The 72,089-nt window shown below is 39.8% G+C and overlaps 2 protein-coding genes across 2 annotated transcripts; both read left to right on the top strand.

Annotated features, from left to right (window-relative positions):
- Positions 1–33,441: 33,441 nt before the first annotated feature.
- Positions 33,442–48,751, top strand: LOC308131508 (protein FAM171B-like). The gene is made up of 8 exons (XM_080498248.1): positions 33,442–33,634; positions 42,986–43,219; positions 43,947–44,039; positions 44,155–44,313; positions 44,809–44,979; positions 45,831–45,947; positions 46,969–47,083; positions 47,456–48,751. Exons 1-8 carry the CDS (start codon positions 33,451–33,453, stop codon positions 48,381–48,383), a joined length of 2,001 nt encoding a protein of 666 aa, XP_080354374.1. The 5' UTR covers positions 33,442–33,450; the 3' UTR covers positions 48,384–48,751.
- A 618-nt stretch (positions 48,752–49,369) lies between these two features.
- Positions 49,370–52,384, top strand: LOC308131168 (uncharacterized protein). The gene is made up of 6 exons (XM_080497784.1): positions 49,370–49,473; positions 50,088–50,467; positions 50,543–50,671; positions 51,156–51,296; positions 51,385–51,416; positions 51,966–52,384. Exons 2-6 carry the CDS (start codon positions 50,200–50,202, stop codon positions 52,245–52,247), a joined length of 852 nt encoding a protein of 283 aa, XP_080353910.1. The 5' UTR covers positions 49,370–49,473; positions 50,088–50,199; the 3' UTR covers positions 52,248–52,384.
- The last annotated feature ends 19,705 nt before the right edge of the window (positions 52,385–72,089 follow it).

Here is a 72,089-nt window from a genome sequence, read left to right as displayed (position 1 = left end):
TACCTATTTTACTGGATCAAAATGTGTACAACTACAATAAATGGCACAGTTACTTCAACATACTGATTAAAAGATGTATGGTGGTAATCCATACTGCCATGCGCTCAGCCTTTTTTTCAGAGTTTATGCGAGTTTGCTCTTTTGCACGCTATTTATATTTGAAGCTCATGATTGGGAGGTCACACTGGATGGAGAAAGCAGTGGCAGACCTAAAATAGGGCAGTGATCAATTGGCAAAACTGAGAAATTATATAGAGGAGTATAAATGTTCTCTGTTGTGGATGAGCTGCTTTCATTTATACTCACTGGATAACTACCGGTACTTGTATCCCAATTGTTTTCTGACTAAAGCAACAACCTTATATTCTAAATTCTCAGACAGCTGGAAAACAGACTCATCACATCGCCTTGTGGTAGAAAGTGATTTTACAAGACCAGAGAGTTGATTGGCTTTGGAAAATATTAAATCGGCCAGGACATAATGTTTTCTCACAAAGTTGACAATTATGTCATTTTTGGGTCTTCGGGAACATTTTACAACAATACTGTATGTCATGTATTGTATTCAAGTTTTGGTTCAGTATTTAGTATTTAGTAGTTATTTATTCATTTTTACTGTCCAAGAAAAATGAAAGAATGAAGAAATGGCAAAGAATGCCAAGAAAACTTTAAAGTTGTTGATACAAAGCTTATTGACCCACCAGTGGGTACAATCAGTTGTACCTCATGGAACATTGCAGGATTCCCAAAGTAATTCATCAAAGCTTTGAACAGTGATAGATGACTAACTAACTAACTAACTAACTAACTAACTAACTAACTAACTAACTAACTAACTAAATAAATAAATAAATAAATAAATAAATAAATAAATAAATAAATAAATAAATACATACATAAATAAATACATAAATAAATACATAAATAAATAAATAAATAAAATCAGTTCTTCTCACACAAAAACAAATATCTGAAAATTTAATAGGAAAGAACACAGAGAAAAAATATTTCCATGGAAGCTTTTTATAATGAGGCTTATCTTTCTGAATAACTGTGTTTTTTTTTGGTTTTTTTTTATTAATCTCCGCTGAGTGTTTTTGATGCCATTTTTCAATCATGTCAGCACAACGGTAAAGTGAAATGAACTGTTTGTGTTAGACTACAAACCGAAAAGAGTGAACAAACTTGTTTGGAATGAACTGCAGCAATAAGTACATATTGTGTGGAACCTTCAGCCACCATGAATGTCCTTCTTCTGAAGACTGCTTTGTCCTACCTTAATTAACTATCCAGATCCTGAGTAATTCTAGGACATCCAAACATGATAAAGCCTAACATTGAATAATTAAAGCACCTCAATAGCATTACGCATCTGGTCCTTTGATATTGCTATCTCTTGAGTTTGCTTCCATCATCCTCTGACAGCCAAATTACACACTTTCCAGGTGCAGCGCTCAGGTGTACAGAATCGGTTGTGTGCCTTGAATGTGCTGCAACAAGAAATCAATGACGGAGGGTAAACATCTACTGGAGGGAGAGAAAGTAATCCATGCCAAGCGTGACAGATTTTTTCTCTGACAGCCGAACAGCACACTTGATCAAATTCAGGACAAGCTCAGCACATGTCAAACCCTGACTTTCTATCACTGTCCAGATCTGATGATGATTCAGAAATACTGATGCCTCGAACAAGAAGTATGCCTTGTTTATAAATCGAAGTAGAAAACAGGATGTAGGAAAGGGTAATGATGGGGTTTAAACCCATTGGGCTACAAAGTGAGGTTGTTTTATCCAATTGGCATGAACAAAATTTCATCAGACAGCATTATTTCACAAATTGACCGATATTGTTGCTCATTGAGATCTATGATGCCTTTTATTCTGAGGAGGCTCAATGACAGGATACCCAGCGTTGCCATGAGATGGACTCCAACTGCAAGGAAGAAAAGATGCATCAGGCCAAAAAACACCTTGTGAAGGACTGTGATGAAAGAGCAGGAGGAAATGATCTATCTGGATCTGGATCTATGTGTTGGCTTTTCCGATAAGACCAGCAGCTTGTGCAGGGTGTAGTAGAGACACTTGTCTGCTGGGTGGATCTGAGGGTCTTTTACTATGTAAGATCAAATCTGAGCATAATTATTCTCAAGTAGTTTCATGTTACTCATGTTGGTATTGCAAAGAAAAAAAAGATCTTTCACAATTTCCTTGAGATGAGGTTTGGAAGTCTCTCTCTCTTTTGTGAGATTTTATGCTATCGTTTGGTTCTCCCGACCTCATCGAGCTCAAACTGGGCTGTATGGAGCCGCTAAACCGAAACACGTTTGCCACCACTGCTTTATATCCCATCTCATTACAGTAACACCCCATTGCTCTTATTGCTCTTGCTACCTACTGTGACCATTTAGAGCTTTTTGCTGTAGATTTGACCACCTACTGTATATTTAGAACCTGAATAAATATCACCTGGTTCAGAAATCTGTATTCAAATAAGAGCTTTTATCTCCAATTTAAAATGTTTTCTTCTTACAAAACTTCATACAGTGTCTGGCTGGTCAGACGATTTTTGGGAGGTTTTCATCTCTTTCACTTAGCGTGACTGTCATTTGTTATGGTGGATATTACTTTTACTTTTACTATAATAGAAAATAAATGGAGCTCGATTTTTATCGTGACATTTATTTGAAATCTGAGTTGCTGTTTTGAGAAAACAACATAAAAAGCCGTAAAAGAACCCTATTTGCAATAAAGATGTAGAATCATTCCTGAATAAAAATGGACTTTAAGTGGTTTCTGCAGGTATCTCTACCAACAAAAAGTTGGTAGAGATAAAAGTATTGTTGAAGGTTTGATCCTCCGTGGTCACCTGTCAAAGTGCCTTTCAGCTAAAGCATACAGTTTGGTGGTGGTGAACGAAGGAGACTAAGTCACAAGCTAGTCGACCACAGAAAACACACAGGACCTGAATAATTGCTATTAATACTTTTGATAATCAAAGTCAAGTTCCATCTATTAAAAGCCTGATGGGAATTAATCGTCGACAAGCCTTTTTTCTGATTTAAACTTTTCTATATTTTCTTCAAACAAACTGAAAAACTTTGTAGGATAAAGCAGAGGGTGTCCTTAAATGACAACACCATTCACTCTTCTTGACAGCTCTGGGTCGCTTGCATTATTACTTTCTTGACCCCTCCACAAACAGTTTCATGACCCTGAAGTCTCAGCTGTCCTGGACTTGGACAGTTGGGGCTACTTTGAGGGCACAGGTGACAGAGAGAGATCCGAGGAAAGTCAGAGTTTGATTCCTCGAAAGTTTAAATATGACTGTGTTAAAGGCGTCCTTGAACAGGGTGAGTCTGTCCAGCTTCATGGATTCTGATATGCTGAATCACGTCTGTAATCTACACTGTTGCCATTGTATCCATCTGGGAGCAGATAATGACTCATAGCAACATTTAAAATGGAAAAAAAAGAACCCTGCTTAACTTGGAAAAAGCAAAAAACAACTTTCCATCTTGAAAAATAAACTTTTTTACTTAAAAAACGTGGAATCCAATAGTAGTTTTCACTGTTTCCTTTGTTCTTTCACTCATTTCCAAGTTCATGTGTATAATCGCGCACTAAAATATCACATTCAATCACCTGCTTCATCAACAATTACTTTGAATTCAAAGTATGATTATTTCCTCTTTCAGTGGTGCCATTTGGACCTCCACCTATCAGCGGGTTTATTTGTAAGTGAGCCTCTGGATCGCGAGCCTCTGCATACTTTCATTAATCTCATTCGGATGAGAAGGCAGTCTGCTTTCCCACGGGACCGGGAGCAGTTCATCATTATGCCATCTCCGAAAACTATAATCACCAGCTCAGTGCTACAGGTGTTGGGAGAAGAAGGGGTTCAATTAACCCCCTGCTATATTTCACCAGCGTCTGCTGGCACAGCGGCCGCTGACGCTTTGGTTCCAGCTCAATCGCAGCCAGTCAGCCTCACTCGCCGTCCGTTCTCCGTCTGTGGCTGCAAGATTAAAAGCAAACGCATGCCTCCGTACTTTTTTCCTCAACTTGATGACACTTGACTTTTATGAGAATTGATATTTCTATCCGTGAACGGCAACACGTTTTGAGTAGTTTGTGTTATTCTTCCACTTGTATGAAGGGTATGGATTTTCATATTCCTATGTGACTGCTTTTAGGACACAGCAAGCAATTTCCCCAGAAAAAAAAAAATCTTGGGGGTCGGGGGGTTGGGGTGAAAGAAATTGCACTTTAACTGAAATTGTTTTCTTATGATGTCTCAAAGCCTCCAGCCCCCCCTGCTCCAAACAGTCACTCTCTTTCTGCCCCCTCAGAGATTAATGGCAGGCTATTAAGAGTGTGTGCATGTTATCCAAACATGACTCCAGAATTCGGAGGGCCAAGGACCTAAATCAATACTTGGGTTTCAATAACACGATGTCAGAAATGGACGAGCTGGAGCAGTCAGTGTAGTAAATCAGATTTTCAGCACGTAGCCAATAAAGTAGTGACCTGCTTCAGTGCAATGTTTAGTTAATGGTTTTTTAAAAATGGGGACATCGAGTGCCATGTGTCCAACATCAGGCCAAGAGACTCACACGTGCGTACGAGTGTGTGTGTGTGTGTGTGTGTCTGTGCGTGTAGATCAAAGCACAGACTGTACAGACAGGCAGTTGCACAAATCACCCAACCACAGTGACATCCTGTACATGTTTTATAAAGCCAGTCGTTTATTTTTTCCAGGTTGTGCCTCAATACAGAAAGGTTGGCTGGAGGATGTTGAGGTGACTCAGCACGTGCGCCGTGTGAAGTATTGGATTGGGATTCTAGTTGGGCTGAGCATGCGGTTATGTTGAATATGATATGATTTGAATTGAATGCAAGCACTTTATCAAATCTCAATGCACAATATCTAATTATCAAAAATAATAGCTGTGAATTGTTTTTCCCATTCCAGGAGTTATTAGTTTTTATTTGTTGATGATGTTCATCCAGCCTAACTGTTCTAAGCTTCTAATTTGTACCCTATAGCTAGCAGGTATTAAATAATTAGTGTCAATTTATTGAAATACTACGGCACAGTGGTTGGAATACACAATGCATGGAAATACAATTCACCACAGTCCCATCTGTCTTTGACAATACATATGTTGTGATACATGTGAAATATATTGAGCAGCTCCAGATTCTACAGTAGTGATTAATTCAGGAGTTGGCTTATATTTTGACAAGGTACACTCCAAAACTCATGAATACTGAACATCAACTCCCAATAAATAAATCAAAAAATTCCAACTCCATTGAATGCTGTAGAGCACTGCAGCAGCAAAGACAATGCTTTAAGTCGGATGAATAAAAACCAGAGTCACAATTTAAAGATGCAGTTGAAACAAGTCAGCCATCTTTCCTCATTATGCCCTGAAAAAGTAAGGCTCAAGGAAGAAATGACAAAATTAACATAATTCATCTTTCACAATTTTAAAACCTTGCTCTTTTGATATTATCACCCCAAACCCACATTGTCCAGTACACTCATATTTCCAGACTCTTTCTCCTTCTGAGTTGAACACCTGACCAAACAAAGAAAAGTTGGCCCATATATATTCCACCAGCCAATTATCTTGTAACACCCAATGTACCACAGAGAAATTAATGTACATTCTGCTCCTACAACTGCTATCAAATGTATGTTGTGGGATGTATGTTGATTTGGAGGTAAAACCACGGGAATGAGCGCTTATGGTTAGAATGACAAAAACATGCTAGGCATGTTTGCAGCCTTCAGTTTCCATTTTCCATCTGTGACAGTGATAATGGCTCGCTCTTCAAAAGGAAAGGTCCCAGTTGCAGTCCCTGATTCAGTCCTATATCAGTCCAATGAAATAGCTCTTTCAGGGTGTTGTGAAACTATTCAAAGTGGATTTATCTGCCATGACCCTATATAGCTGTAAATCCATCTATCAGCCATTGAGTTGAATTGTTGGATCCTGGAGCCCCGAGCCTGCTGACATTGGACGAAAGGCTCAAAACAGCCCCCAAAAAAAGAAATCCCACAATCCATCACATTGCTAATATAAAGAGACATACAGACAGTCTCATAATACCTGGGTTAAAGATACATATTAACCTCACAGACATGTCCTTCAGTTGAACTCAGAACTTTCTTGCTTTGAAATAAAAAAACTAACATAGATCCAATATTTCTTTTTTATTTAAATGTAGCCCGTGTGTGTGCAATATAAATGAATATTTTTTCTATAGAAATACATTGAAAATATCCCGAAATATAAGCTAAGATTTTTATTGCTAGTGCCTCCACACATTGATCCAGTCCCTTTGCACAAGACAAGGAGAAGATTATCTATTTAGAAATTTAAAAAAACAAAAACAAAACACCAACATCTTTCTTAATGGCATTTTTCCATCATGCCTTCATTACGACACCGGATAAGCATCTTGTGCATTCATGTGTTAACAGGAAGGGTTTGTCTTGAGGGGCCTGAAAGGAATTCAAGCTTTGACAGAGCAGATTCAGGCTGACAGATAAGATTGCGCCTTACCCTTATCGAGGGTTGCTCAAGGCACGCTGTTAATATTCTTGGGATGACATTGCACCATCTCACCCATGACACATGAATGTATCTTTCTCCTCAATTATGCATTTGTGTCGACACACCCCAAGGCCATTTGTAGGTAGCGTTAGCTCGGACTGTCTGGGACATACGTCCCCATTTCAGGAAGTCAGGGTATTAACTTTATAACCCTGGACTTCACTGTGAAAAAACAGTTTTTCTGTAGCAATATTGCTGGATTGGCATGTGACCAATGCAGAAGGGATATTTTTAGGACTAGCGTGAGTGCCCTTGTCTCTTTCACCTTTATCTGAATAACATCTTATTGTAATGGGAAATAAATTGTCTTTGGCAGGCTGTTTATCTCAGCTTTTTTTTTTTTATTAATGTACGGTGACAACAAATTCACAAAACATTACCTTAAGAGAAGTGCTGTGGAAATATTTTAAAGGAAACTGAATTTAGATCGAGGTCTGTGAGTTACTGCTAGTGTCTGCCAAGTTGTTTCCCCACTTTTATTAGTTTGTCTACTTGGAGTTCAGTCATTCATTTTCTATACCCACTTTCTCCAGACAAGAATTGTGTTGACCTCAGGACTGAAGGAGGAAGCTGGGGTGTCTGGTGAAAGGAAACACAAGCAGTGAAAAGAACATGCAAACTGTACACAGAAAAGCCTCAGCCTGGATTCAAATCTATTTCGACCTTATATCCCGTTTATATGACGTTTCAAGTGATCGTATTTGCGCTTTTACGGAAACGGCAGAAATACTGAAGATGATGTAATGAGCAGGCCAATTTGGCGCTGTTTCATTTTCTGTAATGAAACCACACTCATGCATGCATAAGAAAGAACAATATGCCATAAACATTAACAATGAGGGAGATTCAGATATTTGTATGGACAGTCCCAGTAGAATATGGACTGGGAGTCTGGACACTCTGGAGGCAAACATTGTTGTCATTGCACTTGCACATGTGCACAGTAGCAGCGTTTATGCTTTTCAAAAAGTCAGAATTTGACACGTGTAGATGGAAATGGAGGATATTTGAAAAGTTCTGCAAATACTGTTGTCATGTAAACGGATGCCCAAAACGCAAACAAAGTTTCACGTTTCACCTTGAAAAAAAAGTTGGAAACAAGGCTTTAATGTGAAGCGATGGTGTTAAATTCTGTTCCGTTTCTGAAGTTTGAATCCTGCGTCGTTGCTCTCCGACTGTACTTCAGGTTTTAAGGACTTTACAGAGTAAATCTGCCAGACAAGAGCTTCAAAAGAGAATTGAATAAAAAACAATGAATCGTATTTTTATGATAATATAATCCACTATTGTCTCCTGCCTGTGGATGAGCTGAATGCGAATGAAACGCATTTGTCGAGCACAAATCCTGTGTGGAGCACAACAGCATACTGAAGTGCTCACACATGAAATCCTATTCTCGAGTACTGTCTTCCAGCATATATTTAGCAGTAAACAAAAGGTCTGCAGCGTTTGTAGTTTTTTCAGACTTTGGTCTCCGATATGTAATTTGATTCCTTCTGCTATCAGATGTCATATGACTGACTCGGTCACTCGGAGACGTAGTTCCTCGTCAGTACAAAAAATGCGGGCCCTAATGACCCGACGAATCCATCATGACGTCTTCCTCTAATGTAAATCGGGATTGAATTGATTTGATTGTGTGAAGCAAGGTCAGAGTACTCGTCTCTGGTAACAGCCAGCATCTATCTCCCTGGAGGTGTCCTTCCCTGGAGACTTCCGCAGTGACCTTCTCATGCTGGGAAGGCCTTTGATGGGATCACACCGAAAGTATCAAGGATATCTTGTCCTGTACAGTGTTTAAAGTTAATGACGTCTTATAATATCCAGTCACGACATTTAAAAATGTTCCACTCAATTAGCATTTCAGCTAGAACTGTTCAAAATACACATAGATAATGACTGAATCAAAAGGAGTTTTTTTTGTTTGTTTTTTTACATTTTGGTGTACTGAAGTCTTACTGTCACAAACCAGCGCAAAAGTGAATGAGAAACAGGAAGTATGTGCAAGAAGTGAACAAAACCTCAGCCATGTATTAAAGCTTAAACAGACTGAAAAAAAATTCATTGTCAGTCATTCCCACACTGAGTTCGTGTAATTGAATCATGTCACACATTTCCATGTATTCATATTAAGTAGATTGAATCACATTTATTCACGTTACCTGAACTACATGTATTAGAATGAACCATTTAACAACAAGAAAATGAATATGCTCATGTTAAACAAACATGTTTTTAGTTATCCTGTTTCACGTGAAAAATAGACGCTCAGTTCACTAAAACCAGTGGGGTCTAGATATTTCTGACTTTTTACAAACTGCGATTTCCTCCTCTAAACTTGACACTTGATTTCATTTTACCAGGCGGTTTGAAAGCTGAAAATCTCCCCAATACAAAACAAGATAGGATTTTGGAAACTGCTCAAATTCTGTGACTGATTCTTTTTTCTCTCCTATTCCTAAAATCATATCAATGTACTTCCTTGTTTATAATCAAACCTGTAAATAAAGCATCTCGAACTTTGCAGCTCCAGCTGTGGCGATACGCTGTGCACACATCAACCCTCCACTATTAATAATCTAAATGGTTTCATGAGAAGAATTTTGTTATTTTTCTTACCGACTTCCTATCAAATTGTCAATCTTCACCTGAAACCTCCTCCTGCATTTCCCTCCAATGTCAAAACCGCTCACAACTCACAATCCAATGTCAACATCAGCTTCGTGGATGATTGTCAGCTGTGTTGAAAAGACTTGAAAACAAGCAAGTTTTTGCACTTTAGTCACCGAGGAGCTTCTTTTTAAATTCTTTTCCACAGTGTGGTGAAGCCTTGCACTGGAAAGACAAGCTGCTGAGTTTCATTTTCAATGACTTTGATCATCTCGAATGAAATGATGTTCAACTTCCTTGTATTGGGTGAAGCAGCAAAAGAAAAAAAAAATAAATCCCAAAACTCTCCAGCAGTATCTAAAAAAAACTACATTATGTGCCCTGCTGGATACCGCTGCCGGTGAGTGTCACAGAGAACAAGATGACTACAAGGAGGACAACTTTACTGACAAAGGGCAAATGAAATATCAAGACTAGGAGGGTGAGCGCAAGACAGGAGGAAAGGCAGAGCTGACTCCAAAGGAAGCGAGAAACTGACTTAGTTCAATTAAGTTCATTGTGACTTTTGTTTGTCCATTAGTATTTTGCTTGTGTCTTTTCAGGCAAGTAGGTTTTCACAACATATCTTTAACATGTTTGGACGGTGTTAAGAAACGTTGTTCTGATGAAGGCAAATCAACACCGTCAAAACATTTCAAAGTTGTGTTGTGAAAATGTACTTTCCTGAAAAGAAGAGCGCAAAATACTTATGAACTTCCAACTTTTTACATCTAATTTAGGGAAATTTTGACAAAAGTTTCCTGGAAATTGTTTTCCGTATTCCACAAACGTAATGGTATATTGAATGTAATAATTTTTTCCTTTCTCACAGATACTTTGGCATTGTTAAACATTATTTTTTTGAAAATCTTATTATTTCCAGTTTTTTAAATCACAACTGTGCAAAAAACCCAACCCAAAACAACAAATGGCCTGTCATTTTCTCCAGGAGCATGTTTATTGAAAGGAGCCGACAATATATAAAGACTATAAAACTACTAAGCCTAACACAAATATATAGATTCAGACATTTTTTTTTTTAAGTCAAATCTTTTCACTGTTTTTCAAGATGTTTTTAAGTGAAAATGAAAAACTTTTGTTGTGTTTTGTGTGTCTGTTTACATGACAACAATGCTCAAAGCCACTGAATACACAACTTTTCTTTTTAAATAACTCCCAAGGGGGAACTTTCTGAACACCCCATATCCTCGAAAAATGCTGCTCCTGCGCATGCATGCCACGGCCGTCGTAAATAGTTCTTCACATCCATAAGCAGATAATAAGAACAATGTTTGCCTCCAGAGTGTCATGACTCCTTGACTGTTGGTTGTTTTATAGATGACAGTTACCGAAACAACAATCCAACTTGGCCGTCTGTCTATATGGATATCTGTGTACTTGCTGCAAGGAGTAGTTTTTGGATGTTTAACCTTTTCCCACCTTATGCTCTAGAAAAATAACAATTAAAAAAATGCATATTGCTGAAACATCAATTTTTTGGTTTTCGTGAGAATATATTTAATTAATGTCCACTTTTTTTTTTTCTTTATGTGTAGCAATACAGTATTTTGGAAATCTTTGGTCTCACCTGCCTTTGAGTTTTTTTAGTTGTCGGACAGGCACAAACAGTTTTAACCGGTTTTTAGCCTCAAGTTCACAAATATTTTCTGGCTTTTAAAACTAACGACAGTGAACAGTCCTTCACATTGCAGCCTGCCTTGGACATAACCTCCAAATTAAGAAATACACAATAACACATGAAATAAGGCAGACAGATGGAACACTTAACGCTGAAAGTGAGACTACCTCATTGTCTCAGTGACTAATTTGAATGACTGGAATCTTTAGGGCACAGAAATGTTTCACCAGCACATGATGATTAATCTGTACTCATGGTTCCTGCTATTTGAAAGTCTCATCTAAGCCAGACAATGCCCTGTTTTATAATTAAATTACCACCGGGTGTAATCTATTCAAAGGGATGTCAGCCTTTTCAGTGTGGCCCTGAGGATTTAAAGACACTGCGGCCTTTCTGACCAGCATGGATATGCATGGAGTGAAGCTAAAAGCAGAGCTCACACTCCTCTCTCCAGCACTTAGTGGAAGATCACAGTCAAAGAGTCGTATGGAAATTACATCTGCGTCGCCTATATTCAGTGGAGCATATTAGTATTGCTGTGGAGGGCCAAAGATGCTCCGTGTGGGGAAGAACTGATTAGAGCTTCCGCTCTAATGCTTTTCAACAAAGATTATGATTTTAAAGATGAGATTGCAGCTTGAGATTATGTGTGCATGCAAATGGAAGACAGCTGATGGCATTAAATGTCTTGAGACTGCTTTGTTCATCAGAGCATGGGGAAGTGTCACCAGCGTTAATTAGCCGAGAAGCAGTCGGATTTCAATCATTTTTAAATTGAAGCCTTTGGTTTCGTATTGTTTCAGTTGGGATTCCCAGAGCGCAATTGTCTGGAATATTGAAACTACTTCTCAATTCCTGGACTTCTGATCACCTTCAAGTTGACAGACTGATACATGTCCCTCAACATATGCTGGATGGATTTCTCTAATGTTCAGCTTACTTTCATTATATGTACAGCAGTGGCTCTTCCACCTTCTGTTAAAGGAACACCTACAGCCGGGGGACAATTTCACTCATCTCTTATTTGCCAAAACACTAAAAAGAAACTAAGTTAATAAAGAAGAAACCATTAATACATCAACAATTTTAAGTGAAAAACTCGAGCCCCAGGAGAATATGGTGCACATGTATTGAAGCAGCATTTTCCAAAAGTTGTATTTTCAGTGGCTCCAAGAACCATTGTTGTGTAAGCAGACGCCCAAAACGCAATGAAAGTTTTGCATTTTCACTCAAAAATGTTAGTTTAAGTGGGCCCTCAAAATTCTCTTTCACATCACAACACAATGGAAAGATAATGACGTACCACACGTTTTTAATCTCCTGAAGATGAACGTGAATAATTCTCCAAGGCGAAAGCTAAAACTGGATTTAAACACAACACATTCGATTGGTAGGACTTGTACTGAGTGCTGGTTTCAGAACTGAATCCAACCACAAGCTCCCTTGAATTTGAAGTCATGTAGTGGTTCCATGAATGTTTCTGAGACGTGTATCACATTATCATGTCAGGATCACCGTCAACATCAAACTAAGTGCCCTGAAACGGCTCGGCTTTCTCCCATTTCCCCCGTTCGTCTGCATCAAAGTGTCCATTGTGATGCCATTCCATTAGTTTTGGTATTATCCACAAAATAAATCACATCCCACAGTGTCCTACACACCCGCTGCCTTGCATCTTATTGAGCGAGCCAGTTGGAGAGGCGGATGATGATCCCCAGCGAAAAATGATAATGATTTGGTCCTCCTGCTTGATGGTGACTGTGGTGATTACTCTTAAGTGTTGCTGTGACAATGGTATTGATTCACTCTGATATTCATTTTCCAGTTACCTTTGTGCTTCACCAGGACCAACAGACCATTCTATAAACCCACAATAGATCTTCATTTGATGAAATGCAGTCATTACACGAACCATTCACAACTTTTGTTATTGACTACCTTCTTTAGAGGAATATAACAGCCGGCGAGACGCGAGGCAACTAAAAAATGAATTCTAAGTGTTATGTTTAAGATGTAGTGAAACTAATGAAACATTTAGAACCTGTGGGGGGGGGGGGGGGGGGGGGGGGGGGGGGGTAATGAATTACAAATAATTAATACTTTCTTGGGAAATAAAATCTACTCTGGAGAGCCTTCACATCAGTGGTTTTCCCATTAACATCAGCAAAATCATTTATCCAATCATTTAAATGTGATCTTCAAACCATAAAAACAATTTAATCCCACCCATATGGGATGCAGTTTTTCTCTTGGTGGTACTTTTGAAGTCACAAATCAAAGTTACAGTAAAAGGATCAAATCTTCTGATGGGAACAGTTATTCATACTCAAAGGGCACATAAAAGTGAAACTTCCTGTTATTATTTCGAATATAAATGTCCTTACAAAATGTATGTTTGATCTGGATTTCCATCAGTCTTCAAAACCACTTTGTCCAACTTAAGTCTGCAGGGTGCCAATCCCAGCTGAGCGAGGTTGAAAGCAGGGCACGTCCTGGATGCTTCACCATTAAATGTAAATAGCTTTCGCTCACATGGCACTTTTCCACTGCTCAAGCAGCAACCAAACCACTTTACATTGTTAACCACACTCACATTCACACACAAGAGATGGCTGTCAATACATCCTTTGGGAACAGATTGGGGGTTCAGTATCTTGCTCAAGGGCACTTGGGACGACAAGTGAGAGATGCTTTTGTGGCTAAGCTAAAACCTTGACTATATGATACTGCAAGCACAGACAATCAAACACACTCACTTTCACATGCGCTGGCCGTTTAAGACCCGTTTATACGACACCGTAAAAATGCATCGTTATTGTGTTGTAGTTTCAGAAAAGTTTTACGTTTACATGCCAATGTTTTGAAAACAATGTCCTTTTAGATGTAGGGCCACTAGTGGGTGTTGTTGTTTATTTTTGTAATTAAACCACGCACACATCCGTGCAGTGAACAATACACTCTAAACATTAACAATAAGAATACACAGACATTTGTATGGACAGATGAAAACGTTGGATTGCTATTCCAAGTGACTGTCAACTACAAAGCTACCAGCCTGGTCTCTTTTTTAAAATCTTTAATAACATGTCTGACTGTTATACAAGTTGAATCATAATTTGTGTCACTACTACTGATTACGCCAGTGTTCCCATGCTGAAAACCAAACTCGAACTTTCTTTTCTTAGTGAACTGAAAGAGTTGAATCAGTATTCACCAGAGTGCATTTGTATACAAGTATCTATGCAAGATTATGGGTACCAATCTTTGACATGAGATGTGATGGTTTTATCAATGGAATTGATGCAAACACACTCACACCGCATCCTTCGCTTGGGTAGAAGGACAAGCTTATAATTGGCTACTGACCATGTTTGGTAAACCCCTTCACAAAAATCCATCCATGCCAGAAATCACTTCCTTCAAAAATACCTGCGAAGCAACAATCTGTATGCAATAGGAAAACAAGTCAGGATGGTATATTTCACACAGTGTAACACAACACAAGCTATGCCTATTAGGTGCAATTTCTGCCATATCCTGTGCTGAAATTGCACTGGACACATCCAAACAGTGGCCGACGGAACAGTGAAGTCCCACTGTGACTGTCAATCTTCAACGCTTTAAAGTGGCCATCAAATGGACTCATCCCCGTCTAGACTCTCAACTCCCGAGGAGGCAAAGTTCACTAAATGCTTGAAATCTCATTACCTGAAAGGAATGTTCCTGTAATACTAATTCATTCTAAAGGTCTTCTATCTGTAATATGAATTTGTATCATATCTGAAGATGAGGTTTTGCTTTGTTCAAATATAGTACAAAACGTAGATGAAATATGTATATACACAGGGTATAAAAAAATTATATGGTGCAGTGTCTTAAAACAAGGCTCATCAAAAATTCACAAGTGTGCATAGCAGTGAGAATATGAACCCCGGCACAGACGATCTCATTCAGGAAATAAAAACATGGAAAGCACTTCTGTTTGAATGTTTGACTGGTACCTCTGCTGATGGGGAAGTTTTTTTTTTTTTCTTAATATGAAAGAAATCCATTAAAAGTGCCAAAGCATTGATGAAACTAACAGGCAGTATTTTAGCTCTGTGGAGTCTACTAATGTTCATTTTCAAATGTGTTGCACCCCACTTAATTAATATCCACAAGGACATTGCTGTATAAATGTTATTCATTTGTACTCCCACACAGACTACCGCTCTCCCCGTAGACATGGCGACAAACCTTTACAGAAATGAATTAATCTGAAGGTGAAAATAGCCCCTTATAGTTTCCCCCTGTCTTGGCTGCATTTGTGAGAAATCGCAGTGCCCAAATGCTTCAGGGAGACACCATGTAGTTTCTATCAAATAAATCTTTACGATCTGCCTCAGTGTTTTGTGCAGTCTATTACCTTCGTGTCATGCAACTTTTGTTTTTAGTTTCAGTTGACGTCAACCATATTTACGGAGCCTTCAGACCATTTTCTGCGTCCCTAATTTGTAGAGCTGGACCCGAATATCCAAATAGGCCATCATTGTGGTGATATAACTGAGGGTTGTCCAGCTGGCTGAGCAACTGCACCAGTCATACACGGTTCGGGAGGTACGGAAAGAGCCGACAGAAAGGTGTGGCGAGGACACCGCTGCTGTGCCCCCGCCAAAACAAAAACTAGAACAGCAGGAGATATTTATAATATTGCTGTCGGAGAGTATTCATTGCCGGAGTGCGATGGCTAACGTTGTAATTGGCCTGGAAGGAACGTTTCCAGCAGGTAGAAGAACCATCCGTGCCTAAAAGATATAATGAAAAATGTCATCTAAATACCCTGCAACAAACACTTCAGCCCAGGTATAGTCATGTTTCCAATTCCACTTCATCTAATGAGGCAATGTATTTGCCACTGGCTTTGAGAATCTGAAATGTTTTATTTTGTCACATAGTGGAAGTTGTAGAGGGCCCACTAATGCTCGGTTGGTCAACGGGTGGACTCCAAGGTTCCAAGGCCAAGGATGAGGATGTACCTTGACGTTTTCCCAGTATTACCAGCTCAGACCACCCTAATCTGAAAACCGCCAGTATAGAAGATCGATTGACACATTTTGCTCATGACTTTTTGTTCATGTCTATCTAATGTGTCCAGATCTGACGGTTTAATCTCCACAGAAAACATTGGTCTGGAATTAAGATATTCTGTACATTACTTCAACAACATTTCAGTGATCGAGATATTGTTTGTCTGTTCTTGAAAGCAGCAACAAAAGGGCAATTAGATGCTCTATTTATGTTTGCTGCACACCACGGTCAGCAGTCACATACTGCGATAATGTGACCCCATGTTACCTGCTTGAAAACACACATTTCCCCACCAGCCTGCTCACTCAATTTGCAGTCTAATTAAAGCATGTGATGCATAGCAAAAGGCTCGTTGGTTTGGAGCAATTCCAGCCCGGCTGCACCTGCAGCTGACCTGTTTCTCTGCCACATTTGGCATGTCGCCGATCCCTACGGAAAGAGTGAGACCAAGATATTTATGTCGTAACAAAACCGCCATCGTGTTTCTTGATAAAGGGAAGATCAATCTGGCAACACACCGGGGAGGACTTATCGTCTCTGCCCTTCAGCATTGAAGTGATAAACAGAGGGAAGAGTGCTCACCTGCTGCTTGGATCTAACCCACGAAGAACAGAGGCAGGAACAGTGAAGGTGTGTCTGCATGTCCTTTTATTTCTCTCCTCTGGGAAGATGAGCAGCTTGTGATACCTGCATGTGTCAGCTGCTTGGTCCCTGCTGTGAATGTGGGGATCCAAGTAGCTGAGTGGAATTAATCACACTTTACTTTAATAACAGTACAAGGAGAGGCAGCAAACCATAAAAGGAGACCATGCAGTGGGGCCTTCTTATTAGTTTCACTTACTCACTGAAGGAAAAATTGAGGGCATGGCAACTTTTCACGGTTTCATCTTAACAAGTTTATGTCATTTTTTAAGCCTCTTTTCACCCCAGCTGTTTATAGCTGAGGAGTATAAAACAAGAAATCTGAGTCTTTAGCAAGCCGAGCGCTGCGTGCTTCCTCGAGAAGATTATAAATACAGTTGACAAATGTATTTCCGAAAAGATTTAACATATTATAGCAAATACTGAGAGGCACCGTTTCGCTTTTGGAAAGCAAGCTGAAGTCTGGGAAGCTGCTTGTCTCTTTTGTGTCCACCCTGGAAAACATACAAAGACACTTGTTCTGCTTGCTGGATTGCGGAGCTGATGCTAAAAACAGTGCGATCTCAAAATGGAATTATTTATAGTGATGGAGCTGCCTCTGCGGCTTCCAGCCTTTCCCTGTTATCTGATGGCCTGATCAAACCAGGGACACAACAGCTGGGAATTCACATCATTCTCTCTACTTTAACAGGGGGAAAACAATACAAATTTCACCAAAACGATCACAATAAACTTCAATTCCGACATGAAAGAGCTGCAGAATGTGTTTAAGGATTATAATAGATCTATGAGTCAGATGCTGTGTCACCTCCTCCACTAAGGACAGATGAAGGAGGAGCTGTAATATAAAGTTGATTGACACTTTGATTAAAATAATTATTTTCCACAGCTTGTTTATTAAATGAATCGAATGCCAATTAAATTTCCCCATGCTTCAATGTTGAACCCATATGATTGTAATTGAATGAATAATAGGTTGGCGGGCGAGGGTTCTGTTGGAACTGGCAACCAATCATTTATAGAGGGATAAACGCAACTTTGCATTTTATTCTGATTTACTGACTCATTTGTCGTTTACAATTAAAGAAACAGCTTCATTCTGAATTCTGGGTCCTCACAGTAGGAAACACTCACATACTATTCATATTCAAAACATTCATATTCAATACCTTCACAGAATAGTCAAACTTCATGGTAGTAACAGATGTATTCAGAATTTATAAAAAAAAAACAAGACAAATCTGCTGCCGTTAATAAATGAATGACTAATCCCCTTTTAAAAACCATTTGAAAGAAGGTACTCTGTCTGTTTTGGGATTTTACCACACATTCTCTTAAGCAGAACAACATATGCATTCACAAAATAATGCACGAGTACACAGCTTCCATCCACCTCTGACTTCAGTCCTTTGCAGATGGTATCTTTGGCAACAAAACACACGTGCACATATTGACAGGGATAGGAGGTCTCTAATGCAGTGGTGGTTTAGTTCGGTGAACAGAATTCAAACCAAGTTCGCGACATAATTTGTCAGTGGTGCAATCTGCATAGATATATGCATGGACACATTACCTTACACATACCGGTATATAATGTGTTGGGTTTGTCCTCTTTTGTCGACTTCCACTGGTTGACCAGATGTTAAACTCAAAGCAGAGGATCCTCTGCTGGGTTTCATGCACAGCTAAGTGCCCCACTGAAGAGGGCATGAAGAGTACAGTACTATTTCAGAACGGTGGCCTAAGTGAGACTGGATTGTTAAAGGAAAGTCCAAATACTGCATCAATCCACTTTCTGTCCCACTCACTCTTCTCCACAGGCCACCCATCTCCTGATGGGGAAAAACAGGCAAAGGCAGACAAGTGCAATTATACTCAAACTGATATACGACTTAGGAATGCGAATCAAATCACTTCCAGTGTAGTTCTAATTGGATTAAAATGACTTTGACCTGACATAGGACTTTGGGTGGCTTAGGTCAGGCAGCTGTTTAATAGTCCATGAACATCTACAACAGTATAATGCAAAGAGGAAAAGTACATGGAGAGAAGTGAGGATCTTTACAGAAGTAGTGCTGCAAGCAATAATACGGCGATATAAGTAAAAACAAAAGTGTGCTGTATGAAACAATCCTGCTTATTGTGTAGATGTTTCCAGGTACTTGGTGGATGGATTGTAAAGCAGCTTACCCCAGTTGTGTGGATTAAATCAGTCTCAGCTGCATTTTTCCTCGAAATCACACATTGATTAGACGATGAGATCAGGACACATGAGGTAAAGGTCTATCTGATCCCCTGACACTGATTAAACTTGTTACTGGATGGTTTGGGTAGTTGACATGGTGCAGTGTTTATGTGGATGCTGAGCAATCTTAAGACCTACTCAAATGTATCTTGAAATGGAAATTTAATTTTGGGATAGAAACTGAAAGATGAACAACCCAGTAGACTTCAGTACAACCATGAGGAGTGATACTTTGTTGGGGTATAAATCAGGGTTATTGGGATAAAACAATTAGAGCCAAAGTGGGTAAAGACAAACCTTCAACAAAAAACATTCATGAAACCAATCAGCAATTTGTTAAAAGTTGTTAAAATTAAGTTCCTCTTTGACCTCCAAAGGGTCCTGATTGGGTAATTCAATGCTATAAAGTGAGAAACTCACAATACCAGTCCAGTCCCCGCCGTCCTTTTGAATAAACGTGCAAGATTAAATAGGTTTTTTGTTCGCGCAAATGTGTGCGTGTAGGATTCAGGGTTAGATCAATAGACGGAAGACTTGTTGTGTCCCTCTTGTTGATGAAACAAAATGAATAAGGAATATCCTTTTTACCTTGTACAAATTGGTAAAAACAAATCAATATGGTGTGTCTCTATAGTTTCTGTATCCACTGGGTGGTCAATCTCCGTTTTTTTGAGCGTGTACCATCTGTTCTCCAGGGTCATTTGCTTATGGGTTTATTTTGAGTTCTTGTATCGTCATGTGATGTGATCTTCTATGTTGTGCAATCATGAAATATGTATAAGGACGATGTCTGAGAGCCCCTGGAAGAATAACACTGGGTTTTTTGTGCTAATGGGGATCCAAAATAACCTTGAACCACTGCAAAGTTTTGAAAATGATGTCCATTTACAAGAAAACAGCAAAAAACAATGTAAATTCATGATGGAACACTAGTGGGTGCTGTGTGTTCTTGTAATGAACACAGACATACACACGCGTGCGCAGAGAACAATACACTATATAGATTAACAATGACAAGCACACGGACATTCTTATAAATAGAAGACAAAGTTGGATTGCTGTTACAGTGACTCAACTATAAAACTACTAAGTCCCAGGAGAATATGGACTTGGAGTTGTGACACATTGTTCTTACAGTCCATCTACTCATGCATGTACAGAATAACAATTTAATACGTTCATGGTAAAATGTGCAATCGCAGCATTTCAGCCATCCAGAAGGAGGTGGAGTCAGAAGATTTTCGAAAACTTCCACCTTGGGAGCTATTTTTACAAAGTCTTGTAAACAGACACACAAACTACAATGAACGTTTTGTGTTTTCACTTGAAACATTGTTAGGTAAACAGAGTCTGAGTTTTCATGTCTTAGATACAACGGAATGACGAAGTCGCCAAACACGGATAAAACCCACTGATGTTCAACTCGGCGCAACTCAATTTGATTTCTGTAGCAATTAAAAAACAACCACAGCTGAAACATGATTGAAAACAGGAGAAACTTGTAAAGTGTGGAGAGGACAGCCTCAAACTGGAAGTTTCACGATGCACTGTTTCGCTACCCCTGAATGGCATTGCTGAAATATGACAGTGAGCTGAAGCTTTTAAGATTCACACAAACACGTCTTTCATCAGAGCCAGTTATTTCAACCCAGGAACCACAGCAGTCAATCCTGGCCTGCCAAAATAAGAATCAGGCATATTCTGTTTGTTTATTTATTGTTGCCATCTTGGCAGTGTGAATAGGACCAGTGCCATATCCAATAGGTGGTGTTTTGGTGCCAGTGCATTACAGTTAATTGTAACAAAGAAAGAAAATGTGGATTTTTTAAAATTTTTTATTTTCCTCCACTTTTCCCTTTGACCTTTTCATAAAGTAACTCTTATTACCATGGTTAAAATCTTAATTCAAATGTATCACGGGGGTATTTGCCAAAACCCAGAGTGCATACTGTGAGTGAAGAAATGTATTTGGTGTTAAGTGTGTGTTAAGTGTTGTTGAATGAATGACCAGCTTCGTACATCACATCAAATTGCAGAGTGGGGCCAAATTAAAGATAGATGGATATAAAGCGATGCAAACAGTTGAGGCAATCCTGATCTTTTAACTCGTAGATAACTGTCAGATAATGTCGATGGCAGATGAGCGGGTTGCGATTCGATGGCAGGTTTTTTTTTGCAGGGCTTAATCAGTGCTGGGAGAGGAAATTTAAATTATAACCAAGGACGTATGAAGTCGGTTTGCGTGAACCTATGTGCTGGAAGGCTGCACATGGATTTATATGGAGTGGGTGAGATCTGGGGAATTGACGCTCAACTACACAAAGCTGCTGAAAAAGGAGCCTGAGCTCTGAGTGAAGCTCAGACTTGGCAGTTAATTCTTGGTGGGATCAGCAGTACCAGCCACTCACATTACATGGAGGCAATTCATACAAATTATAGATATGTTCTTTGAGTTGTGGCTCTTTAAGGAGTTATTTGAAATATTCTCTGCCATCCAATTTGACTTGGAGATGGTAAATCTGCAGGCTTCCAAATTAGATTCAGTATTGAAAATGCTCTGTTCACAGCCATCGATTACGGTACATCATTGGAAATTTATTGACCTTTGAAATAGAAGTGCACTTAATGCAGAAAAAAAAGTTTTACCGATACTTTTGCATTTAAATAAGTCTAAAACAAAACTTGCTTGTGTTTTGTAAACCTTAAAATATTATATTCTATGTAAAGCAAACTAAAGAGTTTGCAATCAAATTAAAGAAATTAAAAAAAATACATCTTTGTTTTGTTTTGTTGCAGCAGGTCTAAATAAAAGGTCTTATTCAAGCGTTGACGTCAGTGGTCTGCAGTGGATATTATTAGTTAAATCCACATTGATGAAGGCTGAGGATTAACACCTGTGTCTCCTTTGTTTCAAGAGGACAGGGGTTTGTGGATTATCTCCTGTCACTGCTGGACAGAAATTAACTAATTATCTATCTGTCATTACAGCAACCTCTGGCAACATGCTTTAGCATGCCTGCTAACCACATGAGGTAAACGACTCTCTCTCTCTCTGTGTGTGTGTGTGTGTGTGTGTGTGTGTGTGTGTGTGTGTGTGTGTGTGTGTGTGTGTGTGTGTGTGTGTGTGTGTGTGTGTGTGTGTGTGTGTGTGTGTGTCGCCCCAGTATTTTAATAATCCAAGTGACAATAATAGTTCAATGAAAACACACAAAAACAATTTCCCAGAAACGGCAGATACGCTGTAAACATAAACTGCATGCTCAGTAGCAGTGTTTCAGGAAAGTTGCGTCTTGTTTCCATGAATAGTTGGAGCGCTTCCAAAAAGTTGTGTTTTCCCTCGTTTACATGGAGACGGATGAGGCTCATTTTTTTAAACATATTTTCAATGTCTCTGAATGCCAAAAGCACAACAAAAAAATTCACTTTTCACTTCAAAACTTTGTCAGGTGAACAAAGCCTTATTTTACTGCCGCTTCCAGAATTAGGAATTGTTTCATAATTTATTTTTTTATTTTTTTAAATAAATTCTTACCTTTAGAATGCACATTAGCATGTTGGTGAAGATGTTGTCACTTTCGCTTCATATGTCCTATCCATGGACTGATTCCAGGCTTTGAGCCTTTCTGAGAGGAGTTTACATGTGTGGATTTACATGTGTGGATTTTCTCTGCTCAGCACAATCACATTTGTTCAAACACAGACTCAAATGTCTGAGTCTGCATTTGGTGTCGCCTCATGTGAAACTACTCTTAATAAACTGGGCACAGATGAATATCTTGGCAATTTCATTATTGCTAGTAAGATATTCGCTTAATTTTTAATTTTTTTAACTTTTCTATTGGCCATTGAAACCTGTCAGCAGTTACACAGATGTATTCCTATGAGTGACTTTATTCCAAGCCCATCGGTCCCCAGAGGCTGAGCGGGCTCTGGAGCCAAATTCTGCACTATGGAAATGAGTCATCTGTCCTTGACAATGCAAGTGGACGGAATCCTCCTTCTCAGGAAGTCAGTAGCACAGTTTTGCATCACAGAAATACAGAGCATCGAACCTGACACGCTCGCACTCAGCCGCTATCGATCGTTCGGAAAACATATCTGCTCTCAGCGCCTGCTGTTGTATGCAATGTCATATATTTAATTCAGATGCAAATGGACTGGCAGAGCACCGGCAATGAATAAATATCAATTAATGTTGTCCTCGTGTTTTCCTCTAATCTAAAAATCTGGTTCATTTCCGAGAACAAATACCAAAAGATTTTGCATCCCTCTCGTCTGAGCCGAAAACAACAAACAATCATCGAAAGTTGTAATTGGAGAAATCCTGGGGGGGGGGTTCAAATCCCAGGGTGATAGAATCTCAATTTGTAAAGCTCTACTGAAGCTCTGTGTAAGTTTGCCCACTTAATGCGTGGAGTGTAAAGTTTGAAATCCTCATGTTCTGCGGGGTTGAAGATGTTTTATGCTGCACCCTTTAAATTGATGCTCATTCAATATGCATTTACACTATTAACCTGGATATAGCTGCAAAGCGTCTGCCACGCACAATATAACTTCATTTCAACCAAAATGCTGAATTCCACTCTGTGCAGGGCCAATGAATTATGGATCGATCCCTGGATTTAGTGGGAGAAGAAGAAGGGGCGGGAGGGAAGGGTAGTGTCTCCCTTCTCGTCTCACCTTCCCGCTCCGAAGCATAACTTCCCTCACGTCAGCGTTTAAAGAGTCGTGTCACGTTCTCGTGCTACGGAACAGGAGGTGATGATGGTTGTAGCTGGAGGAACTCGCTTTTTCGTGAAAGGCAGCACCACTTCCTTGGCAGTTTAATTGCAGTGTCAGGAGAACCTTCCCTTCGTGCACATTCCTCCGTCTGAAGTGGAGTTTAAGACGTCGAACTATGGGCGGCTAACAGACGCTTCAGTTCTCTACGGACAGATGGGTTTGACAGAATACAGGGGTGGGCTTTTCCTCTATGATCAAACCATTTGGTCATTCACTGAAATAGTTTGGTACCGGCCTTTTCAAAATGAACAAAATCAAGCACCTACAGCCATGCTAACAGCCTCAACTAATCCTGAAATTGGAGCTCCTGCAACTTCGGGTAATTAGCATTCGTGCAACATTAATGTCTCCATTACTGCTCAGAAAGATTGGCTTTTACTGTATTAAAATGTAGTTTATGTTTTATTCACCTCCTCCAGACAGGTGTGTTGGAGGTCATGTCTTTTTACTTAAAACAGTAGCAAGACATAGAGCATTTATCTCCATGATTAAAGTATGAACAGTTCTACTCAAATGTTCAGTTTGGTTTAGTTTATTCACACATTATATTAAATTGTCACAATGACAATGGATGCTGGTTAAGTGGTGCTTGTTTTTACTTTTTGTGCAAACACCTTTGGCTTAACTTATGGTTTGCATTTACAATCGAAAATGCTCCATTATGTAAAGGAGCAGAGGCTTTATTGGTTTGAAATGCTCAAATTCGCTCTTATCAAGGGTTATATACCAGTTTATGTGACAAAATGTTACTTTTTGAAAATGTTCAAGGGAAAATATCTGTTTTGGTAAATATTGATAATTGCTTCATTAACCATTATAGGATCAGAATATACCTATATTTTGTTTCAAGGTGGACTATATTTGGGAGAATTCTGGATGTATTGGGGAAAAAATAGAGTATGCGAGTTTAATAAAAACCGCAGATTTGGATATTATTAAAGGAACAAGGGGTTTAAATGGAAAATGTGACTGATTTTCATTCATCCGAAACCCACCAGCAGGCTCCGCATCAATTTAGATCCTGGTTTAGCATCTCGGCAGTTTGACGTGTGTGCTTGACCTCTACAGTCATATTAATAAAGGGTTATTATAAATCAGTTCATTGAGTTTTACAGCTGAGGACCATGTGAGAGGCTGATAAACAAAAACCAACAATGGCCGTGAAAACGCAGGCTGAACCAGTCAAATAACCTCTGCTATCTGAGCTCAAACACTCCTTTGTGATGTGCTGGTCAGACCTGAATTGTAATAAAAACCCACCGCCGCCTTTGTTCCTCATACGTATGCAGGCACCGCCTGAGAGCAACAGGTACCCTTATGCAGCAAAGCCTCCAATATCCCTGTTCACAGGAATTTCTCTGTCTTGCAAAGATCGTTTGGAAGCAGAGCTCCTTTTTAAAAAATGTTTTATTTAAATAAACATGTAAGGAAAAAGAAAAAGGTAGACGACAGTATGTTCAGAAAGCTGTGAGAACAATGGGATGTCAGGAGATGTGGTGATATCTCGGAAAGCCCATGTGATGCGTCGTTTCACCGAGTCCTGATGTAACGTCCTGCAACACACGATCTCTCCATGACTTTCCACAAACTTTGTTTTTTTTCTTTTCTTTTCCCAAAGTCTTTATTATCTCCCCATCTTATTCTGCAGCATGTCAGCACAGTCCCCGAGGAGCCCAGCCCAATGTCCTCATTATTAATGGCGAGTCATGCACCTGTCTCTCCGGGCAAGGGCTTATTCACCGTGTGACATTGTCTATCACTTTGTCACGCTTCCTGTCTCGCTTGGCCATGTCAGCGCGTCGCTTCTGGACTGCCGCTGCTGTTTTCAGAAGGGGCACAGCTGCAAATCTTCGTCGTTTAGTTTTTTTTCAAATTCCTTCCACCCGCTGACGTCCTCACCTGGCAGGCTTTTGAAATGCCTCGGACCAATTAGCAGGATATTTTGAGATTATTGCTTGTTATTTTGCTCAAGCTTGAAGAGTACATTCAAAAGTCAGTTGTGTTAGAAAACAAAACTTCAATTCATCAAATACATTTTTTTAAATGATTTTTCAGTTGATTCTCTTTCCATTAGTTAGGTTCAAAATTTAACCCTCAGCTAATAATCGAAGCCCCAAAAATGTTAATTTCCATCTTTGAATGAATATACAAAAGACTGATTTTGATGACCTACGTGCATTGATGTTACTTAAACGAGCCCCTAAAACACAACAGATGTTTACAATTTCCACTTGAAAGCATTACTGTGTAAACAAGGCCTGCATTAAGTTCAAGTTTAATGAGGTAAAGTTTAACAGTGAAGACATCCCATAATACAGGCCACGGAGAGCAGTGTAGAAAAAGACAGCGGCTCTGTCGTAAAGTATGATGATGGTGACAAATTCATGGAAACTTCATCAACCGTTATAATGTTAATTCAAGGTGAATCAGTTTGTCACACATTTTTGGCAAAGCAGCAGCCTGACGTAAGTATTTTGCTTTCTTCTTTTCAGGCAAGTAGGTTTTTAAAACACGTGTGCTTTTCTGGCGAACAAACTAAAGCCACTGAACTCAATTGAACTATGAGCTTTTCAGCACTGGAGTCACACTTTTCCATATAACGCCTCGTTCTACACTCTTAGCGAGTGCTCGCAATGAAAAGATGCCACATCATGGCGAAACAAGCCAGAGGACTCCGTTGTTGTTGATAGAAAATCGAAGCCCTCAAACCGCAGAATATCAACACTGATGCTCATTATCATTTATTTAAATAATTTTCTTGCCAATGTTCATCAAAATTCAGTCACACTCTGCCGTTATTTCTCAAGCAGTGAGCTTTGATTTTTTGCCAATGTGATTAAATGGAAGACGATGTCCAAAGTCAATGAATTAGGAGGAAAAAAAAGTAAAGAGTAGTTCCTCGCAGTGGAACGAAGCAATCTCTTTGCTGTTTTCACAGGATTTAATAAGGTCTGCGTCGCTGTGTGCGCCAAAACAAAAGAGGAAGTCAATCTGTCCTGTGATAAGATTAATGGAGGAAAGCAGTCGGGGATGGAGTCGAGAGCCCGGCACAGTTTTCCGGGGTGAAAGCGAGCAGATTTCCAAAATAGTCCCTGTAGATGCAGCTATTTATGTGGAGAAATGAACCATTACTGTATCTAATTTGTGGCAAATTGATCCCAGAGAACTCCGGCTGTCATCCATCCTCTCCCCTCCCCGCTCGCGTGTTAGGACTGCGATTTCTACTTTGTCGGAGGGGAATAGAGCCGGGAGGACAAACGTCTCAGCTCACTGCGTCTCTCTGAGGCTCCCTGTCACACAAGAACAGCGATGGCGGGAGGTCAGCCTGCTGATTCGGGCCACTTGAGCTTCTGCTGGCATCGAGAGAATAAAAAACATCCACGTGGAGCTCTGACATTATCCGTCTCATCTGCTGGAGAGGACTCAGGCAGTAGACAGGCTCCACTACTACTTTTTACCCAAAAGATTCACTCAGGAATATATCTTTTAGTTAAAAAAAAAATAAATAAATACTCAAAATGATTAGTTCAGCCAACTCTAATATCCACGATTTATTAAAAATTTTGGAATAACTTGAATTGAAGTGTGTTGTTTAGTTTGGATTTTTCTAACATGTTCAAAATATACTCATAAAATAGAAGAAACTATACAAAAAAATTATACGGGAAAAAGAAGAAGTAAAATGATAACATCACTAAAAACTGCAGTAAACAAGAAGGCCGTTGCTCGGCTAATCCCCCGCCGGAGGGCTTTATATTTTCTCACAAAGCAGCTCTAAGGCAGCACACTTGGTACACTAGAGGGTGTTCCATGGGTCCTAGTAGATAATTATGTAGAATCTGAAAGGTCTTCTTCATAAGCTATGTCAAAATACGTCTCCAGAGCCCAAAAGATGTTTTTATGCACTTAGTGACCCTGTGACCTGATATGCAAATTAGGTCATGGTCACCATGGTGCCCCTTCTCCCCAGGTGGAGTGTCCATGTGTGAAGTTTGGTGACTGTGGGCCCAGGAACTGCTGAGAAATGAGGAGAAATGTTTATATGAAAATACATGTATTGTGCAACCATGACGAGCAAACTTCAGACCCAACCAATCTTCAAGGTCAAGGTCAGGTCACTTGGTGTACTGGAGGTTATCCCTGGAGTGTGTATCGTGTGTGTATAAAATTTCAGAGCCCTAGCTCAAAAACCTAGGCCTCCAGAGCCCAAAATGTGTTTTTAAGCACTTCGTGACCCTGTGACCTACTTAATATGCAAATTAGGTCAAGGTCACCATAGTATCCCTTCCCCCTCTGAGATGTATCCACATGTGAAGTTTGGTCACTGTGGGCCCAGGGGTTGCCCAGATATAGGTAGAAACGTTCGAACGGACGGACGTACGGACGTACGTACGGAGACTGTTTCAAGATCCCCCTTCGGGGCCTATCAGCCACGGCGGGGGATAATAACGAAAATACCCAAAATAGCCAAGGATTTGTCTACAAAAGCAAAAACTTAATAAAACACACCATCTAAATTGTAGCTATGAAACATGAATACAAGGTTAGTTTTTAGTACATTAAGCTTTTTTTTCCACATAATTAATATGATTTGTGGCTGCAAACAAATTTTGTTTCATGGTCAAGTAGACCACTGTGAAAAATAGTGAAAAAGATATGAATGTTTGAAGATTAGATTAAAGATACACTCAAGTATCATCACTAAACATCACATTAAGGTGATAGTAAGAATCAAGGAGTTCACTTTGAATTTCAATATTTCACATGTTGGAATTCCCACTGTCTGCTGTGTGGAAGAAAATCAAACATTCCTATTTCTGCAACACAAATGTATGAATGATTGCATCTGCCTTTTTATTTACATCTCACGCATTGCCCCAGACTTTCTGTATCATTTATGTTTTTTTTATTTATAGTAAGTCGCCACTACATTAGGCTTGGATACCTGTGATCTGGTGCAACATCTCTGCCATACTGAGTGGCGTTTTCCAATATCCAGCCCCTCTGCTGCATGCCAATGGGATTCAATCTCAGTATAATGGAGTGCAGCTCAACACGCCTGCAGACTACCACTTGCATGATGCACATAAGGCAAGACAACCTCATTTCTTTCGCATGTTGCTGGCAATTCAAAAACCTTGATGTCTACAAACATATTGCAACAGATGCAGAGTCACAACTACAAATGAGAATAAAGGTTCAATATAGCATGAAGTGTGCGGCTGGTTTTTAAACCCGCTGTGTGAAAACCCACAAAGTATTCCTTGAATAGAATAGAATAGAATAGAATAGAATAGAATAGAATAGAATAGAATAGAATAGAATAGAATAGAATAGAAGTTTTGTCCCCAGCTGTATGATTTTTTTGGGAGAGACTATTCAATACAATCTCATTTAAATGTAAAAACATCACTCCGAGTCCCTTTACAGCTTTATTGGGCAGATATTTTAGTGGCAGATATTTCAGTGGCGCCCCATCAGGCAGCGGCAGTTGCCTTTATGACTTTAGTTGCAAGGCCCTTGACACTGTGACTGGAAGCAGTCAGCTCCACCAGCATTTAAGCTTTGGGTGGAGGAAGTAATGTCCCATTTGACGGTTGGACATCTGTGATGTACCATCAATCCTGAACTATGATAAGATCTGGCAGCCATTCCTTCTTTATTTTGAGTATGAATTCAGAGTATTATATAATTGTTTTTCCAACATCGATGTATGATGTCATTTCATTTTATAGTGCCTGCTGTCTCTGCGGGTTATAATAATAATAATATATATATATTTTTTTAAACAATGCTTGAGATGTATGTATGTATGTATGTATATAAATGCTTAAAATCAATAAAAAGATTTGAATAATAATTGTCACCAGTAGGGGGCACTAAGCACATACATGACTGCTCGGATTACATCCTGTGGGCATGCTGTTCGTGATTCTGCTGTCTAACTACACAGGTCAAATACATGTGTGGCCTGCGACTACAAGAAGGCGTGTGAGTGAAGCTTATGGATTAAAAGGTCACGCGAGGTGGACGTCCTGCAGACAGTGTGTGCGCATACCATAATTTTCCTTCTCGAAAGGTGTAGAATAAGCAGACAGGCGATGGGGAGAAGAAAAGTGTTGTAAAACAGGTCGAATGCAGATGTTGCCTTGCAGGATGCAGGACGGGGAACTGGATTGTGAGGACGCAGCACTCCGCCTACCACCGGCACTATCCAAACACCACGTTGGGGAGATCATTTTTCAAAGGACTGTGTTTGTCTTTTCGGCAGAGGAAGGTGGTTAAAAGGTTGGAACAGTTTATTTTTGAGATCTCCGAAGGTCGTGTTGAAAGCAAATAAAAGGCGAGGGCAGCGAAAGAATCCAAGCAGGAGGGCTATAAATCTCACCCGTCTCAACTTTGCATAGCTTAATCCTCCACAAAAAAAAACTACCTTCAGTGGCCTTTAGCTAGTTGCTCCACACATGCAGGTACAGTTTGGGCCGCAGTGTGGATTAATTTTGAATTGCGGATAGAAAACAAAAAAAGCATTAGTGTGAAGAAGAAAGAGAAAGATTGAACAGAGGCCTAAGGCAGAGTGAATGTTTAATAACTGCAGTTATTGAAAAGTCTGCAAAAGTCCCACAAATGTATAATTAAGCAGGAAATAAAGACACCCAGAGCTGTGGCAGTGATTATTACAACCTGGCTATCATCATCATCATCATCATCATCACATGGCGAGGGACCAGTCTCAATCCTCAAGGTCGCACTCTCAGGTCCTGTATCAGGAAAGCAGCATTTCACTTATCACAACCGATGTGTCTGTTTGTGAGTGTATATTATATCACCCCTGTGTATGTCATCAAGGGTTGTTTAATTTGTATTTCATGAATTATTTTGATGATTATAGATAAATTACTTTATTATGAGTTGTCTTTAAATAAATAATGTAAAAATATGTTTCGTTTTCTAATAATAATAATAACAATAATGAACAAAAAGCAAATACATCCACTGTAGTGTAGAGGTTAACACATTCCTTCCTTCCAGGGGTCTCAATTTGGGGCCATGATCTTGACAACAATTATAAAAACTACATATATTTCTACATGAGGTTTATTAAATCTCCATGCATGCATATGGGAGTTTCCAACACAAAATCCAGATAAATCCAACAATCGTGGAGCTGGTTCAAGTGGGATTAAAATTACTTTCAAAGACAGTCTTCTTTGGATTTATTCAAAGTGGGTCTGCGTGTGTCTTCTCCCTGGAAACGAACATCCTGTGAATAATCAACATGGTCCATACAGGAGAAACACTCAAAACACAGGAACTCAAACATTTTCACTGTGAAGACATGATGAAATGTTCCTTCCTGTCCACTTCACTGAGTGAGTATAATGAGTGAAACATTTTGGATGAGACACCAATTTTCCTAAGTGTGTAATGTGGTTACAATTTGACAATTACAGCTGTAGATAACCACAGTGGTGCAGAAATGACTGAGACACATGATGAAGACGACTCTGTGAAGACATCAGATGATGTGTGGCTATGAGCCTCGAAAATGATACTTTCTTTTTCACTAAAAGCAAATCTATGTTTTTGTAAAAATGAGGATGACAATAATAGTTGTGCAATTCCACACAAGTGGGGGTGTTGTACTGAATCCAACATGCTGATGTTTCTCTTACATAACAGAAACCGAACCAACATCATGACGGAGATTCAAGTAACACAGTCATAACCGTTTATCTCCACCAACACAGATCCTGCTGCCAGAAAACTACACACCAACTCAACCATTTCTGACTCAATACAAAAGATTTCACTGCTTAATGGGTTTTTTTCAATTCATTTCTTTGTAAAGCACCATGAATTGCTTTGTTTCTGAGAGGTGCTCTTGAAATAAATGTGCCTTTCTTTGCCTGTATATCGATCTGTACATTTTCATTTAGTAGAATAAATGTTAACAGGACCTATAAAGGCAATTAGTTAGTGTTTGCATGCAGCTGCACAGATTCATTATTCTTTTCCTTCTTTTTCAGTCCTAATGTAAGCATGTTACACATTAAGGATGAATATAGTTGTATTCTTACGTAAAGAAGATATATCTTAATAACTGCTGCATGTGATTTTAATATGGAGAATGTATACGACTAATACATTTGTACGCTCCCTCATTTTTTTTTCTGACTATGTTTTATGGATATGCTAAAATAATTCTTTGTCATCATGTTTAATTCACTCATGCTTGAGACTTTATGAGGTTGGAAATTCCCACTGGGAAAACAGGAAATTAGCATGTAGTTTGGGAACTGCAAAACACAGCAGAAAAGTCAATCAATGATATTGACTTAAGATGTACAATTTAATCAGTGTGTTAGAGGGTTAAGGTTACCAGCAGACAAGACATAATACAGTGATAGATTAATGTTTTTTTTTTTTGTTTTTTTTTGTTTGTTAAATCCAAATATAGCCAAAAGCAAATAAAACAAATACGTGCCTCTCAAAGAAGGAAGATGTTGGGTGTTATCAGACTTTCTGAGGAAATTCACACGAATTGTTGGAATCCAGTTCAAAGTTTTTACTTTGAAAGTGGAATTTGAATGAAAAGAAGCTTATATTTTGGCCTGCAACAGTCCTGCATTTTACACTGCTAAATGTGGTTTATGTTGAAATTTTACTAAACATCCATTAGAGCTCTTTCACATCCTTTTCCCAATAATTCAATGATCATTTAAGCCTTAAATGATCATCATTATGAACTTAACTTAAATTTTAAGGGGTGCCTGTTCCTGGCCTTTTCATGATCTTTGAAACAAACAAACAAACAAATCACAAGAAAAAAGTATGGTAAACAAGCCTAACACTTTATCTGAATCAGAAAAATGCAATTTCATCCCATTTGTTTTCTCCCAAAAACATGACTTTACTTTGCATCAGACATGTAACTTCTCAGGGTATTTTTTTGTAAGGATCTTTATTTTTCACCTTTTTTCCTTAAGTGAGTATCAATGTCATTTTAGGCCATAAATATACCCAAGAAAACTATTTTAAAGTTCAAAAGTGACAAAAACCTCATCTGTTTAGGAATCTATTGCGAGAAAATAACAATCCATGTGATTTATTACAACAATTTGTTCAGCCAAATTGCATTTTTTTTCTTTTCTATGATAGGTCTGATGTATTAATACAAATTAAACATACTTAGTCAAAGCAAAGATGGAACCGTGTCTTTGTCATTATAAGGACTTTAAGGCAAAAAGTGTCTTCCTGTGTTAATAAACTCATAAAACTTATACTTATCTCACAGCACAATCTTTAGCTCAGAAATGATTAACTTTCTGAAAATGTGAAGAAATGAGGATGCCTTTAACGTCATAAAATCTAATTGGAGAGACCTCATCAAAGAAAAAAATGACAATACAGTGTGCTATTATGAGGACAGTTTAAGAAAATGTACGATGATTAGACAGATTTGAATATCAGTATTACACTAGGAATGACAACAAAGCTGACCACGTTTACTTATTAACTTTCTATATATTTTGTAAAGTTAAAATATAGATAGATAGATAGATAGATAGATAGATAGATAGATAGATAGATAGATAGATAGATAGATAGATAGAGTGGGCAGCAGCCTGTTGGGGGCGGAGTTTCTGCGCAGTTTGAAGACTCAGACAGAAAAGTAGTTGGGATGGCAGTGGGCTGAGTATCTCTCTTCTTTCCGTCTTTTCTTTCTTCTTTTCAAAAGCCTGCAAATAACTTATCGGACCTGTGGACAGTACAGTACGGACGCCGTTTGGACCGCCATGCGCCTGTTGTGCGTGTGTCTGCTGTGCGCGCTGCTTCACTCCAGAAAGTGCGCAGCGAGCGCGCGGACCCCTCCGACAGGACAACCTCTGCATGCCGATGATGGGAACTTCTTTTCAGGGCAGGATCGCCCCACACAAGAGCCCATTCAGCTTCGGCAACAAGTGATCCAGCCAGCGCCAGGTCGGTGGCAAACTCGCTTATATAAAAAAAAAAGTTGCATAAGTGATCGTGCGTAATTCCCGCAAATAGGGGAAATGAATGCGCCCGTAAAAGCCAGTTAGGTGTTTGATTATGAGTGTTTATACTCCACCGAGCGTGACATTAAAGGGCTATTTGTTCCAGATTACAGACTAAGATGTCCTTGTTGAGCCGGAATGGACCATCTGTATGAGGATTTGCGCACAAATCTACAGATCTGTAGCTCATGAGTAATAAGAAGTGGTGTGGGAGCTCGCTGCTGTCACCTCCCGAGTAACGGCCTCTCCATCTGTCTCCTCCCTCGGCATCACCACCAACAGGCAGCAATTCATCATGCATTATGCCTGCATTTGATAAGAAAAGCCTCCCCCCAAAACAACCGAAGCAGTTCATTATTACGCAGTGTTTTTGATTTGCGGTGGCCATGCTCGTTGACAGAAGCAAAGCATGCTGGGGCCTTCTCACGCTCACTCTTGCACTTTTCACCACTTTTTTTTTTTTTTTTGCTTCCTTCTTGTAGGACCAGCCCAATGGAACTGAAAGAGGCATTTGTGGCCCCTGCTCACTTTATCAACCGATTCATGACTAATTCATGCTGATGTGGGAGTGTATTACAGTCACGTGATCCTTCAGTCTCGTGTTGTGGAGTGGAAAATATACAGGCGCATGCTGTTACCCCCCCCCCTTTCCCATCTCTTCTTTTTTTTTTTGTGCAGACTTGTGCAACAGTCCCTGCATCCCCTTTCTGTTCAGTTCAAAACATGGGGGAGGGGAGGGGGGGTAAGCCTGCCCATTTTTCATGTGTTTGGTATCAAATCTGACAACTGCGACATACAGATTTAAAATTTTTAATCAAGCAGATGGTCTTCCCCCTCCTCTTCCTCCTCCTCCCCCCCATGCTGAGATCTCCATTGTTTTGGGCCTTCATAATGAGTGGAGATTTAAAGATTTAATCATTCGCCCACAGGGAAGGTTTGTAATCATCCTGCGTCGAGGCTGCTGAGACTTCTCCTTACAGAACGTCAACATGCGGCTCCAAGATATCTAACAGAGCGAGGAGGGTCATTCGAACCACTTTGAATATCATTGATTGCTTTGGAATTACTGCAGAATTATAGTTATTTTGGAGTTGACATGTGGATGGAAAACGATGATGTCATCACCCCACCTCTCTACCGATAACCCCGTGACCCCAACAATGGCGGACGGCGTGCTCCAGGTGGTGCTGCAGAAGCTACTGATCATATTTGGTTCAAAAAGGCCATACGCATTTCTCCATACATGGATTTTTGTATGCTCTGTGTCTTCTGCGCCACCTATGGGCCTGGCATGTGTAATTCATTGTAATTTTTGTTTTTTTATGGTGCGAAGTGGATGCAGATATTTCCTAGGACTAGGAAAAAGATTATTTGTACATTATTTGTACAAACATACATTGAGGGAAAGTGCTGACCTTTAAATGCCCTTAAGCGTGAATCTGTGTGTCTGCACTGTAATGGATTGGCAACCTGTCCACGGTGAACCCTGTCTTCACCCATTTCTATTGCAGACCACCATTTTTATTATTTATTACAACCCTCATGCATTGACATATGTGAATTAAATTGCTATTCAACGTAGCTCGGGGGCTACAGACATCCCAATTTCATATTGAGTGTAAAGTATTGCCATAACAACGTTGAAATTTAAACATTTCAGTTTTTCTTTGTTTTGGCATAGAGGTGTAAAGGGGGTAGAATATGTTTTTCAGTCTACTGGTATAAATGTATCTGATGATGCGCTGCATCCTCACCACCTGCAGCAGGTCCTTCCCCGGGAGGTTCTCCATAGCCGACAAACAGTGACACAATAAAATTCTGCTGTAGTTTATTTGCTCGGGTCATAATTTCTGCTGTCTGCCGAGGACGGTGACATTTTTCTGCCCCTCACAATAATTGGAGTTGCCCCTCTCATCAGAGATGAAGCATCTTTTGTCTTGAGATTGATGTTGCTGACTCGTGCCGGAGGAGAGTTTGGCCCACATTTCAAATGACTGCGCTAGTGTTTACCGCCCGTCAGTGGAATGTGTGGCCTAATTCCAACACACACACACATACAATATGCACATACGCAGAACCAGAGGGGAGGAGGGGGCCACAACAGATAAGTCTCTGTTGGACCATCTGTTCATGCTCCCTGGTGGTCTCGCAAGACTGACCAGTCAACATGTTTGTGCTTTTTATCCCAGTGGAAAGAAAATATCGTGTTTCATTTATTCCTTTTGACAGAAAACAGAAGAAAATGACACAGATATAGTACAATGTGTTAATATATTTCTTCTGTTTGACCTTGCGAATAATTACACTTGAAACCTAAAAAGAAAACCTTCTAAAATATAATGTAATAATAATAATAATAATAATAATAACACAGTTTGCATGTGCCTCCTGTCCCTGGTGGGTTTTTCTTAGGTGTTTGAAAGAAATTGCTCCTCAGGTAGAAATAAGTAGTCGACTCGTTTGAATTAAAAAGTGAGTATCGTGTTGGTGTTGAATCAAAACATAGAGAAAACGTATTTCTTAATAATGCAACCAGCACTTTCAAATATGCTGATACTCACAATCAGCAGAAACCTGAAATCTGTTTCCCAGGTTTGTCATCCAATGATAATATTTTAAAAGTGAAGCAGAGCAGCTAACTCTCACACACTGACAACATGAGTCACACACATGATACATATTGTCAAGCAAAGCATCCCATTTTGGTTGATGTCGGATTTGCTGAGGAATGAAACGACGGTTGGGATCCATAAGCAATAAGAAGCATTGGAGAAGGCGAGAAGGAGAGGCGCCATGTGAACCGTCTCTGACGGCTCATTAGACGATGAGAGGATAGTTGCTGCTCCTTCTCAGAGTTTCACCGTACAGTATATGTGTCAGGATCCATCTTATATGTTCTTGCTTTCTTTCCTCGAGAAAGAATTGAGATTTCATTTATTTCCCCTGGAGACGGATCAGAATCGGAACCAGAAAGATTTTCATCATCATTTTTGTTCAGCGTATGAGAAAACTAGGAATAGATAAGGGAACGTGCACTATAGCTCCGTTTACATGTTTCAAGTGAAAATGCAATCATTTTTGCATTTTTGTCTTTACACAGCAATGTTTTGAAAATGATGTCCATTTACACAGAAACAGCAGAAACGCATGAAAGCAATGTAATTAGCATGTGGGACCACTCGTCAGTGCTGCTGTTTTGTGTTTTTTTGGGGGTGGAAATGAAACCACACACTAAAAACAATGGGAGTACACGGACATTTGTATGTACAGATGACCAAGTTGGATTGATATCACTCAACTAAAAAAGCGTCCAAAGTTCCAAGGGATGATGTGAGATTTAAAAATAAATGTGAGAGCTGTGTCATTTCAGCTGTAGCCAGTAATATTGATTTACACCCGAAAAGTAAGAAGACATTAGACATTTCTGTATCAAAGGTGTCCAAGACATTTTAGTTCACATGCGGCCCAATTTCATCTTGAGTGGCTTTTATAAGTTTTAATACGTTTTTCTTTGTCGTGGCACAGAGTATACGTGATGAAAATGTATCTATTTTAATAAATCCAAACATTTATTAGGGAAAATGAGTGCAATCTCAACATTAATTCAATTTTAGTGAAACCTTCTTATGCAAAATATGATGAAATGTCCAAAAAAACTGTTGAATTATGCCTGTTTTTACAAACTCACCCTGACAACATGGCTTAGAGGCTAGTTTGAGTGCAGCAAATTGTGTGTACCTCAGCTTGGGTCTCAGTGTTGTGTTCAGTACTCTTAAGAAATGTATTGAAAAAATTGCTGTTATGTGTGACATTTTTACCATTCATTTGTAGATTGGTGATTTGCTGGGCTGCATTGGACGCGTTTGGACCACGGGCCTTTTGTTTAACACCCCTATTCCCCTAATATCCTAACTCAACTCACAATTTTGTAAAAAAAAAAAAAAAAAGATATTGTCTTTAAAGTGGGGGGGGGGGGGGGGGGGGGTGGACAACCTAATATTTGACTCTCAAATGTGCACAATGTGGTTCACAAAGTGGTTGACTGGTGGATGGTGCCATTATGTGCCTGATAATAAGAACATTCGAGCCCCATCACACGCAACTCGGGGATCTGCTTTGTATCTGTGTGCTCGGCCCATTTCAGGCCCACTTCATAAACCTCTTTGTGGCACGGTTCAGTCCACCAAATGGGGAGATTATAGTAATCTGGCACGAAACACCTCCACTTCAGGTTTAGTGACCCCACCCCCACAAAACCACCTCCCTCCATGTTTGGCTGCTAAAGCAGAACACACAAAGAGGAAGGCCACCTCTGTACATCCCTCAGCTGGAGGTTGATGCTGCAGCAGCTGTTTTATTTTATATATTTATTTTAAAAAATAAAATAAAAAATGTTTTTGCTCTCCTGGCTGCTGCAGGCGTTTGTTTGCCTCTGATCAAAGGGAATTGTTCGCGGGGCAATGATATGGCTTGATCTGGTTATCTGGCTTTGGCACTTGCAGAAATGTTGTGAAAAGCCGGTTGCGTAAAGCGCGGCCTCACCAGTCCTCTTAAAAACCTTTCGACGGATCTCTTTCATTACGGCGACTGGATTATGAGCAATCAGAGCGGCGGTGGGTTCAGACGCTGTGTCAACGTCAGAGAAAGATGCTTATGGCATTATGACTTGAGGGGGGAGGCTGCCGCTGCGGCGGCACCGCTGCGGCAGTTAGTCACTAATAAAAAGTGCAATAAGAGTCTTTCTCTGGGCCTCGCAGCACAAAGCGACGGCAGAGTTGGTGGATGAGCCAGCCGCTGAGATTTACGACTCCCCAAGCTCACTTTCCAGCGACTGGTACACAAAAGCAGCGTGGATAGGCCCCACAACATTTTAAAGTGGGCTGCAGAAGGAAGAACGATTCCTCTTTAATGCACAGTTTATAGTATTCTATTTTAGTAAATGCATTACCAATAAAAACAAGCAAAACAATTCAATACAATATAAAATATAACTTTCCGAGTTATGAATGAAAGGGAGCAGAAGGAAGAATGACCCACGTGATCTGCCCCTTTGTAACAAACCATCGATTTACAATAAGAATAAAAACATACAACAAAGAAATGACTATTGAGTCTGAGAGCAACCACTCACTATAACACTATAATATTATTTCTTCATTTCTTTGTATTTGAATAATATGCTGATTTTGATTGTTTTTTTTAAATCTTGCATTTGACTTTGATTCTTTTGACTCCTTGTCTAGATTGTTCCATAAATTGACCCCTTCTAGAGAAATGCAGCATTCCATTAATTTGGTCCTAAAATTTTGTTTCATGAAGATCTCTGATCCTTTTAACTTATAGTTACTTTCTCTTTTTGCAAATGTGTTTTTGGACATTAACTGGTAAAGTTTCTTGATGAGCTTTGTATATAATTTGCAGAATACTGTAATCTATGTTGTGACAGTTCAACAATTCAAGCTGAATGAATAATGGGTGTGTTACATCTCCAGATTGTTTTTCCCCACTGATTATTCTTATGGCTCTTTTATTTATTTTTTTTACATGCATCACCCCAAACTTAAACACAGTAGCACAGTGCTGCAACTTGGTGCAGCTGCACAGACTGTTACTTGTTTCTGAAGTACTGCTCTGCAGCTTCATCAGTGGTTGTTGAGAGCCACTCGTGCACAGATTTGCACAGCTGCTCTGCAATCACACGCTTTTTCTTTTCTTTTCTTTTTTTTTTTTTTTTTAGGAGAAATGTCCTGTTCTAGCCTAAGGCTATTAAAAAAAAAAAAACACCTTCAGAGAAAAATCAAACTTGCATGAATGCAGTCCTAATACAGCTCAGTCATGCAGTTACATTTGAAATACTCACACAGTAATAAGCACACAGTGGCCGATTTACATGTTGGGTATTTGCATTCGGTTGGAGCTGTGTCTCAGGGCCAACCGTGCACCGATTACTGAATGGGCTAATGGGACACCTACCAGATAAATGTATCAGAAAATACACACAAAGCCACCAAAAAAGCAGACAAAATGCAAATAATCCATCTGATAACGCTACAGGATCGCAAAAAAAAAAAAGCAAACCCTGTAAAATGTATTATAATGACAAAAAAGAAGTCCACAAAGAGATGTCAAACAATACAATTAATACAGATTGGATAGACAGAAAGAAGCAGATGGGACCTGAAGTAAATAAAGATAATAGTAATCATAATTGTGACAAATCAATTATGAAGAGATAAAAAAAACACAAAAATGTGACACCTATTGTTAATTATGGGTCCAACATGACCTTAACTACACTAACATTCCAACTCTGTTTTTATTATATGACTAAAGTAAGATACAGAATGATTGAATTTGCTGGAAAATAAAACCCCAAAAGTGCACAGAGAAAAATAGCCTCAAGTGAGTAACACAAACTTAAGATACAAAATAACCACAAAAAAGAAAAGTGAGCCTGCAAAAACATGCTAAAGATGACCACATAATGAAATGATGAAATTACTGTTACAATATGCTAAAAAGAGCTTTGAGCCACAGATTTTCTAAAATTGCACACAAAGAAAAGCACAATAACAAGAAAACAGCTACACATCTATTCTAATATCATGATAAAGACGCTAAATTGTCAAAATGAGCCACAAAATGAAGAGAAAGCACTATAGTGAGCATTCAGACAAGCACAATAGATTAAAACAAGAATACATTGAAGCTAAAGAGACTAAAATGGGCAATGTGCGTCACAAAAGTAAAAACTTACACATAATACAAAGTGCTAAAGAAAACTTTTACAAAAAAACAAAATGACCTGAGTGAAACAAACACTACTGGGCATAAAGAGATGACTTAAAGAATCACACAAAATAACAAAGGAAAATTATGAAAACACCAAATGGCTACACTGAGATGAAGAAATAAACTAAAGGAAACATTTTGCATCATCTGTGGATCACCGAGTAAATCATTCAGGAAGTCAAACGCTGTGACCACAATTCAGAAAATAATAACCCACTCAAAACCTTTAAAAGAGACCGGTGCGCTTCTAAATCTAATATATTCAAAACAGAACAAATGTGACTATGTACATTTAGAAAACGCTAAATGGAAAATGGAAAAATCTTGAGGGTCACTGTGGAGCTACAACGGGATAAAATCCCATGGAATGCAGTAAAATTTACTTTTCATCGGAATATGGAGTCGGGGCATTTTCAAAAACTTCTACCTCGGGTGGTGTTCAATGGTTCCATAAACCATTGTCATGTCAACAATTCAAATTCAACTTTATTTATATAGCACCACATAGAAAAACGAAATTTGAAAACACTTGACAACATTGTTGTCTAAACAAATCCTTCGTCTGGGGTTCTTCATTCTCAAGCATCAGTTTGGTGATTTAATGACTTCCTGTTAGTTTGTCAAAACCTGCTTTGCCTGAACTCGGCATATGTAACCAAAATAATGAGTTAATAAGACCCTCAAAAGCTTGTCGAAGAACTTTAAAACCGGTTGATTAATAAAGCTTAAATACACCCCGCCGTCCTTCGCTTAAATAAGCGAGCCGTGATTAATTACAGAGCATCGTTTCATTTGCATGCAGCACCAGCACTCCGCCTCGCAGTCCTCCTGTCATCAACTTATTATTGGGTGCCTTGTTGTGAAAGTGCATAATTGGATAAGGTGTCCCATTAGCACTACTGGACTGTGATTCTGCCTAAAATCCTGTAAAAAAAAAAAAAAAAAAAAAGACTCCCTGATGACGAAACATTATTGAAAATATGTTCTCTAAATAGCTCCCTGTATGCTGATGCGGCATAATTTAGTGTGAGTACATGTTTAGCCTTTTCTATGTGCTGGGATTAATTGACTGATACCCTCCAGGGAGTATACAAATTACTTTCCCTGTTGTGTTGTCGATAAGGCCCCATCTAGGTTAATTGGAAATGCAGCCACTTCCAAAGCACGGGGCCACGCTGCATAAAAGAGGGGTGGACGCCAAAGTGAGAACGCCTCAATGGCATCCGACCTCGGGTTGGAATTGTCTTTTGGGCTCAGAGTCTTACATCGAGGTTGGTCTGATTGCAAAAACAACCAACAGTCTCCACTTGTGACACAAGCATGAATACTACATCCTTTCCAGCATTTCTGCTGTTTCTGTGTTAAAGCAATACTTTTCTGAAATGACAACGTAAAAAAAAAAGATGCGAGTGAACTCGGTGTTAGGTAAGAGTGGGACATTGGAATGCAACCCCCACACACACAAACACACACACAAACCCCCCCAAAAACTCAACCAACAAGCAGAACACACAGAAGAGTCTCAATATATACCACAAGCCACCAGGTGAAGACAATCACGCACTCAGGCACAGGTGAAACATCAGGGCAGGGAACAGCAATCAGTTCACTATTTGTGGTGTCATGTTTTTCTCCAGGATTCTGATTGGCTATCATGGCTTCATGCTTCTTGTTACACTGCCCCTGACAGGTGTGGCTGCTCATTGTGTTTCGTAGTATTATATTATATACTATATTACAGTATTATCATAGTCAAAGTGTTATAGCATCAAATCAGTATGTGAAACATGTATTTTTAATTTGACATGTTTAAGATTTGTGATTGTTCTTCAGCTAACAAACAATTCTTCTTGACATATACAGTATATATATATATATTTTTTTCATTTAATTTTCTAAAATTCATGGTTGTTTTATGACTTTTTTGCTGTGTGTATATATCTTCTGCAAATAAAGTAATTTAAATATTGGTAAAATAGTATATTCATTTGAATGATAATATATATAGGGCCAAGCTCAGCGGTGACTGATGTAAGCATAACAGAGTGCGATCAGCAGGAAAACACAACAAATACTATTTAAAAGGAAGAATTTTACAAGCTTTGGCTCGATTGCTGTACAAATAAAAGTCAAACATGGCCACATGGTGGTGTAGTGGGTTATTGCTTGAAAGTCCCAGGTTTGAGTCCAGTTTGGATTTGGGAGGTCGATGGGTGTGCATGTTCTCCCTGTTTATGAAGGATGGCGTACACAGATGGTCGATCAAGCAACCTTCACTGCACCCACATGACCAGAATTTCAATAATTTCCAGACTAATTTCCACCAATCAATGTGTCACATTATTAATTAATGTGCATTCACATGCATTGCTTCTCTTGCTGCTATAGGTTGTTTTTTTTAAAAGAGGAAAACCTGTCAGGTGGATGAAAACGTTCTCGACGCCCTGTGAAGTCGACATTGTACTCCTTTGTTGTAACGCCCAGTGACCTTCCCCTCCCTCAGGTTCCGAATTCAACTTGAAGGTGCAGGTGAACGACGTGCTGAGTCGGCATTTCCTGAGCCGTGCGGTCGTGGAGGTGTACATCAACTACACCAGGACCGACGCCGCGCTCACAGGCCAGGATGGCAGCGTTGTGCTTCGCGTTCCTTATCGCATTGGGCTGCCCATCGCAGTGGTGGCCAGCAAGGACGGCTACATGTGTACGCTGCTGCCTTGTACCACCAACAGAATGCCAAGTAAGTTCAGCGGTTAATGCGTGCCTGTAGACGCCGACAAAGGCAAGTCATCATTTATTCATCACCGGCTCTCAGTGTCGTGAAAAACAGGAGTGTTTTGGCTCCATTCTGAAAGTCTACTGCTTCATAGCCTTACTTTTATTGTTGCAGGACAAATCATCGAAACCTAAATGTTTATGTCAGTGGATCTGCACATTTACAGTCTGCAGAGAGGGGAAAATCTAATTAGCCATGGCTAATATTGAGTAGAAAACTAATCACAGATATCCAAATAGATGCCTCTCTGATGTCCAGGTGTTAGTGCGAGGCCATATGTTGTTCCATCTTTGTGTATTTTCAATAATTAGACAGCAGCTTGTAATAAAATCAATCATCTGGAGCTTGTTTTCTACAGTTCTAGTCTTTCTTTACAGTATATGTGTGTGTGTGTGTGTGTGTGTGTGTGTGTGTGTGTGTGTGTGTGTGTGTGTGTGTGTGTGTGTGTGTGCATTTTTCTATGAGATTGTTTTGAGTAGCATAACTTTTATTGAGGAAAAACTTTCATTCTGAGCCATTTTTATTATCATATAATTAGTTAAGTTCTTTTTATAGAAGTGATTTCCTTGTGTCCGTCTGAATGGAGGGAAAAAAATTTGAATGCCACACTGCCATCTAGTGGGAAAATGCTTTATTTTGGATCATTTAATCTCGTCTCTCTTTCCTTCCCCCCCTTATATTTTCGCTGTAGTATTTTCATCAGTGACGATGTCTCTACATGGCCTTAATCAAGGGAACATCTGGCTGTATGATGACTCCGTCCTGATCACCGGCAGAACGTCTGGTACCATATCCTTATTCTCCTTCAAACCCCCCCCCTCTCCTTGACGCTTCCGTCGAACTATTCATCAAAAACAAAACCAACTGGAGAATTTAATCGCGTCTTTGTCTGTCTGTAGATGTTTCATCCCAGCCTGCAGTCAGGTTTCACAAGAGCCTGCTCAGTCTGACACAAGGCAGTAATTTCACCTCCGTCAAAGCCTTTCTGACTGTTCCCAAACTCAAGTCCGACCAGGACGACTTTGCAAACACCTTTGGTATTGTGAGCAGCAAATCAGGTTGGTGGGTTTTACGTTGGTGACTTTCACTTGCATCATTAGAATTGCAATAAGTGGACAGTTTGTAAAAGGGTGACAAACTGAAGGCAAAAAGACTCAGTCGTGGTCTTTGACATTTTAAGAAATGCTGATCAGCTGCAACGTGATATATGCATTTAGTCTCCCGTTTGCGCAACGTTTTCATATGAAAACCGAAAACTTTCGTTGCGTTTTGCATTACGTGACAACGGTGCTCAGAGCCACTAAAACTGCAACTTCCATCGAAACAGAAACTGGGGAGGAATCAACTTTTCGGACACGCTGTGACTCCCTCCATAGAGTCATGATTCTCAGTCCACATTCCCCTGGGACTTGGCAGCAAATAGGCCAGACTCTTTTCTCTCCGTACTGACGCCATGTGGCCTCATCGAGAGAAAAAACAGGCAATAAAGACCTAATTCTCATGTGAGTCCTCTCCAGCTAATCCTTTGTTTGTTTGTTTTTTGTTTTTTTAAGGTTATGTCAGTGTGGAGCTAATCCCAGTGGCAGCCATCAGTGTGCACCTTTTCTCTGGAGACACCGAGGTAGAAGTTAGTGGTCCGATACAGATCAGCCTCAGTGTTCCTGACAGCTGTGGACTTCACACGTCGCACGTGGTTCCAGCCTGGTTCTTCAACAGAACCACTGGTAAGTACTTACCCTTTCCTCTTTCATCTAACAAACGCGTATCCTGTCATAATCATACAAAGCGTGAATGTCATTAAGGCCCAGTCCAGAAATGACCAAAGAGATGTTTGACTACAGTCTACATCTGCGGGGGAGACGTTAACCCAGATGTCTCACTGTGGGAGAATTAATCGGCATGTTTTATTAGAGTCCTGAACTTGTCTCACTTAGATCCCTGCCAGGAGAAGATCTGCTGTGAGGTCTGTCTGCTCTGTGTAGATAAGGAGACAAGCTGTACTTTGTTCTGTTCTTCAACTGTCAGCAGGCTCTATTTATGCAGTTGTGACAAAAACTAAAAATCAACACACCCCCGGGAGTAAAGAAAGTGTCTGCCAGACTCTTTGTCCAGGCTTGGGGGGGGGGGGGCACGGTTTTGTATCTTTTCTTGGAACCAGACAGTGAATTTAGAGCTGTTTTTAAAAAAACTTTCTTTCAATACAATGATGGGTCATTTCCATCTCAATTTTTGAGTGTTACACAGTCGTAAATAAAGATTGAGTGGGAGGAATGCAAATCCTAAAAATCGTAATATCAAACGGCAATAAATACTTACATATATTACAGTTTTATTTTCGCATTTCTCTCATTTATTTATTTTTTTATTGAACTAACTTACTAACTAACCAACCTGTGCAATGTTGCTTGGTAGATAGAAATAAACATAAAATACTCTCAATTTGTGGATCTAAAAAAAAAAAGAAGCAAGTACATGAATACCAAAATGCCATTTTACACATATTAAAAATTTTAAAAAGACTAGCTAAACACAGCTTTTAATCAGAAACACTTGTTGCCGTGCTTGTTTTCCTGAGGTGGGTGGATGAGAAAAGGACTTGGAACGCTGACGTCTGTGGATGGAAAACTTTCCTGGACGTTCACGGCTCCTCACCTTGGCTACTGGATTGCAGCATCTCTGTCTCCTGCCAGAGGTAAATGTTAGTGCTATTGTGTAAAACCATTGATTGCTTGTGGAACATGAGACCTACACTACGACTCAGGATTTTCTCTCACCGAGGTCGCTTCAGGACTAAGCCTGGATTTTCTCCGGAGCGGGTTATGTTCTGGATATGAGGTCGCTGAGCATTAACACTTCGCTCATTCTTAGAAGATAACGATTGGTGCGTGAATTGAGAGCGAACAGGAACACTAACAAGAATTTGTAGAATAACCACAAGTTTGTTTGGAATAATGAGGTTAATCTTAATGGTCATGCTGACAGAACTACAGAAACATGAATTTATGGAACTCGGAACTGCTCATACCGTCACAGTGATAAATTAATATTCCAACACAAAACACACAAAGATGGGGGAAACTCAGTCTCAAAACAACTCAATGGAAAAGAGAAACTAAACGAAAAGCCGTGAGGAAGTTCTGTCTAAAGCGTTTCTGCTGGTGTAAAGTGATATTGAGTGATCACGGTGCCGTGGCTGATTGTATTGTACAATTAATTAATATTCAATAATCTCCCAAAGTCACACATTAAGCTATGAATTTTCTGGCTTTGGACGCGGCAACTGTGTTGCTTTTGGCCTGGTGGATGTGTTTAATTCTTCATATTTTTATAATAATTTCTCCTTCAGTCCCAAGACTGCGCTGCAGGGATTCTCTGTTTGTGTGATTGGTCAGACGATGGAAACTCCACCCCTTATATGTGAATGTGCACTGATCCCAAAGGGAACGCCCTGGGTTGAATTGCAGAGTTGATAATCTGCTTTGCGTTAACAGTTATCAGGATTGCGAATGTCTGGGTAAGATAACCCAGGTAACAGAGAGATATCCTGGGTATGTTTTTTTCCCGGTTTGTAGTCGAGGCTTCTGGTGACGTGTGAGAGGACCTTCCGAATCTACAATATGGAAAACGTATTTCACTCAGAAATATTCATCACTGAATATCTTCTATATTGTATTGTAATTTCCTTTTTTATTCACCCTCTGTTGGTTTCTTAGGATTTCCTGCCCCCTTTGACTTCATCTTACGCCATTCCTTTCCCCTCATGGCTCTATTTGGAGGCGTGCTCGTTACCGTCGTCTGTCTCCTGGCTGGATTAATACATTATTGCAGGTAACAGAAGCTTTCCTTTCCTCTTCAGGTGGAAGGCATGCGAGCCTTGACCGAAACTCAGAGTGTTTTCAAAAAGTTGCGATTTCATTGGCTCCGAGCCCCGAAAAGAAAAACTTTCTGTTTTCACTTGAGAACGTTTCGTTAACAAGGGTGAAATATTTCTTTCCAACTGTTCTGCCTTGAAGGGTAAAATAAAGGTTTTCTGTTATTTAAAAAAGTATCCCCTGAAATATTTTCTAGTTTCATACACACGTGCCTTGCGAATGTAGAAAACAGGATCTTAGATTATTCGGCCTTAAATGTTCTACTGATTCCATGACTGAGAAATTAGTTCGCAGGGACAATTCTCTAACTGTCTGATTCTCTCAACAGACTTTCCTCCAGCAATAATAAGGCAGTGAAGACGCTACCTGTGCTGAGAAAAGACCAGAATACCTCCACCGGCGACGAGGACGTTTTTGAGGTGTCTCCGTCTCGTCCAAAAGACGGACAAATTCACTCTTTCACCGAGAATCTAGGAAACCAACAGAACCGCTCTCTGACCTCTCAGCACGGGGACAATGTGATAACCAACCCCGGTGCCGTGGCCATAGCGCTGGAGTGCAGCGACCTCGAGCTCGGCGACCTCCCCTGCTCTCTTCAGGCGTCTGAGCAGATCCGAGTGTCGGCGTCTCCCTCGGACAGTTTGTTTTTCTTCAACCAACCGTTGGCCATTCTTCACGCTCCGGCTTTCTTCCATCTGGAGGAACAAGCGGAGCTGGTCCAGTGGAGCAAGTCGGCCACCCTGCCCCGCGTGGGGGCTTCGACCGGCGCCGCCGGCGAGCCGCCAAGCAAAGACGGCTTCACCCAGACTCTTTCCAAAGGTCAGGACACCCAGGGTGAGGCCGTGGAAGGACAAGACCGCCCCAGAGCATCAGAGGGATCGCAGGATGCCGCCTCCGCCTCCGCCACCACACCCAGGGGCCTTCCAGAGTCGGCATCCGTGCCCGGGACATTAAACAGGATCGGGGACGGCAGACGCTCGGCTCACGCCTTCGGGAGACTCGGTACAATCCCCTCGCCTCAGCCTCCCCGTGCCTGGTTCGTGTCTTTGGAGGGCAAACCGGCGGCGGAGATCCATTACGCCGTGTCAGAGCAGCAGAGGAGGCGCAGGCCGGTGGAGAGTAGAGAGACCAGTCTGGACTCTGGGGTGGACATGAGCGAGCTGAGCCAGGCGTCCGGCAGGAGGGTTGTGACTCTGGAGAGGAACGCCACCTTCGTCAAAAGCACATCCACGAGTAAACCGGCACCTCCGCAATGACAAACGCTGGACCGCCATGCTTCTCCTCCCGGACTAACTGCATCACTCTCATCCGTCTACATTCACTTTCTGAACTCGTGTGCAGTACAATTTACAATTCAAGCAGTTTGTGTGATCATGTTTTTGTCCTCAGACTGTAAGAAAGCCCATATTACAACATTCGAGGCGGTCCATCGATTATGGCTTTAACAATGCACACATGCACTCAAAGACTAACTTATAAATGACTTCTTTTGTGTTGGATTATTTTTGTTTCTGATCGAATCTTAATATACATTTTCTTTAAATGATATAATATAAATACTGACCTTGATAGTATTGACATGTTTGTTCTTTTTTTTTTTAAATAAAGGAAATTACTCCTCAGGTAAAAATAAGTGGTCGAATCTTTTTAATTAAAAAGTGAATATTGTGTTGGTGTTGAATCAAAACATACAGAAAACGTATTATTTGAAAATGCAACCAGCACTCATACATTTCAAATATGCTGGGAAGTCTGTTTCCAACTCTTTGATGCATGAAACTGTCACCAAAAAACGATTTCAAGGCTAAAGTAGAATTACACATGCACACACATGTATTTATGAATATTCAATTAGTCCTATTTCGGTTCAAGAGACCCAATTTGATCTTAATGAGGTCAGAAGAGTCAAAACAAAACATAATAATAACCTATAAGAAATAAAAAGCTCCTAAATCTTCCCTTAATTTTTACACAAAATCAGGATGGTTTGTACTGGTGCGTCAAAAATGTGTGCATGAGATGTTTGTATCAGACGTGAGCGTGCAGAGTGAGTGGATGGCAAGCGTGTATGAAACGTGTGTGCAAGTAAGGCACGCGCCCCTTGCAGTGGCACTGCGCCCCCACCAGGGGGCGAACCAGACACTGAAGGGAACCACTCGTGTACATTAGGAGGAAGTCGCTCTGTTCATGAGTGGAAACCAGAAGAAAAGGCATATGCTCGTCAAACTAACTCTAGAAAAAGAAGAAAACAGCGAGTACTACACGTGAATACTTTGTATGTTTACGTCTTTTTGTTGAAACATACGCGTTTTGATTGCTTCTTTTTTTTTTTTTAGTCCTGTACAGGTGAGATGTTTATAGTTATTAATTATTGCGCACTAATGGCGGAATTATCTCTACGCGTTTACGCATAGGGCAGGTTATATGGCGTCTTTTCAAATGTATGTATGGTTTTTTGATATCTTACACTGGTTTAAAAGTACAATTCAATCTGCAAAAAAGAGCAAGCGTTCTGTTTTCCACTTGTGGTTAATACAGCCATTTTAGTTTTGTCTTTTTGCACAACTTACTGTAAATGTGGACTTCGTGGACACCAGTCCAAGTGTGTCTGTATTAAATTATTCCGTGTTTTATTTCTTTAGATAGAGAAAACGACAGGATTCCTGAACGGTTTTTTTCCCCTGGTATCCAGATTTACTTTCACTTTAAGCAAGATGCCAGGTTTACCTGAATACGAATTTCACACGAGCTATCCAAAATGTTTAGCAAAGACACACAAACAATCCAATTACTACCGTAACAGCGTCAGAGATCTGTGAAGGTCTCTGTGGTTTTCATAGGAATACCCTCACTCTCAAACATCATATTCACAGCGATGACTAAGTACGTAACTACAATATGCAATGATGAAAGAAACAACACATAACTGTCACTTTCTGCTCCTTTGTTCCTGAATGAAGGGTGAAGTTTCTTCAAGCATCTTTTATGAAGCCGTCGAATGATTAAAAAGAAAAGAATCTTTCCCAGTTTATATTTCCATCCTGAATTAAGTAATCTGTCCAATCACGGGCCATGGAAAGGTTAAAGTCGGAGCAGAACCGACTGTGCGCCTGGCTTTCTGAAGACCCCGATTATATTGTCGATCACTGTGGGGATATTTTGTCAGTGAACGAATTTAAAGAAGTGCAGAAGCAAACAGGCGCGTCAGAGAAGATCAGAGTGCTTTTGGGAATCATCACCAACAAGGGAGGAGGTGCCTGTCAAAGCTTCATGGACATTCTGCAACAGGACCAAGATCATTACAAAGGCCTGCAGCAGTTCTTCAACAACTCCGCTCAGGGTCTGTGAGAGTTGAATACGCCAGCCTCAGATTTGTCTTCCAGCATAATCATGTCACAATGTTTTATGTTTACAGGCCTGATCACGCCAAAGGTGGTAAGCGATAAATGCAGCGTTGTGTCCATCAATGACTTGAAAGACACAAGCGAGAAGTCCTTTTCCAACAAGATCAAAGTTGTAAGCGGTCCAGGTGGAAGTTTGTCTGGTAAGGTTTTGTCTTTTTGTGTCCAGTGAGGTTTCAAAAAGTTCAGTTTCAAACATTTGTCCCATTCAGAAAACTTTTCACTTGAAACGTTAATGTTTGAAATAACGCTTGGAAAGTTTAACCGTCTGCCATCCATTGTCCATCTGTCCATGGAGTCATGGTTCATCCATCCATCCATCCATCCATCCATCACTGAGAAAATCACTTACAGTCAGTGCATGTTTTGTTTTTTTTCTCCATTTGGGAAGGCACCAAGGTTTCTATGTAGGAAGAAAATGCAAACTCAGCATGGAAAGTCACACAAATCTGGACCTGAACACTTAAATCAAGAGTACTAACAAATATCTATGAACTCAACCTCATAACTTGCTTTCTTTTACGAGCCTATTCATTTTTGGTAATGAACCACAATGACACACTCTGCCTTTGTAAGACGTTTAATTCCAGGGATCACAGATTGTCCACGTTGCGTTTCTTCATGCAGGACTGGTTGATGGACAAGTGCCTCAAGCGAGTTACGTTGCAACTGGTGGCAGCGTGATACTGGCTAATCGATTATCTGGCGTCAACATTGTTGGCGACATAGGATTTTCAGTGTGTGTGAAATCACCGGAAGCGTTTAGAGGTAACAATTTAACTTTGAATGTTTTTACACAATATTTGTACTGTCAATATTCATCTTTTAACTTCTTTTTTTGCATGTTCCTTTTCAGGTACAGTGGAAGAGGCACCATCTGTCCCTCAGGTATGTACCCTTCATTGACAAACATTAAAGTATACTCTGTAGATGTATTTTGTGCTTACTTAGCCATGTTCTTTTCGGGACAACTAATAATCTCACATTCAGGAAAAATAATCAAGAACACATTAAATTGGCAGTCATTGTGTTATATGGTTTGTTTTTTATTCTCTATAAATATAAACGCAAATGTTGGAACAATCGTAAGCCAGAGCCACTAACCTGGCTTCCCGGTCTTGTAATACCATGTTGTACCACAAGATGGTGTGTAGTCCTTAAGAACCAGTTAAATCCACATAAAATGTAGTTATTACTCTTTAATACCGCCCTGGTTGGTAGAGCAGGTTGGCTTATAAAGGTATACAAACAATGGCTGCGTGCAGTAGACACGAGGGAAACTCATTCACTATTAGAGACAGAAGATGCAGTCAGATGACAAAAAAGCTTTTCTGTCTTTCCCTCATTTTACCTCAACTTAAAGCAATACAAAGCGATTCAAGACTTGTTCCGACATAAGATCCTCTCATGATGAGAGCTGCTGCTTGTCCACCACAGGGTCCTGCGGTGAGGATGATCACTGAACACAAGGTGGAGCTCATCGACTGCCTGAGGAGCGACCCCATCATCCTGCAGCACGCACAAGCCAGAAACATCATCACTGACATGCAGTATCAGGAGCTGAAGCAGACATCAGGGCCGGTGAGGACCGTCACCGACCTCCTGGATGTGGTAGTCGGTAAAGGCCAGGAGACCTGCCAACGATTCCTGCAGGTTCTCAACGAAGCCGACGTCCTGGATACTTACCCTCAACTCAGGAAGATTCTGAGCATTAATTAGTTGAGGCGATGAATTATTTCTTAATAACTGCAGTGTACATTGAAATTGTTGAACATTGTATGTCTTCCTGAGGACATTAATAGTTGATAATACATTTTGTAGACACATTTTTGATAGTTTGATTAAAGCTGCAATGAAAACACTGCTTTTTTTTTTTTTTTTTTTTACATAATTCATGTTTTGTTTAGTTTTTTTGTGCTTTTTTTTTACTGATCTTTTGGAGTTTTAAGTCAGAGCCAAAGTGTTTTCAGAAAGGTATGTTTTTTGTTTTTTTTTTACAAATGGGTCAAGTGGGATGTGTTGTTTCATTGTTTTTTTGTTTTTGTTTTGTTTTAAAAATTTAAATTTAAATGTTTCTCTTTTTGTTTCTTTCTTTTTGTGTTTTGTGTTCAAAATAAAGTTTCACTCATTAATTCTAGAACTTTATAGATACTTTTTCCACAATTATTGTTACTTTATTGATGCTTTTCTACTAATTCTGTAATCATTATGCATGCATGTTATCCCCCCCTCTCTCTCAGACACACAATGGAGCTATTGCTATTTGATTGTACTCAGAAGTGGCAGTATGAAAGGAATGCGAGTGGCAGCCACACACAAAATTTCATCTGAAATTTTATAGTATTTGCTACAATTCTGTTGTCATTCAGCTGTGCTTTGATTTTCTCCCACTTTTGTTTTGTTTACTTTGTCATATTCACACTTTAAATGGTTATAACATGTCAAAATATAGATAAATGTATTTTCTCTCGAGTAAATGATTCAAACTAATCAAAATGCTCACAGGAAAGAACTGTGTAACACTTTGCCAACACTCCTTTTCACTGTTGAAAAGTACAAGTACACCACATTTGGATAAAATTACTGCTTGCATCTTAAATTTCACTCATGAAATGACACACTTTACATGTTTCATGGATTCTTATTGTCCAAAGTTAAAAAAGAAAAGAAATCACAACAGAATGACGCATGCTGAAATCTTTTCACTTGAGGTCTCTATTATACAAATTTTGATAGTGCCATTTATGGGGAGTAAAGCTTCAGAAATACATACATTGGGGAATTATATGTATAATTTGGAGATCATTGCATTACCAATTTTTTATTTATCCCATAAACAAAGAATAGTTTTAAAAGGTTTCGAATGAAACATCCTAGAATCTCTCTAATGTGCCAACACAAAACAATAGATAATTGTTATTATAATTTTTTATTCTACCATCAGCTTCTGTCTCCTTTTCCACACTCAAAGCAGTTTACGAGGTGTGACTGGCCAATAACTTGATTTTAATTGTTTCCAGATCAGAGAGCCTGAGTTCATCCAAACAGAACATACAGACCTCACACAGTCACAGTAATTGTGTTGGATCCCGTGTGGCTCTGTGCTTTCTGTCGGTAGGGAGAAGCCCTGGCAGGAGAAACACGAACACTGAGAGTCACACCTCCCTGCCTCCTCACCCTGGACGCAGGCCTTACTTTGGCTGTGACCCAAGACACTCTGGACGTGAGGATCCAGGCTGCTGGAGGATCCGTTTGGAATGGAAACAGTCTGACGCACTTGGTGGATCATAAAACGCCAGCAGGATTATCACGGGCCTGTAGGGGACAGTGAATGACACACTTTTTTTCTTTTTTCTTTTTTTCTACATGTGGGCCTTGCACTTGCCTCATCGCTGTATATTTCCCTGGCTTTTTTCTTTTTCCTCCAACAGTTTTGAACCTCTGTTGAGGCATAACTCCATGTGAATGATTTGTTAAGAGAACTGTTAGAAACACACCAAAATCATCTGTTTTCATTTATAGCTGTATAGGCATTAACATCTGGTGCAATATCAGATTTCTGACTGCACAACACAGAATATAATAATGATAATACTATATTGTATTTATCTGCATCTTTCAAGACACCTAAGGACACAAAGAGCATGTTAAAATACAGCTCAAAACATAGTAACAACATTAAAACATTCATGGATTTATAGCAGTTGTGTAACATACATTTGTTTTAAGATGAGATTTAATACTGTCCTGGGTGGTAGGATGAGCGACTGAAGGCTCTGGACCACATGGTGGACATGTTGGCTGTGAGGCTGTGAGGCTCAAGCAGATCAGAGAGAGCAGCTCTGTGTGTGTGCAGATGTGGAGGAGGTCGGTGAGGTATAGAGGAGCGAGGCTATGGAGAGCCTTCAATGTGGGAACCAGTGAAGTTCATGGACAGCTGGGGTTATGTGATGACAAGAGGGTGTTTGGTGGAAAAGTAGAGCTGGGTGTTGTCTGCATTGCACTGGAATTGTATATTATATTTATGGAAAATATGACCAAGAGGGAGGAGATAGATGATGAAAAGAATGGGACCGAGGACAGAACCTCTGGGGTACTGTATAATGGAGAACAGCTCTTTGCATCCATAGACAATAAAAACCTACTATTTTATGAAAAACAATGTGGTTTTTACTTTGGGCCACTAGTGGATGCTGTTGGTAGTTTTTGTAGTAAAAACCACATTCACAATATACTATAAACATTAACAATAGCATGTATATGGACATTCGTATGGACAGACAATGAAGTTGAAGTCAGAGCATTTAAGAAAAGTGGCATTTTCAGTGACGCAACAAAAGTTTTTCCTGTTTTGATTGAAGCTGTTGTTGTGTAAACAGGGTCTGCACGGTCTCCCTGAATCTGAGTTTTCTCCTCAAACATTGTGTGTCCAGGGTGGACCTGCCAACCTTACCTGGATGAAACCACTCACAGAAGACAAATAAATCAATACGAGGATGACTTTCTGGTTTTAGACAAGACCCTCTCAATTCAAATCCCAGAGCCACTAAAGTATTCAATTAGCATAGGAAAATGCACATTTGTTTCTCAAAAGAGTGTTATTTCATTTGAAATATTTGATAATATGGAAAAGTAGGAGCAAACATTGTACCTCATTAATGACCCTTTACATTGCATCCTATGACACATTTGAACAACACAAACAAAAAAGAAAAATACATATATATATATTTATTTTTTTAGCTTTGAACTCTATGTAATTGAAACAGTTACAAAGTTCTGTTGACTCTTCCTGTGTACTACTTTGCAATGATAAAAACCAAACAAACAAAAAAAATAAACACATATCCGAAGAATTGCTTTATTATTTAGATGTTTTTTTTTTAGATGTTCACCTATTTTAAATTTGATGCATCAATAATGACATTGCAATGCCTTGTCAAAAGAAATGATAGACTTGATGCTCATGCAACATGTTCCATCAAACATTAATAAAAAAAAAATTGGAGGTGACTATGGTCACAGGGTTTATTCAGGATTAAATACCTAAATGAAGCCTTTCAATCAAATATTGATCAGTCACTGCTACTCTATTCTGAACAGATGTGTGAACACTTTTGTGGTATTTTGAATGTTTCAACATTTAAAATGACAATGACAAAATGTGTCTGTGAGATTTATGCCTGCGTTTCCATATGCATGCTACATTCTGACCCTATTAGTTTGTTTTGCAGTTTGCACGCACGCTTTTCTGGACGGTTTAATTTTCATAGCAAACATGCAACACGTTTATTACACAATCTCCGGTGTAGCACATCACTCAAGCATGAATTTCAGTGAACCGTTTCTACTGGACATACAACTTGAGTAAGTAAAACATTTGAACGAGCTCTGACATTCCCGGGCTGCGGCGACACGATCACTTGGCACTGAGCACCGGAATACATTAACCTGCTCCCATTGTTCTGCTTTTCTCCTGCAGTCCCCACACCAGGGACATTTTTCACATGCCGTCGCACTGCCAAGCTTTCGAAACATGAACCCCTGCAAGGCCAGACAGCCGATGCAAGCCGGCGCTGAAAAGAGAGTATCTGTTACGCAGTGCGAGAGTCCAGCTCAACAGTATTTGTTTTAACAGCAGGCCATTAGCAGTCATGCTTGTCTTGTGTATTTACAGTGGTTTCTTGACATGCCACCAAAAAAAAAACTGATTGGTTCAAACAAAAAGCAGCATTTTCAGTTATTTCTGTGTGAACTCGAAGGTTAAAGCCCAAATATCAGTGCTCTGACAAGTTGAGGTCATTTTGTGGAAAGTTGGAAAAAGAAATTAACTTTGCATTTTGCAAACAAATGTACATAATGGACTTTTATATGAATAGTATATAACAAGGGGTGTCAAATATTTGGCTCCCACAAGAGGCTCCAATCTGCCCCCCCAAAAATAATTAAATTAAATATACATTTTTTTTAACAAATTTCCTAAGCGTAGCGCTCACAACACAAGACTAAGACTTGAGCTAAGATATCGGTGATGCTCTTATGAAAGGGAGCTTTCTCATTGCTGAAAGCCAGGCTGTCAAGTTGAGTTTGTAAAAACATCAGTAATGCAACAGCGATACGAGATTTTTTCTTCTCTCCGTCATTTCCATTAAAATTGGATTTCTGTAGCCATTTTCCATAGCAATTGGTTTGTTTCGCAAGAATATGAACATTTTCATCATATACACTCTGCACAATGGAAAAACTTTAAAGTTTACATTTAATGGTTATTTTGGCACTACTTTATGGTCTGGCCCACTCCACATGAAATTGGGCTGCATGTCACCAATTAACTGAAATGTGTTTGACACGCCTGTGCTAATCGCTGCATCATGAGCTTCCCACTACAATCGGGTTTTGTTTGCAATTCATAAATCAACTTGTTGATGAAATATGCAAATATGGCAGAATATTGTCTTTAAATGTACAAAAACGTGTATCTCTAAATAATTTCCCCCCCCGCAGTAAACCTGACTGCTGTGTGTGTATTAGTGTCTCTTGTTAGGAGTAGAATTACCAAATCTGTACATGACCTAAAACCATGCTAAACTCTATATGTTACTTATGTTGCTCCTGAATTTGTATGAGTTACATTCCTGATATACAGGATCATTGAAGAATTCTTACTTAATTATGATCATCAAACATGACAATATCTGTAGAAATGTCTGATCGCTATTTTCCATTGTCGTAATAAAATGTATCAACAGTAACGTAAATCATAAAGCACCTGTTATGGAATACTACTTCAAGTAATACTAGTCGTTAAGGATTAATGGAGGACGCCCAGAATGTGCTCCATCCTGGTTTTCCCTTTTTCGTATTGTCAAGATAAACTACCGGAGGAGATTTGTGCAGCAGTTGGGCCAGAAACACTGAGCTGGACTGACAGGTGTCACAGCCTGCAGCCATCCACATGTGTCACACAGTATAGTAACCCTTGAATAATGATTAATGTTTCTCTGAGTCGGTGTGACACAATCCCCTCTTCCCCCCTGCAAGCACACCGGTTTCTGTGTTGACCCCAAAATAGCAGCGCTTGGCGTAAACGGGCTCTGAAATAGCCTGGAGTTGAAAAGCAGTGGACACTGATACCCTCAGAGATCCCTGAAACTCGAGTGTCCATTCACTTCCTACATTTTTTTTTTTGTCGCACATATATATGAAACCACCTTCATGTTCAGTAGGTTCCTTTTCCAAACACATATAGAGTTGAAGTGGGTTGCACTTACTGCACAGCACGTTCAGCACTGCACATTTTAGCAGCAAGCAGCTGATTTAAGATATTAATTTCACAGATACCACTTGTTTGCGACATAGTGTGAAGATTATAAGCCATCATGGGGGAATATATCTGATTTGGGTTAGTTTGTAACGTTCCTATAAATAAATAGTAGTGATGGTAAAGTACATACTGACAGGGCAACAACAATCACACAAACTCACTTTCATGCCAACAGGCAATTTAGGCCATTTAACCTCCACAAAGAAGAACTTCAGTTGCAGTTGCATTTTGGTTGTCCATTTACACGACAACAGTGTTTGGAGCCATTAAAAACTCTCCTCTGAAATGGTGGAAAGCGTAGCTTTTCAAAATGCTCTAAAAACGTCCTTTAGTAGACGGAGGAAAATGGAACTTTTATGAAATGTCAGATTCTTGGGGTTGGGGCTCTTGCTATTGTGACTGATGTCTATGTTTAAGGTGATGGCTTTTCCCATAATTCACGTGTTTTGTGTTCATGTGCACTACTCCTATCAATTGTTTCCACCTGCTTCTCATCAAGCCCGTTCTTCTGGTGTTTGTTATTTGTTTGTTTCAGGTCTCCAGTTGGATTACCTGTCATGTCTTTGTTAATTTCCTCCCTGCATGACTTTACGTTTCTGTTCAAGCTTTTATCAACTTTCCACATCTAACTGATATTTCTGAGCCTGATGTTGTCAAGGTGTCTTACTAAACGGCTATAAACACTGACCTGCTTCAGCACACTAGGAAAACGGAATGAATTGTACTGGAAACAGAGTCATTTGAGTTTATCCCCTGAACTTCATTTGCAATCCATCCAGCAGCTGTTGAGCTGTTTCTTGCTAAACAAGTTCAACCAGATGCTGGCACCAGTACAAAATCCTGAATGGTACATCTTGTGGAGGCCAGAGGAATTCGTATAGATTCTCTAAATCACTTCATCGAACTGACAATCTGTCTGACGCTGCCACCAAAATACGGACGGCGAGCACGGCTTCGTCCGTGTACAACATGACAGCACGTCTGTAACAATTAGGTATTTGTCCAAAATGTACATGTTTGGCTTTTGCATTGGTTCTGATCCCAACATCACAATTCTCTCTGAGAGAATCTTGAAACATGAACAAAAGAACAGTGGACATATGTTCAGCAGACAGGGCGGATCAAAGATGGCTGTTGATGGCCCGAATGCTTCCAGAAATGGCAAATTGATTTACGATGGCTCACTTTCAAAGCTGACCAAATTACATACTAACTTAGGCTCTTGCGTGGACTGAACATCAGCGTTGCTTACAACATTTTCCTGGTAGGTCTTGCGATGTTTATCTGGCCTGGGCTGAAAAGGCAGAGCAGCTGTTTCTCATGCTGTTCCAGGGCCGACGTATGTGTCACAGGAAGTGCTGGGTGAAGACGCTCAGCTTTGCTTTCGTCTTTGTCCTGTCGTGCTTCAACGCCTCACGAGTGACGTCAGGTGACGAGGATGTTTGTGGATGTTTACTTGGATTTTGCCTTCATTTCAAACATGCTGCGGACTGATCTACATGGTCCTTGGACGGACCTAATTTTATTCTTTCTAGCTGTTGTAGTATAACTTTATGTAGGCTACAGGAAGTGGTCAGAGACAACACATAGTGTGCCTGCATTTCTGAAAAGCTACATCCTTTATCATTAATCCTTATGGATAATCCTTTGAGGACAAGTAAACACACAGGCACACACAGACACACACAGACACACACACACACACACACACACACACACACACACACACACACACACACACACACACACACACACACACACACACGCGCACACACATGCGCTCTGATGTGACCGATGTGGAAGTCTGGATTAATTACAGGAACACAAACATGTTACGAAGCCGTGAGATGAATGACTGAAGGAATCAGCTCTCTGGGTGCATGCTGTTTGAGAGAAGCGACTCATGAGTCGTGGGAAAAGCTGATGTATGAGTGGGCACCACGAGCCGAATCTCCCAAAAAATCAATTAGCCTGAAGCACACTGTAAACAGATATGACAGCAGTGAATGAGCGAATTCATACCCAGGACACACATGTTTACTTTGCATGACTTTCTCATGGTCGCACGACTGCAAAAGGTCCCTCGTCTGTTCGTTATGGCAAATGCAGGACGGCCGGTGATGGCCGAGAGCTTCAGCTGTACAAATAAAAGGAAGCGGGGCTCCATGCTGGGATAATGTGTTTGAGTTGCCATGTTTGTGGTCTGACACCTGCATGGACTCAGATAAGACGGTGGCTTTGATGTCCCTGCAGAAGCCTGCTCTGGTCCTGGATTAACACATCTGATTCAGCGACGTGATGAAGCACTGCTGATAAAAAAAGCTTTAATAAGATCACTGGAGCATTAGGCGTTCCTTTAAGGGTCAGCCAGCTCTGGTTCATCCACAAAACAAATAAGCCGACAGGCAACGTTTGGCAATGGGAATAATGAAAACAGATGATTCCTCCTAGCCAAATTGTAAATTGGTGGCTGCACACAGACGATTGTGTGTACTTGCAGCCGAGGCTGGAAATTAGATAATATGAGACTGAGGCAAAGTTTCAAATGTCAGTTTAATTGAGCCAAATAACATTGTTAGTGGTTCCACTCAGATGTCAGGACGATACGGCTATCTATAGCAGCATGGCCATGTGGAAGATATGAGGGTAAATCCTTCGATGACCCCAGTTTGGCCTTTCGTACAGCAGATCATCGTTTTGAAGTCTTTTTAAATAAATGTAATTTCATTTGTGGTGGATGTTGGGGACTTTAGTCGAGTCTGTTCTGCTGTGTTGTGCTTGCGCAGAAGGTTGGCCTCCAGGAATCATTTCACATAAAGCATTTTTTAATCTTCAGTTCATTGTTTAATGATATCAGACCCCATGATTTATCATACCTCTTTTCTTGAATTTCTTCATGAGTAATGTATGAAAACCCTGCTCTGTAGTTTTTAAAGTATTTCATATGAAATGAATTTATGCCTTTGTACGTCAAAGTTATTAAAATAATCTTTTATTCAGTTCAATTTCAATTTTATTTATGTAGTGCAATTAAGACACATCAAGGTATTTTCCATTCGAAGAAGATATAGAAGGCAAGGAAACTCCTCAGAAAGACTCAAATACCATAAGCATTACTCAACATCAAACCATTCCCATCTCAAGCATCAACAATTACACAATAATTTACCTGAGAATCTTTACTCTTTATTGCGTTGCAGTTGATATACACCTGTTGAAAATGGTGCATATATAATCCTTTCAGCTGTGAAAAATCTCTACGAATCATCTCGATCACACATGGAGTTTTGTAGTTGAAAATCTAAATGTCAAAAAATAACCAAAAAAAAAAACTTTTCTTCAAAAGAACTCTGCCCTCACAAAACCACATACAGCCGAGACATAGCAGTAATGCATGGGCATGGCAAGGCTTTTTTTTAACATAATATATCTTGCTTGCCATGGCTGTTAATATAGGGAGCAAAGACCTCATCTGGAGTGAAACAAACGAGGAGTGAAAGCGAAGTCCATCTGTATAGCAAAGATGGAGACAGTAACACTACTTGACATGACCCCTTTGGGGTTGTGAATCCAGTCAGCCAAAGTTTAAAATAAAAAAATAAAAAAAGGGTGTGCTTTATTTGTTGTGCACTCCTGTCCCCAGGGACAGGAGGTGATGTGAGTAGTTGGCCTGGCTACGACGGCTCATTTGATAATGTGACTCCTCTCCCCTTGTCTAGTATTATCACTGAAACGCTTGGTGTAGAAATGGTTGATGTTATGTAACCAATGTGAGCCAGTGGTCCGCAGTCGTGAAGCATGTCAGCCTCTCAGTGATGTTATTCTTCCTACCAGCCTGTTTCTTTAATATACAACTAAGCAAACTCAAAGAAACTACGAAATGTAGACCCAAGATACAACATTAGGGAGTTTCGTGTGGGAGTGCAATACGTGTGCATAAAACCATTGATGTGTTGACTCTACCAAAGGAAATTTTGCAATCTGGTTGTCGTCACCAGCCGCCGTCTCTCTTTATCCTCCCCCCTTCTACGCTGAAATGTGCCACTGTTATCTGGAGACAGCAGGAGGCCACATGGGGAGGGGAGAAAGGGAAAAACAAGGAAAACAGATACAATCTTAAGAATAAGCAAACATCAAGTTAAACATTTCTTTTGCTCCTCTTGTTTTCTCTTTTAGTGCTGGCACAATTGTTTTGGATATCAAGAACATAAAAGACAGCCTGATGAAAAGGCCTCATGAAGCCTTGAAGAAGATCCTGTTGATCCCCCGTTCATATTTGTTTTTTTAAATAAACCGTTAATAGCTTTTAATAATAGTATGGAAAAAGTGAAAGATTAGTTCTCAGACCTGATTTCTCATTGATACAAAGTCTTACAGTTTATGTCTGGAGACCTGAAACCACACAGAGGATTGATTTACAAAGATCCTGCATCAAACATACAGAAGTGCATTCTCTCATGAATATACTGAACTTCCAGTTTGCGTGCATTTTGCTGTTGATCAACCGCCTGGTTCACAGAGCAGGATTATAAAATTGTCAGTAGATTTCCCAAACATTAGAGATCACACACATGGCAATAAATAATCACAGGTTAAACAGTTTTGGTCATACAGTGTGTCGTAACATCAGCACACCACAAACGCACCGATTTTGCAGAGATGCTGTTGCAATTTTCATTTAGTATTTCTATTATATATGATTTTTTCTTTGTGTAGAGCTTAGTAAATTAGTAAATCAACTCTGTGGATGAAATTATACTCTTATGCAATTAAAAAAAACAAAAAAAAAACATTGATGACCAGATTTTTGTTTAATTCCACATGATAACCTGTGCATTTTCTTTCTCGTTTGCAGTGATGCTCTTTCGTTTGGCTCGAGGTTTAAATCCTTAGTCCTGTTCAGTCCACTGACAGGCTGCAATGGGCTTTATGTGTTTCCTCCCCTCAGAGGAAGAGGCACCACAGAGGTTCAGCTAACACATGCGAGCAGGTCAGCGGTTGTCTTGGTTACTTTGCTCTGAGGCAGAGCGCGTGTACTTTCGGCCATCAAGGTTTCAGGTGCTGACATTTACTTTCATACTAATGCTTTCCATTTTTAGAGAGAGCTTGAAAATGATTATGAGTCTCCTCCTGAGGGTGGGAAAAAAAAATTGTTCTCATCCCCAGTCATGTTTCAGCCATAAGGATATCTGTTATTTATGGTATGTCCCATATGGCTCTTTTTATTTTCCTTTCTGTATGATGCACGCACATGTTTTGTTTTGTTTTTTTCCCTTCTGTGAGAACTTTCTGGTGTAACATCTGGACTTCATTTTATGGCGCTGCATTTGGAAGATGGGACCTACTGCACCTTTCAATAAACCTCTTTTTTTTTTGTCATTGTTGTGGACGTTCAAATCTTTATGTGATGAGAACAGTTTCATGAACTAAAGCATCTCGTGATAAAGCTCCATCTGCTATCACAACCACAGCAAAATCCTGTTTGATTGAAATGTTTTCAGGCGAATTAAAGTCATTTCTACCAGTTGCAAAGTATCTTTACTTGTGCAGAACAAATTCTGACAACCTCTTTTAGGTGCAAATTCATTATAGAGCTGTAGTGCGACCAGAGTATAGCAACTACCAGTATAGTGGATTCATGGAAGGTTAGATGTCAGAATATTTCCAGGAAGTCAGTGATCCAGGCTAACACACCGCTCGTGTTGACCACTTGTCCTTCACACTCTCTGGACAGAGCGGCTCTCGGCTCACGAGCCTGTCAGCAGACAGCTGGCACCATCCAGACTTCCTTCCTCTCTCGACTCCTTTCCTTTCTTCCGTCTCTGGACTGATGTATGCCACATGCATTAACAATGGCATTTTGTTTTGGGGATCATCAAACACAAAGCGTGCTGAAGCTGAGTCGGGTGAACTGATTCCGCCTTCCCAGCAAGCCCACAAAAATGTTGGGATGGTTTCCTCTGTTTTTCCCCTCAGTTTCCTGCATTCTCCTGAGACTAGGTCTTCAATCTCCCTCACCCCATTTCCTACTTAAAAAAACCCAAAACAAAACAAAAAATAAATAAATAGACACACCCAGACTGTGGCATTCTTTGCCTCTCTCACACACACACACACACACTTTCCTCAAATAAAAGAGGAGACGAAAGAAGAACAGGAAGTTCTACTTCCACACTTTCTATTTCTATTGTTCTGTCTTGTTTTGTTTCTTTGGGCTGTTTGAGACAAGTCTGGTTATTCATAATGCAAACAGCACCCAGAGCACTCACAGTGGCTTTTCTCTGCTCCGGAGAATGAGCAGACTGCTGACAAGTTTAGTAGAGATGTCATTCTCCAAATACTCAAAAATGTCTTTTTACATACACTTCGTCTTAGATATTTTACAAAAGACAACTCTGGTGCAGTGGTGGTCTCAAGGCTAAAAAAGAAAGCTTAGTGATTGAAGGTTTGATAGTCCCTGAGCAAGGCTCTTGACCCCAAACTGATCCTTTCACTTTAAGTCACATCTGTTTATCAGCTAAAGAAAGTGATTAGAATAGTTTTGTACAGAACCACACATCTATACCTTGTAAATCATTTCACTCAACCTGGACTTGAACCTGGAGTATTTTTGCATTAAAGCAATGGTGCCAACAACTGAATCACAGGTATCCTGGAATAATGAAGTGGTAAAAATGCAGAAATGTTGTTAAAGGGAAGACATCTGTCTACTGCAGATTCACTGTTGAACGATCAATCTTCTTCATCTCTTGTTTGTGAAGCCTCACAAAATATTTTTAGTCTTCAGCAATTTAAATCTAATAGTGTATGAGTATTTGGTCATCCTGCACCATTGTTAGAACTGTAATTAATAGGACATATTCTCCTATGAATTACATAGCCGATGCTGTGTTAATTTGAAAAACATAATACATTTGTAAAAATAGGATTTTACTTTAGATGGTTCAGTAAAAATGTCACAATCAGTTATTTTTATCGTGTGAAGCCAAACACAACCTTCAGCTTTCCTCATGTCTTCATTCAGGAGTGACACATGAGATTTCAGGATTTCCGTTGTCTCTTTTCCAAACTATTCCAACTGTTTTTTGGAGAGAGTGGATGCACCTGCAGTGACCAACTTGTATGTACTTGTTGGCTTTGTAAAATGGCGCTGATATCAACAACAGCACCCTGATATCTCTCTAGATTGGGAGTCAGGGGTTTCCTGTAAAGTATTTCCTAATAGTTTGATATTCTCTTCCTCAAGGTAGATAATAATAAAAAGAAAAAAGAACTCTCTATTTTTGATCGTGTGTTGTCAAAGTATAATCATGTCATGGCTTGCACTAGTTTGAAAGAACAGATGCTAAAATGCAGGCTACAGGGAAATAAGGATAAGTTAATAGCATGATTGCGTAATCACCAGCAAACTGTATTAAGGCATCTGTTCGACGCTAATGAGTAAACCTACATAACTGCATTCAAGTGAATTCTGTGCGGAAACCAACACAAACATGCTCATTGTCTGAAGAGACCACATCAAATTATTTGTGATGGCTCAAACAGAACAATAACCAGTCGCACAGAGAGTGGGGACTCTTCATAATGCAGTCCTGACAAGTGTTGTAAATTACAGGTTGGGGGCGGCGAGAGGTCACTGCTGCAGCAAAGCACGGACTCTCCAAGAGCTGAAATCTGGGGGAGTCTCAGCTTAGGGGTTGGAGGTCATGGGATGTTCAGCCGAGCTTGGCCTTCCACACTGAGAAAATAAAAACAAACCCTTACAAACTGGGCTTTTTAAAACTCGATACAGAAGCTGGTATTTGCAGCAAGTATCATAGAAATTTCATGAATATGTTCAAAAGCAGCACAGGCAATGCTAATCAATAAACAAAAGGCTTTTGGTTAGCTCGCAGCAAGTTACTTTCATAGATTCTGTTTGATGACATTGTGACAAGCTGTACATGGATCCAGGGACTTTTTTTTTTTTTTTTTTTAGGTATCGGCACAGATTTATAGCCTCATCTCTTCCCTGGTGGTATATTCTGCCTGAGGCTTAAGTGCTTGCAAATGTAGCTGCTTACAGAGAAAAGAAATATCAACACAGATGCAGACAAGGCTGCAGGTAACACATATTCTACATTATGCATAAGCCTGAAATGTAGATATTCATGTTTGCACAGGTCATACAAGTGAAACAAAAATCTGTGTATCAGATTGTGACTGGAGCGCAAATAAAAGAGTTCAGCCTGCACAAGGGAACATCATAGTGTCTACTCGATGATTAAAAAGTCCTATTTGGACTTAAGAACATGTGTCTAATCACAGAGAACTATCTGTGCTTGAATGAGCACACACTACCACCACCTCCTGTTGCCCTCATCACAACTTCTTGGAAATTTTCTGCTGCTGGTGAACAAAAAAGAAGAAAGTTACATGTTGTGTTTATGTACTAAGACAAATAACTGATTGTGTAATTTTAATTGTCTAATCTTTACTCATAATGCCTTTTTCAAGAGTTTTTCATTCAAATTTATGGGGGGCAAAATAAAACAAATAAACAGGGGTAAACCTATTTATAATATTTAAATATACATTTTCAGAGCACATTTTAAGAGTGTTTGTGACAAATGATAAAAACTAGCTTTGGGGCAAAATCACAACAGTTGCAACAGCTGCACATATGGAGCCTGAAGGTACAAAAAAATGGGCACAAATATGATATTGCACGCACTCACATGTGAAAGCCGATCCACTAATGGGACAGACTGAGGGTTTTTTCTCACAGATGGACAAAATATAACACACTATCTATTTATTGACTTTTCTTTCACGATCATGGAGTGCAGCATGTGTGTATCAGATCATGTAAAAATACTGGGAGGTGTTGAAGCTAGTGGATTAAAATGAAACACTGATTTATTATGTTTGAAAATGTGTTTTTTAAGATTCCTGATGCATTTCAAAAGGACGTTCAAACTGACTTAATCAAACTGGCTGAAAGTGGTGAAAGACATTTCCACATCTGCCCCTCCATGGCTTTAATTAGCAGACTTTATTAAAGATATTTTCTGTTTTGTATGCCTCCTTCCTAACCCGATGAGATCGCTTCCTTACTATGGTGAGATACTTTGTGTGTCTCGAGGACTCCTTGACCTATTTTGGCTTGAGTATTATACTGCTGATAGGGCCGCTCGAGCAGAACAGGTCGAAAGGTAGAGGCCAGACAACAAGTGATCCCCTGCCCTCCGGTAAAACCGAAACTCGAACTGCCACTGCCCCACTGTGGGTCAGTGGCAGTATGAAACATTAATGGCTGGTTGGATCAACATGCATGGCAAAGAATGATGCTTAAAACACCAGTTAAATTGCTGTCCCCAAAACTGTGTGTGAAGGTTGGCCAGTCGAAGGTATGCCTTCTTCAATCCAATCTATCCCACTTCCTGCAGATCGAGCTTGTCTAAAGAGGGTTGAATATAACATGAAAGCTCAATATTTTTGTACCAACATGGAATGGTATGCTTCCAATTGCAACTTCCTTTAACAATATGTTGTCATGTGAAAAAAACATGAAGAAATCACCATTCAGCTTAAAGTTCTGACTAAAAATATACCAAAGGGTCTATCCTCCTCCCTAGAAGTATCATTCCTTATATAGTTCAGTAAAAGTTTTAAAGTACTGTTGTACAGGTTGCATAGATCCCTGCTGCAGAAAAAATACAACATGTCTGTCAACCAGTGACAAACTGTCTTCATGACCCAGGAAGAAGCCAGACGATTTGTAGCTGATACATCAAGCCTCACTTTTCATTCAGGCACTGTTTGGCGAGTATCGATAGCAGGAGAGGAAAAGGTCACAGTAACAGCTGAAGGGAATAAACAGTAATTAACAAAGCAATCAAAATGACACCCCCCCAACAGATAGATCCATGAGCTAACAGGTAGTGTGGGTTGAGGCTCAGAGTGAGGATGCACACATTAAGCACGTGGCCAGCGTTTGGTAATATGCCTGATAATGTTTGATCCTGTTAAAATGTTCATTCCACCCACCTGGATCCTTTATTAGCTCGGAAAAGTGATGACTGTGTCAGACTAAATGAGCAATGTGACAGGCAATTACTTACGATGGATGTATTTTTAACCGCAAGCTAATTTCTTCGGGATCATTAATTATGTATTCATGGCCTCGAGGCTAAAAGAAAGCTGGAGAAGGCTGTCCAGTCAGTCCAAAGATAGATCTCTGGAAACACTGAATGCATGTTATGTAAGGCTATTCTCAGGGGAAGTGACTCCATGTCATATGAAGTGAGAATTCCTGCACGAGAAAGATGACCATACTAAATGATGAGCTCCTCCTATGTTGGAGCGGTTTCTGCAACTTCACTTGTTTCATTTGTTTTTTTCCCCCTCTAAACTTATATGTGCATCAGCTGTGCAAAGATGAGACTCGCACATCTGTGTGCCGTTCCTCACTTCAGCCTCATTAAACCAATTAGAAATGACCCACTTTTAACCCAAATCAAACAAAGATGGGGAACTCTCCCCACAGGCGGCAATATGTTTCCTTTATTTTGCGATGCAAACCAAAGTTATTATCAGAGTGAACTCTCCCATGAAGTTTGCACAAACTAGAAAACTGTGAGTCTTTCACTTGTTTGAGAATAATGTCTAATGGGATAAGGTTTCACGTAAATATTATGCAGTTTTGATTGCTGCTCGATTCCATATTGGGGCCTTTCTTTGTGGAGTTTGCATGTTCTAAGTTTTCTTCCTACCACAGTCCACAGACATGCATGTCAGTTCAATTCCAGGGTTCTCAAATTGCCCGATTATGAGCTGACCCAACATCAAGTACAGCCACACATTTTCTCTCCTTTTTAAGCCCACACACACAAATCAACAGTTTTAATTAATTCTTTACCTGAACTGTGACTTGTGTTACATGAGAAGGGACCTCACAAAAGAAAAAAGGCTCACAATCTAAAGACTTGTGTTCTAAAAAATATATTTGTTGCTCATGTGACAGCTATTTAAAAGTTATATATTTGTTAGATTCTTGGATTATATTTATCAATGCATTTTTCCCCCAAACATTTGCAAAAACATCCCATAGAAAATGATGACCACACCCAACCCCAGACTCACTCACACACGTCCTCTACAGTCTACAGAAGAGAGAATACATGAGGACACTATAAATTGAGTATCAATGAAAGAAGCCAATCACAACTAAATAAACATCAATAACAAACCACACTGGTTCACAACATACAGATATAGTCAAATTGGATGCAAGAGTCTATTAAAAATGGACATAAAGATTTTTTTTTAACAATTTTTTCTTTTCTTTTATGGTAATGAAACATGATCTCCAATGAATCCCTGAAACAATTTTGGAAACTTGGTGGAGGTGATAATTTTCAGTGTTTGGGTCTTTTTGCTGTAGCCACCGAAAGAAAAAAGACAGGAAGTTCAGCTATCAGCTAGTAACTGGTGAAAATGTGAGTTTAGAGTCAAATGCATGAGGGGAGGGCCTGCCAACTCTGTTCGGTCATCAAGAGTATTTCCTGTTTTCTCAGGCTAATGGTGTTTTTCTGTCTGTTTGTGCTCAAGTGAAAGTGGCATGAGCAAATACTGATGAAAGTACTAAGAAAAATCTCACTGAGCACAGTCTACTTAGTTATTATTCTCTCATTAACTTGACAGGATCAGTTTGTGTCGGCTGTAACTAAGAAGGTATTCAAGTCACAATTTCAAAAGGCAATTAGAATAAGAAGAGAATAAACTGTAATTGGACTCTCTACTCAGTCCTTATCTTTTTCCAAGCAAGCTTGTGATGCCTCTGTTGTTCATTTGCATTTTGTTTTACATTAATGAAACACTCAACACATTTAGAGTCATGGTAACAGACTAGCAATGTAACAACCAAGATCATGTATCATTGAAGCAACAATATGGTATTTGTTCATACACATAAAAACATTTTTTTGTTAGTGATGTACTCTGAAATGAACTCATCATTGATTAAAATTTTAATTCTGAAACATCCACAAAGAAGCAATAATTCTGTTCTATCTATTTAAAAGGGCATCCACTGACATACCAAAGATTTATTTCAGGATATTTAGATACTTCAAAAACATTGTCATCTGTCAATCACATATTATTGAACATGTTTAAAAACATTATACTGACCAAAAATTATTCATGAATCACCAATTCTAGTTTAAACAGTATTTAAATTAATGTATTTGATTGGATCCATCATATTCATTACTTGCACAAAATGCCTGAATATGATTTACTACAAATATTTGGTGTAAAAACGTATTGTTTTATGCCTCTAAGCCAGGGTGAGATCCATGATGATGTTGCTTTTTTAAAGGTAAACACATCAATTGAGTGGTGGAAAAAAAAAAAGAACAAGAGGACAAACAAAAGCTTCTGTCCCCAAATTTTTATTCACCCCGTCCAAAAATAAACTGGAAAAAATGCCCTCAATTACTAACCCTGGTCACTTTCAAGCACTTACAGCATCAACTCTTTTACTGTTCTTGTGGTTAATCCCAGGGCTAATATGATTTGTCAATATGAACCATATGTGGGTTTCTTCAGGGGAATGTATGGGAAAGCCTCTCTCCAAAAGGGAAGGAGAAAGTGGGAGGTTTTGAGTGTTCTGGGTCTAAACCGAGGGCACGGGAACTTTCTTTTCAACACATGCAGGAAGTTTCCACAGGTCATTCCCCGTGCGGGAACTTGGAGCATAAATCCTGCCAAAACCTGCCAGCAACTCCCATATCATCTGCTGTGGGTTTGTTTTTGAGGTTGGGTTGGTTCAGGAGGATCTTGTTTCATGTGACTTTCTTAAAACCACTTGATGAGCAGCCTGGGATGTGGTTGATCTCTGTCTGGGGCCGACACAAGAGGACATCAGAATATTTTGAGAGCAAGCCCTGGCTTATATTTTTATGCAACTTGAATTCAAACACATTATTGTGTAGCTTGCTATACCAATAATACACTGTATAACATGCAGTCAGCAGGAAAACGTTGTGTTTCCCACCTCAGTGGGACTTCATGTCTGCGTCAGTGTTTCTTTATTTTAGCTCCACCTTATTGTTCCTGCCCATTCTAGCAGGCGCCTGGAGGACACAAAACATCTTCATCCACCGCACCAACCTTCAACTGCCACAGAGTGTGCACCTTTTAAAAGACTCCAGCAGTGATTGCAACTGAAAGTGATCTGATCTGGGTGATTTTATTTTGTTTTGAGCAACGTTGCATGTTTTTCACCCGATCTACCCTTGTTCATACCAAGAAGTCTCCTTGTGGAAGACATTGAGTCCCAAGTTGCTCCCAATGATTTCCTTGTGTGACAGCTGCCTCCATTTGGTGATTGGGTGTGCACGTTTTGGGCTACTGTTAGGTCAGTGGAAAAGTGCTCTATGAGTGAAATCCAACTATTTACTTAAAGCCAATGACTGCAAAGCTTTCCATTTCAACTGGAAAACTCCAGCTGTACATTTGCAGACAGAGATAGAACAGAGAGTCGAGCAAGTGTTGATTAAATTGATGCACTGTGCAGAGCTTTAAAGTAGCTACACGTTAGGATTACAGATGATACATGACGCAGATAAACATCGGATTAATTAAGACTTAACATAATGATCAGAGAACATATAAAATACAATGATCCATTAAAATGTGACCGCGTGTTACGAGAGCCACAGAGACACATTTCTTCTCAAATGGAGCAGCCGTCAGATGAAATCATCACAATATCAGTGAAAAGCAGAGGCAGGAAACAGATTGTGACGAGCACAATGAAGCTCAGCCCAGATCTTATCGGAGCAATTATTTGTGACAGAAAAAGGGATGAATTGGGTCTCTGTGTCTGGTTTAAATGTACGTTCGGGTGATTGTGTCGGTCTCAGCTGCCAAGAACATAGCTGATGTTATCAGTCTGAGCTGAGGGGAAATGTACGTCTCTGTAGATTTTAGCAAGTCTGAGACATCGACATGCCAATGACAACATGGTTCGAAGCCACGGGCTGACATCCTGAGAGACACGGAGGGAACAAGAACAAATTGTCTTCAGCAATAACTATGTCATGTATTGACAAATCAATCCATCCATCTTTTATACCGTCCTTTTCCAGGAATGGTTTGTGAGGGAAGTCGATCACTGTTAACACACTGGGAGAAAGGCAGTGTAACCACAGGACTGTCAAACGGTCCTTACAGGACTAGCATAAAGT

Source organism: Blennius ocellaris (genome assembly GCF_963422515.1).
Source record: "Blennius ocellaris genome assembly, chromosome: 6".
Taxonomy (NCBI): Eukaryota; Metazoa; Chordata; class Actinopteri; order Blenniiformes; family Blenniidae; genus Blennius; species Blennius ocellaris.
The sequence above is the reverse complement of the archived record's forward strand: the minus strand, read 5'-3'. Positions and strand labels throughout refer to the sequence as shown.

Excerpts from the sequence above, each read along its gene's own strand:
- LOC308131508 (XM_080498248.1), top strand. The coding sequence starts at position 33,451 with ATGCGCCTGTTGTGCGTGTGTCTGCTGTGCGCGCTGCTTCACTCCAGA. Across the intron at positions 43,220-43,946 it reads TACCACCAACAGAATGCCAA|TATTTTCATCAGTGACGATG; the intron begins GTAAGTTCAGCG and ends TTTTCGCTGTAG. Across the intron at positions 44,314-44,808 it reads TATTGTGAGCAGCAAATCAG|GTTATGTCAGTGTGGAGCTA; the intron begins GTTGGTGGGTTT and ends TGTTTTTTTAAG.
- LOC308131168 (XM_080497784.1), top strand. The coding sequence starts at position 50,200 with ATGGAAAGGTTAAAGTCGGAGCAGAACCGACTGTGCGCCTGGCTTTCT. Across the intron at positions 50,468-50,542 it reads CTTCAACAACTCCGCTCAGG|GCCTGATCACGCCAAAGGTG; the intron begins GTCTGTGAGAGT and ends TTATGTTTACAG. Across the intron at positions 51,297-51,384 it reads ATCACCGGAAGCGTTTAGAG|GTACAGTGGAAGAGGCACCA; the intron begins GTAACAATTTAA and ends GTTCCTTTTCAG.